The following is a 72,089-nucleotide window of genomic DNA, read 5'->3' on the forward strand; positions in this document are numbered from 1 at the left end:
GTAAGGGAAAGAGATGATAGATCTTGACAAACTTGTAGATGCTAGCAAAAATTTAAACAAGAATTTGTGAGTGATGTATTAATGTAACACTGCCAGAGTACTAGCTTCAAAAATTAACAACTGTTGATGCTTTTGTGACTAGTCAAAAGAGCAAGTGTCATGATTTCTGCTATGTTTGACATTTTCTATAGTTCCTACTCAATTTTAATCTCTCTGTAATACTCAATACTCAGCTTTCTACAAGAAAGACAGAATAAGTAAGATTCCCACAAATGGGATAATACATTTGAAGACAGCTGACCTAAGAAAAGAGATAGCAGAGAGGAAAATTTCTTGACATTTTTATGAACTCATCATTTTTGCCATTTAATATATAAAAAGAAAAACCTATTTCCACTGATTGATTACTTTAATGAATAAATGTACTCAATGATTTGCTGGTTTGAGTGGATTAAATTTCCCTTGCTGGCAGGAACTGGCCTTAAATGAAAGTGTTTGGAGGGTTTATTCATTTTTCCCACGCCAAAAAAAAAAGATAGAAAATCAGTCTGAATTTCAAACCACTTCGATCTCTGTATATATTTTATAAACTATTGTCTGGACCTCTATGAGCTCCTGTGAAGTAAAACCCAATTACAGTCCCTCAGATTGTGGCCTCAAATAATTCTAAACCAGATTTTTCACAATGTCACTAATGTGTTGAACAGCACCCAGCAGCTTACAATCATAACCTTCTTCTTTTGCATTATACTTCCTTACTGTAATCAATTCAAATACTCATCATCACATAAGCCTCACTCCTCACCTCTACAAAATGCTTTCCAAAACACAGCAGCAAATAAATAGTTGATAAAAAATAGGCTGCATTGCTGGATATGGTTTTGACAAGTTTTGTATGGATACAAGAAGCAAGACTGAAGATCACTGCAGGGAGCAACAGGGAAAATGAGAAAAGGAGAGTTCATTACAAAATCCTAAATTAATTTTAAAAACCCCCAACATAACAAAAACAAACAAAAAACACCTAGGAAAAGGAGGAACTGTGTGATTTTACAGAGGTGCTGGAGGACAGGATAATCTTCTATTTGCATCCCAGTTTTCTTCTGGTAGGTGCATTACCAAACTCAGGGGTTATGGTAAAACATAACCTAAAGTTCTTAAACTCGTAAGCTTTGTATGTAATTCTTCTTGCAGTCCTGGGTCAAGCATCATGTGACATCTCCATACTAATATAGATTTTCCTTTGGGTGATATATGTGCTAATGTCAAACAAACACACTTGCCAGAAGCTAAATGTAAATTTCTTCTCACAGTCAGCCTCCCATAGATAGAGTTTGTGTTGGCCTGGGTCTATAACATTTATTCCAAACATATTTTATATTTAAGAAAGTTTCTTTAATGGGAAAAAAATGCATTTAAAAAGTTATACAATGTAATGCTTTAATTACATTTTTATATTTTGAATATGTTTGCTTACTTTGTATATTTGTGTCTCCAGCAATTCAAAGTTGAAAAAGACTGAGGAAAGAGAAGCAAAGAACAAATGAAGGAACATAACATTTATTTTCACTAGCAGCTCTGACTTCAGGGAGCTTTGCAGCATATAAACCTTGTGATTGTATGCATATAAGTGAGAACTCAAACTATGGTGAGTCATTTGCTCCTTGTTTTCATTTGTCTGGTTGTGTCCTGATGTTTGCTCCTGTTGTCTTCATGCAACTTGTCTCAAACCACATTAGCAGGAGGAAGGGTTTGTAAGCTTTCCTCTGAGGCTGGCTGCCGCTCAGCAAAGGACCCTCTTGGTGTCCATGTCTGTATAAATAATAAAAAAAAAAAAACCTGCCTATTCACTGTGTCAAGTCTGTATTACTTTTTTCTCATTTTTCTGTTCTGCAACATTTCCTAGTCTTATTGAAGTGGTTCCTCATTGACTCAAAAAGATCAAAAGAAAAATGTGCTTGTGTGTAGTATTTGATCATTTCTGTCCTGTTAGAGAAAATGTAGATACTCTAGGAAGTGTCAGATGGTTAGAATAGCAACAACTGAAGCCTGATTCCTCTTTTTTTGTTACTGACTTAACTACCATATTTTCTATATGCTACAGGATGCAATACTGAAGGCCATAAAGGCTTTTCACCTGGGAGAGAGGCATAAAGGCAGAGTCAGAATCCTCTCACAACAATTCATAAACACGATGCATCCGATACACAGTGATATGGGCAATGGAGAGCCAGCTGGGTTGCTATTTCATGAGATGTGCCTCCAAAACAAGGGGTTTCTCTGAACAACTTTGCATCTGATTGCAACTCAACACTGAGGAAACTTTTTGGTTGGTGACCACTCATGGCATTCCTATGAATATCACCAATGGAAAAAAAAAAACTACTGGAAAGACTATTTTTAAAATGTGGTTTACTCTTAGAGCCCTGTGAGACTTACCTATGACATTAGCATAATCTGATAGTGATGTGACATCTCCTTTCAAATCCATCCTTTCCTCAAGGACACGAGGAGAGGTGAAAGCTGACAACATTTCTGTCACACTGACAGAGCTGTGGGTCAAGTGAGCACCACACCAGTTTACATGAGGGCTGAATTTGACCTTGTGTGACGACAGCTCCCAAGTGATCCTACAGCAAGCGCTGATGTATTCAAGGCTGTACACGCTGGCATCACAGCGAGATCTCCACTTTAAGGGCAATGTTGAGGGCATCTTTCATCCTGGGGCAAACACAGAGCATTGGAAAGATGTTCTGCTACAAAAATTTTGCGACAAGCTGCCATCATCTCCTGCAGGGCAAATACAGGAGTCTACTGTTGAAGACAAGCCATCAGAGCCTGCCTCAGGTGCTGACAGCGCTTCTTTAACACATCCACTTCTCTAATACAAGCCTTATTCTCAACAACAGCTGCTACTGATCGAGCTGTTACTGATCAGGCATCTTCTCCTTGTCGGCTAAAAGGCAAAAGCAAATCTGTCGGAAACAACATGGCCTAGCATCTTCAGGGCAGAGGGCTAGATCAGCTTCTAGTCTGCTGACTGCATACTCATATCCAGTACAGTGAGCCAAATGTGCTTCTGCACAGGCCTGGGGAGGACCAATTGATCTTTGGGAGGCAGGAGAGAAGGCTGTGCGATGAATGGGCAAGGCTGGCTCCCAGCCACCTGACCCGCCTGCCATCTAGTGTATGTTCAGGACATATTTCCAGCTCAGCACAGCGCCAGCTGGAGAACAAAGAACAGAGTTAGCAACGTGGCACGTTGCTGAGAGTGTATGCTGAAACAGTTTAGCCTTTTCAACCCAGGACTCTGTATTACATAAATAGGGCATATCCCCCAAAACCAGCTCGCCAGCAGTGATTCAGTTACAACAATCACATTTGTTCTCAGAAATCCAGCAGACAAACCCCAGCATGCACTGAGCTGTAAAAGAAGCAGCGGATTACATTTTCAACCACATGTGCCACGTTCACACGTGATAAACTAGGTGTAGTGTCCTAGGTATACCACTTCTAAAAGCAGTTATCTGCTTCATCTATTTAGCTGTCTTTCAGGAACAGAACTGCTTGTGCCAGATATGCACAACCACTGAACAAACCAGTGGTCCTGTGCCGCACCGAACCCCAGTGTTCAGACTAGTATATCAGATATCAGTTTCTTCCCTTCTGTGCCAAACAATCAGCCCTTTTCCATAATTCTCCACTTCCATACACCCATCAATTTTGTTTTTCTTTAATGACATCTTCTAATTTGGAAGGCGAGTGAGTAATAAAGGGTAGTAAATTTGACATAAGAAATGAGGATGGAACTGGGAGTAGAATACGTCTCTACAGATCTCTCAGTAAATTTTCCATGTAGGTCCATATTTTCTTGTCTCAGGGAAATCAAATTTGTCACAATCAGTGCCTAAGAGTTGAATCTTATTATGGAACAATAAAGTTACCTGGGCTTTCTGACAAAAAAACACTTCAAAGGAACAACGAGACATTTTTATAGACACTTATAAATATGGATACATACACACTCTTTGTTGATTTGTCTCCAAATCCATGGAAAACAGTCAAAATTATTGTGAAATTATCAAACCCAAACTCACACCCATGTTCAACAGTTGTTTAATCTCAAAGCCAAGTCATTATGCTTTTGAGATCCAAACGCAGACATGCCTGCAACAAAGTTCAGGGAATTCTGAGCTAAGAACAAGCAAGTCAGCTCTGGGAACACATTAAAAACAGGCACGGGAGTGCAGAGCTAAGTGCTTCCTACCTGAGCTAATTAGCTTTTATGCAGCAGTGCAGTAACGCAGCTATCCTGCCTGTGGATCTGGCACTGCCTTGCAACCAAGATGATGACCTTAATGTCATGTGCTGTAATGTCTGGGTAGTGCCATGACTTGCAGTCATCTTCCCTGGAACAGAAGACAAAAAGAATTAAGTCAATTTTGTAATGCTCAGTGATGAATCCTGTTGTCGCTCCAACTTCCATGAATATAAACATATGCCTATTTTGCTAAATTAAGACATACATGTGCATGAGATCTGTCTTCTCAGGAGAATGACAAGTCTCCTTTTTGGTGTTGCACTATCACAGCAGCAATACCACTGCAACTTTCCCTTCCCTGTTTTCTTCAATATGCACTTAGGCTAAAATCAGCTGCTGGGACAGTAACATCTCTGAGACGTTGCCTGAAAAAAGGCTCCTAACTAGAAATCCTTTTGTTGGTGTAACCTGGTGGAAATGAGACAAAAAAAGATAAAATTATCATGCCTCTTAGGTTTAAAATAATGCTTTTGAGTTTTTTCTACCTGACACATACAAGAATGGCTAAATTTTAACAGGGAGCTGGGGCCCGTGTTTCTGCCATACAGCATGAGGTTGAGCAGAAGAAAAGGGAAGATGAAGAGGAGGAAAGATGGCTGTTACAAGACTAATTCTTTTTGTGTGTTCGATTTTCCAGGAGAACTTGAGAAAAAAAAGCCAATTTCATCTTTGATTCATCCAGCCACTGCAGGAACTAGGAGCAAGTCTGGATCTTTTAGTTTAACTGCACATGTTCCCCTCATTTCAACGAGTGGAATAACAGCAGCAAGGGCTCAGCCTCTTTTTTTTTGCTCCTGAGCTAAAGGAATAGCTCCGCTCACACAGACTGTAGATCAGGCAGCATAAAGGATATCAGTCACAAATATTTAGCCAGTTTATTACATGCATTTGAAAATAAATTGTCAAACTGAAGCAATGAAACCTTGCTGCAGCACTCTGCTATTAAATCTTTGCTTGGGGAATTTTTATGAGATTTGGACTAGGAAGGCCCTACTGGTCCTATTAGTGGGAAATAATGTGGTTTAATGATATTTTTATTTCTACAACTGTGTAAAAGTGTCCATCAGGCAAATCCGCCTTCTCCACTTCCCCAGGGATACCTGTGAATAAACAAGTGTTAAAGCTAGTGTGGTGCATCATGCAAAGCAGGGACACAAAATGCAGAAAGTGAAGAGAGACCTCTTTGCTTCTGGTTTGGGGCAAGGGGAGGAGGGTGTGCAAGACGGGGTCTCCATGTGTCGGGGCTGTGAGCTGGTACACGCAGCTGTAACCTGGACCTCCCTGTGGAAGGGTGCTGCAGGGGTACAGCCTCTGCTGCAGGATTTAAGAAGGTGGAAGGAAAACTGGATTCAAATTGTCACTGCAGTGCGTCCAAGACACAGGGCAGAAAACATTCTGCATTTGTATAAAATATAGATTTGTATGTAAATATTGAACAATAACTTCTCTAGTAATGAACAAGAAATAAATTGCTTATTTGATGTATGATAAAACCATTATTTTGCACAGATGAGGCAGATGACACTTGATTTATATTGTCTTGCAAAAGCTTCAGACAATTAAGGGGAAACTGTTCTGAGACTTATTACATTGACAAAATCCTGGTACAGCTAACAGCAATATGATTCACACAAGGATCATCTGGCATGTAAACCTCGTTTTAACAGATACCAATGTGACATACATAAAGCTGTCAGGCTTTCTCTGAAGGACAGTAATCCACTTCATGTTTCAAGTGCCAAATTAATTATATTTGACATTTAATTTATAACCTAAGGTATTTTAGATTTGGAACTTGACTATGATAACAGCAGATTAGAGCAGCGCTCCGTTTGACAGAATCGATTTTTCAAGTTATTTTCCTTGTGTGCGAGAGTCTTGATTCAGATTTTTGTGTATCGAGCTTGCGTACAGGACGCCGATACCTCTAAGCCAAGTAGGCTTCGTTCGCCTCCTCCCCCAGCCATTCCTTGGTGAATTATTTTGCACTTTGAAGCAAGTTCCTTCTGCAGTCTTAATCACAAAGCTCCACCTAATGGGAAGAGGGGAGAACTGTGCACAGGAGAAGAAAGGGAGAGATACACTGCTAAACACTGTTATCAAGGGAAAAGTGCTCCACAGCTGTAAGCAGTTAATCTCCTCCACCTAATTTATTAAGTCTCCCCTTCCAAGGACTTTAAAACTGACTGAAATTGTAACCTTTTTATTGTAACTGATAGCTATATCAATCCATTGATACTAATATTTCATGCTGGTAAGTCTCACCTTCTAGATTCCAAAGCACTTAAAAATTATAAATTTATAAAATAAGCTGTAAATGTAGGTATAAATTTACTGATGGATGTTTCGTTATTGAGAGTGAAATCTTTCAATAGTGAAACAATCAACTAGCTTTTTTAAAAATTAGCAAAACATTTCTATCAGTTTGCCCACTGAAAATGGAGGCTTTCTGTACAATCTTAGATCATTTATTAATATCACATTGGAACACTAGCATTTCAAAATTTTGCCACAGGAAAGGGACTGAGAATTAAAAAAACTTTGCAAAAAGCAACGTCATTTTCAAGGCAGAGCAATTTAACTTGTTTAAATGAAGTGCTTTGCAGATGTTAATATAAAAGATTGGACAAATTCCTGCAAAAGCTTAAAAATCTACTCATGATTTCAGAATTGCTCCCCACTCAGAGGAAGGCCCTGTGGCCACTTTCAGACTTTTTCCTGCAACAGAAGGTACAAATCTAAATGTCACCTTATATCAAGAGAAAGCATTTAATTGAAGAACCAGGACATTCGTCAGGATCATCTTATTTAAGATGACTAACGCAGTGATAGCCCCGAGTCTGTATTTTGAAATTGTCAGTAGTAGGACAAGACTAGCTCACTGTTTTTAGTGAAATTATGCTAGTTTGGTATCTAAGAGTCTTCTATCAAGAATTGCACTTTGATAATTCTGCACAAATAGGCCTGCCCATCTAGAATTGTTATAATTTCTAACATTTATGATCAGATGTAGAGGTATGACATCTGCAGCAGAGTACAATTAGACGATTAAATCACGTCTTTAACAAATCCAAAACACACTAATGTGCACTTAAAGCAGGCTCTTTCGTGGCCAGCTCTGATTTTGTGGTTTTTATCTCTTAACTTCAGTACTATTGTTAGCGGTCGCAATCGCGAATAGAACTTATCTACACACAGCAGATAAGCAGGCACTTCTTTATTCCAGCGCTGGGGAACACGGGGGATAACTCCGCCAAAGACGTGTTAGTCGACAGATACAAAACACCACGTATTTATACACTTTTTCAGCAGAGTCATGGTTACATAGTCATGGTTACATAGTCATGGTTACATAGTCATTTTAACTCAAGATCCATAATCAGTACCCATTGTTTTGATTCAGAGTCCATAACGATTCCTATAGTGATTAAGGCATACACCATACTAGTTAATAATGATTCCTATAGTGATTAAAGCAAACACCATACTAGTTATCTGTTCCTAAGGGCCTCAACATACCTTATATTGTCACAGCTGCTATAACTCCATTTTAAATCAAAGTCTTTTTTTTTTTTTTTTTTTTTTTTTTTAACTAAAATCGAAATAATATTCTAGGATCCAAACTGTTTTATTAAGGTAACTGCAACACTATCATTAAGTATGGTTCATTAATGTGCTTTTCTTAACCCTACTTCTATCCCTCCTCTTCCTTTGGTGCCCTGATATAATGGCTTGGTTCTGCGCGACCTTCCTTCCTTCATTTCACAAAATCTCTCGTAATGTAGCTCTCTGAAAACTTCAGCCACCCAGCTGAATTTGGCGGCGCTTGGACGACGAGTTCAACATGTGCAGGGCAGAGGAAGGCAGGACTGGTAAACAGGGGGATAAGCTGGGTAACCTCGTCAGCGCTGGTTCCCGAGAAACCTGCGCGAAGGGGGAGCCGCGCCCGCCCAGCTGACCTGGCGGGACCCCCCGATGCACCCCAATAACGGCGACGTCCGTCCGTCCGTCCGTCCCTCCCACACCGCGGGCTGCGGCCTCGAACCCGCGTCCCCACCTCCCACCGCCCTCAGGGCTCGCCCCGCCCACCGGCGGAGGCCACGCCGAATGGGGGCGTGGCTCAGCGCCCTCCCGCTTAGCTCCCGGCGCGCACATGCGCAAGCTACCGGGGAAGGAAGGCGCTCCCGCCGCTGCGCATGCGCGTTTGGAAAACCGCAGCGCTGCTCTCCCCCCCCCTCCGGGTCTCAACGCCAAGCGTGACTGTGCGCATGCGTGGGGCGCATCGACCGTCTGATTGGCTGGCCGGCCCCTTTAGGCCAATAGCGGCGGCGGTTCCTCAGGCGGCGTCCTCCAATGGGGTGGGCGGTTGTTGGTGTCTTTCCTTTCCCAGGTGGTCCGCCGCCGAAGATGGCGGCTGCGGCACGGCTGGGGCCGGGCGCGGAGGAGTTAGCTTCGCTGGAGAAGTGGCTGGGCCTGCCGAAAGGGAACAAGTACGGCGTCCAGGGGGAGCGGAAGGTGAAGGGAGCGAGGAGGCGTCGGGGGCGGGCGGGAGGGCGCGCGCTCCCCCCCCCTCCCCCCCCACCGCACCTTCCAGCGGGGGTTTCGCCTCCTCTCCCACAGCCCCTTCCTCCCCCACCCGCTTTAAGTTGCAGCTCTACGGCTTCGCCGCCTGCTCGCAGGTTCCGGAAGCCTCTTCCCTCTCTGCCTGTGGAATGGGTTATCGTGCCTCGTTAGAGGGATGTCGGCTTAAAGTGGATTTGTTCTTGCGGCTTTCTCCTCCCTGCGTTTTCCTCGTGCCAGGGCACTTATATCTGTGCTGGTGTGGCGAAATTACGTGAAAAAGATACGTTGTTAACGTCAGAAATGCATCTATAGTGAAGAACTAGCCGGTCTAAAATATTTCCCTCTTTAAAGTAAAAATCTTGACGTTTTGAAGAGTGTATGGGAACATTAAGTTCCGTGGTTTAAGAGGCAGCTGAAGCATGAAAAATTTAATGTGGGGCAGAGGGTGTCACAGATGTGTGAGGGCCTTTACATGATTCTCTCAGAGAAGGGCAACAGGGGAAAGAAGCTGTGCAGTTGCCTTATGTTTTTATATGTTGCTTTTTTTAACTTGACTTTATTTGCTGTTTATGGTTTGAGTAATGAATGTAGGCATTCTTTGGTTGCAAAAGCTTCCTTCGTTATTTAACATCCCAAATGGCATTTTAATGCTATTCCTGTAAAGCATAGGCCTGAAAAATGAAATAACTAAATCTATCCATAGTTTTTCTGACTGCACATTCAGTGGAAAAACTGAATTGTAGTCAAGGACTCTTGATGGGTCTGTAAGATGAATCTTGTGCTTTCAATTTGCATCTTATATTAATTAAATTTGAACGTTGACAGGTTACTCTATGTGGTCAGACGCTTTTTAAACCCTTCAAAGTATTGCATTTTAATCAGTTTATCTTCTATCATTTGATGGCATAAATGATTGGATGGGCTTTAGTCTGTTGCAGTGAGTTTCAATTTATTCAATTAATTTCTGACTTCTAGCAGTTCAGTTTCTTTTCCCACAGTTGAACTCATGGTAATGCTGCTAACAAAGACATAGTTAAAACTAGGGGTATGTTGTCACCCCCAATACCAGTGAACTGCTAACTTCTCTCAGAGTATTTGGCAATGGAACAGTAAGTATGAATAAGCATTTCAGTAAATCTAGCTACTGCAGTCTGCGCAGAGAGAAAATCGATGCTGCTGACTTTACAATATTAAGTCAGAGTCCTGAATTTGAAAATGAGTTCAAAGTTAGTTGATAAGATTTCTGCCAGTGTTAGAACGAGTAGTACAATTTATTGCTAATATTGGCAGAATTTGATTAATTGGATCTAAAAGTGTCTTGGTTTGTCCTCGTACAGGTGTTAAATACACTTCTCTGTAAAAGCTGAAAATAAACCACTCCAGAGTAAAAAGAGAACATACACAGATTTTTTGATGTTACTATCTTTAGTATGAACACTTCTAAATTCTGATAAATTGCTTTAAAGATCTTCTTGAGGAGCTATAAAAAACCCAGGAGCTATTCTTATAGAGACTACTTTTTGAATGAGTTGTTTGGTATTACACTTTTGTTTCCTTTTCTAGGTTCCTGTTCTTCAAACAAACAATGGTCCTGGTCTGACAGGGTTAATGACCATAGCAGCCCACCTAGTTAAACAGGCTAACAAAGACCAACTGCTTGGAAGTACTGCAGAAGAGAAAGCTGTTGTTCAGCAGTGGTTGGAGTATAGAGTGACTCAAGTAGACAGACGCTCTAGTAAAGAAGATACTAGAATAATTCTGAAGGTAAGGAGTACTTAGTTACCTTGCCGCTGAATTTTGGACTGACTTGACCTTGAAGAAGATTGCAGTGCTAATGTGTGTATGAACAACCAATTAGTAAAACAGAAAAAATACCGAGGACTTGTCAGTATCTTTAGGTACTGGGTTGTTCTGCTTGTTGCTTTTCACTTTTATTGACAAAAATATCCAAACAACCTGAAACAGGAAGGAAAACGGCTTAAACTGTGAAATATATGAAGCAGAGCTCTTAAACTGTTTTATGGCTGTAATGCTGTAAACAACGTGGAGTATTCCAGATAGTTTAGAGATTGTTCAGTTGCCTAGTCTCTTATTAGTCATGTAAGATGCCAGTTTCTTACTATCTTCATAAAACCTCAGTTATAAACAAGTTCTTGTATTTCAAGATAACACTGCTCTGATTGTTTTAAGAGCTATTCTTATTGATTTGGTAATTATGGAATACAGGTCATGCTTGGTGTGGTATTAGTCTGGTAAATCCTTCTAGTATCAATACCAGAATTGTGTGTGAAAAGTAAAATCATAAAGGAACCTCTGCAAAACTGCCCTTCATGTCAAGCTACTTTGTATGGAGACTTTGGTCTACTGTATTCAACTTTTTTCTTGTAGTCTGGAGCTTACTTCTTAAACAGGTGGAAGCAGAAAAGAATCTCAAGGGTCACCCCGTTATTTGAGCAGCCAGATGGCAGGGAGTAGACAGCTAAACTTTTATTTTCCTTCTTACTCCTTGTGACTGGTAATTAGTATTTGTGCAGTCCTGTGGGAACAGAGCTTGAAGAGAGAATTTGCTTTACACTGTGAAGTGCTAAGGGCTCTGTTTACTAAGTGTATGAAAGGGCACTGAAATTCAATCAATTTTTAAAGTGTTTGGGTTTTTTCTAATTTGAAGTGTCTTTTAGATGGAAAGTACATAATGCTCAGTGCTACTAGTGAGTGGGTTTAGAAATAGTTTTGTGAGCTGCAAGGTATTAGGAAGGTTGAGGCTAGCAGAGTCTTAACGCTTCTGACTTCATGTGACGAGCGTCAGGCAAGTAGAACTATTGCAGAAACCAGAGAAACTGAAGCAGTGCTCAAGAGTCAACACATTGTGTTACTTAAAATCAAGGAGAATCTTGCATCTCAAAATGGTGCAAAGCAAAACCTTGTTAGTAGCCTGTTGTCCTTTTCAAACTGACAGCCTCCTTGATCTTTGAGGACTTGGAATATCATGCCTGCTTTACAAGGATCAACTTGGTGAAAGCCCTAAAGAGTCATTTCTCTCACATCCCAGATAACCTGAATTATCTCAATGTGTTTATGGAATATCTTCCATTGATAAAGCATGAGTTTGTTTACACTGCTTCTCTTGTTGTAACATCTCTGGTCTTACTTCCTACATGCAAATGCTATCAAAACCTTTACGGTCATGGTTATTCTACAGATGCCGCAAGAAAACTGTCTACCCTTTGGGATTTTCAGACCTTGACTGAAGGAGGCATTGACTAATCAGGATTTAGCTTTAGGTTTAGATGTACTTTGAACAGGTGCTATGATTAGGTGCCCCTCAGAGGGCCCTCTTGTCTAATTAATGTTTTTACATAATATTTGTCAAAGTATTTGGTTTTTTAATATCAGTTTTTTTTCAAGCAAACTTATGATGCCTTTTGTTATTTCCCCAACTGTGAGAAGACCGCATGAAAATAAATAACTTTTATTTACCTTTCTTGCCCTTCTATCATATAAAAAACAAAAGTGAGCTTTCTGGCTTGTTATAATAAAATACATCCGCTCTGGATGACTTAAGCAATTATACCTGTTTTGTCAGCACACACATGTGGGTATTTGCAGAACTGCATTTGAGTATTAAAGCCAGATGCAGAGATATGATGGTTCCATGCTGAAGCTGGTATCTGTTTCCAGTTTGAGTCTTAGCAACATTGACAGTGTAGAAAAGACAATATACTGAAATACAAGTGTGTAGATAAATTGTTTCCAAACAAAGCAAAATTTCCTTACTGAGAAACAGTGTTACTTGAGGGAGGATCTCTGGCTTTAAGTATATTCTAATAGATATTACTGCTTTAAAATTTTCCCATGGATTTTTTTTCTTAGCGGATGTTGAATAGCCAGAATTTATTTTGACATAGGGCTGCTGTGGAATTGTTCCAGCACTAATAATTTAATAGTATAGCAATTAAGATTTTTTTTTTTTTTTAATTTGTTCTCTTATCACCATGATTAATCAGAAAGAGGCAGTCTACCATTAAAGTATACTATGCCAAAAGGGAGTACGGGTGAAAAAAAGAAAAACTAAAATAGGGAAGCAAGTCTGAGGTAGTTTTACAACGTGCCTGGAATACACAATGGCAGTCTTGGGACAGTTGCAGCCTAGAGCCACAATTTATAATAAGCTGTGCCAAAAACAGTTCAGTCACTTCTGCTATAAACTTTAGGCTGCCTCTGTTTAACCCTTAACTGAAGTGATGTGGTTCTGAAAAATGACAGTAAATAACTGGTTTAATGTTTGTTGAACAGAAAGGGTGTTCTGTTGGCCTTAGGAAAATTGTTCTTACTGATGTGTTGACTGAAGCTGTTACATGGCATGAAAACAATCATGAAATAGTCAGACCATCTTAACCAGGTTTTTTATATTCATTCAGAGCAAATGCCATACTGTTCAGAACTGGCCAATGAAAGTGCTCTTGGAGTTTTGTCTAACTTTGTCCAGTACAGGAGTTGAAACTGAAATAAATGGCAGCAATACCTCTGGACTGTTCTTCAGTAGATATGCAGGAATGATAACTGTCAATAGCAGTGACAGCATAATATTAAATGCATTCTGTAACTTCCTTTTCCATGGGATGAGAGAGTATTTCCTTTGCTGCTCTGATATTTGGTTAGTGGTAAATGAAGCTGCATAGGGAAAAAAAAAATCTGAAAATGACTGAGTAGTTGTACTTGATAACTAGTAGTTTTTCTGTCCTTCTGGGAAGGAGTTACAACCCTTTGTGAACCACTTGTGCCATCAAATGTCTACTTGGATGTTAATTCCATTCAGGAGATCTGAATGTCTCTGCTTTGCCAATTTTAGATATTCAAAACTTGAGGGTTCTTTCTGCTGCACCCCCCACATCTTCAGAGGCATATTCTAAATAACTGGGAGCTTGTACTTCAATTCACAGAAAAGCTTCCACAGAAATGCAGGAATCTCTATATAATCTCTGAAGTGTAATTAGAACCAGGAACTTTTGTGTACTACTTTGTGTCTCAAAAAATGTTCCATGATTTCAACTAGTTTTGTCCTATTTCCCCTACTATCTGACTGTAAACATGAAATCTAATTAGAAGTCTGAATAAGAGAGCTTCAATTCTTACTTAATATGCTTGTTTGAAAAATTACTCTTTCTACAAATAAATAAGCAGGTTGATCCACGCTCTGTTCATGCTGTTAATCCACAGTTCTTGTGCACTGTTCTTTGACAGACTTCTAAATGGGATGCCTATCCACTTAAGCAAGCTTGTCCAGCAAGCATTTTTTTAAACTTTAACTTTGTGTTCACTTCTTTCCCTTTTCTGTTAGCATCAGGATATTTTTGTGTGCTTACAGGTGTAAAAGATTGAATTTTGATTATTTGGGCAATACTTGATGATTATTTTTCTCCTGTCTTTCTCAGGAAACTCAGTATGTTGAATATAATATTCTTCCAGACCAGGTTTAGCTCAGAGTTTGCCAGTTAGGCAAGAAAGTCTTGCATTAGAATTAAAAATATGGCTGTGCCCCAGCAGTGCAGTTTTGCTTATGGCTGCAGAATCCTTTTCTTGGGCTCTGCATTGTCAGAGGCTTTCCTGAGGCATTTGAGAGTACTCAGCTCTTTGTCTTTGCATAGTGTGATATAAAGATATTTAGGACATAAATGACCTCGAGAACATTGCTGACTGAAAGGATGTGCTTCTGTGTGTAAGGGAGGTACGTACAGCAGCAGTGTGGTGTTGTGAACAAAATATCCAAGACAAAATCAGAGTATGATTAGATCTATTGTAAGCTATTTGAGTTATAAGAAGCATCTATTACTTACCTGAGCCGCTGTCTCAACTTGCGGTGACTGGAAGGGATTCAGTCACTTTAATGGATGAATTGGATTACAAACAATTAGGTTGCATACTTAAAAGATAGTAAGCAACACCGTGGGGTAGCCAGAAGTGTGCTATGGATGGGATGTGTTGAGCTGTCACTCTAGATATGAGCTGTAAATTGGATTTTTTTTCCATAGAACAAGCAAATGGAAATCCATCGGTTAGGCTATAAATAATGCAACAACTCTTCTTTCCATTGCTTTTCCCCCCTCATACCCAAAAATGGAATTTGAATTCCTGCAGTTGTTCAGGGAGTATTAGTGCATCAGACTGAAGATATGCCTTAAATATCTGTCTGAAACTTGAGAGGGGGTTTCCTGAGGGATTGCAACAATAAGTTCATGTAGTTACAAGCAACTTCCAAGACTATTTCAGTCATTTAATACTGGGATTATATATATGTAATCAATTTAAGTAGTGACATTCAGTATGTGAAAGACAATGATACAAATGACAGCTAACAGACCTGAGTTTTCTGGTTGTAATAGAAATTCAGTTTTGTATTCATGTTTTCATTAATCTCTCCAGGACAGGAACACTATTTCAGTTTAATAGCATGGTCACTTAAGAAAGCTTGACTTTCAGGAATTTTAACACAGTTGGCTGTTAGCCAATAATATAATCATCTACGGGAAGCATAACGCAGGAGGCAAGATTAACTAAATATGCTTAGTGCACATGAAAAAAAAAATGTGCTGTGGTGTTTCTGAATTAGCTTGATTTACAGAATGAAATTGGAATTTCTGTCTGTTTTATGGGAGGAAAGTACATGTTCAGAAACAGAATTGTAAACTAATGCTAATTTATCCAAGACTAAACCGTTTTTGTCAAATTCCATTTACTCTGTTAACTGACTTGATAAAATTTGATGAACCAGAATAAATAATGATTCTCCCTGTAATAGCCTACCTTGCCTTAAAAGTTTGAGGATTTATTCCTTGATTAATATTTTGTGTATACATGTGCAGTATAGTCAAAGAACAATTTTATTCTTTATATGATATTAACCTATCCTGAACAACTGGGCAAATGATCTTTCTGCATAGAAACTAGCCTGTCTCTTGACGATGTATAAAAACTAAGAATTAGCATGCTGTAACTTCATTCATACGGAAGTTCAGAATTTTGAGCAGGTGACTGTGTTCACTGTAGCTGCAGAAATAATGAGCTTTTTACTTTACTGATTCCATAGCCTAGGCAAAGAAGAAAGGGGGCGGGCATATAATTTCAGTGGTGTTACTTTTCCTTATAATGCATGTTGAATTTCTGGTTGATCCAAATTAAAAATGCTGGTCAGAGAATTGGTGTCAGAATAGATGAGTTTCTGATTTTTTTTTTTTTTTTTTGGTAAGCAAATCTCTGGATATTTTTTCTTCCTGCAAGCTTTTTCTTCTTAACATTGCATTTGCCTTTGTGTTGTGTGTATGAAATTCTGCAGTACTGTAGTTACATGTTTAAAATAATTTGAGAGCTAGCTAACATGAACAAACCAGTAAACCAGTCTAAAGAAAAGAAGCTACATAGCCAGGGGCAGATGACCTTACAGAATTTTAACTATGCAGGGGTCAGTATTTTTCCCTGATTTGTTCTAATAAAAGAAATCAAAGCAGACATGAGGATGTTTAAATATTACAGAAGTACAGGAGTCCTGTCATGAAGAGGTTATCAAAGAAATATTAAGGTGGCATAATGGACTCAAACTTGTCAAATTAAAATGCAGGGTTAGATGTCTTAAAGCATCAGTGTTTGTTCTGTGTTTTGGTTTTTTTTATGTATGCACTGTAGGATATCTCTGTATCAGTAAAATTAGAAAACCAAAAAACTGCAATATGTTTAAGGCTAAATGTAATTTTTAAATTGTTCGCTAATTATTAACCCCCTTCTCCTTGCCCTAGACTTTTTTAAAGTAAAAGTTTGTCTTAAAATGAAACATACTGTAATTGAGACTGAAAAATTATTTCAGGGATGTTTTGAAAAATGTTAGTTATGTTTAAGCTCCTTACCTCTGTTTCTGGGGCGGGGGGTAGAGAGGTGTGACTTCAGGAGATCTCTGAAGGAATGCATTTACTACAAGTCTCTTCAACCAGCAGAGGAATACTAACAGGGAGAGTTTCTAAATCTAAGTAAAAGCTGGGAGACTGTTTTCCTACATTTCTGAAAAGAATATTATGAAAGTAAAGATTGCTTATATTGGGATCAGGGTTAAAGTAGATAATTTTGTTTGCTGATACACTTATTTCTTGAGAGAGAAGTAAGGGGCAGAAGGGTGTATAAATTGGATGAGAAGTAGGTTAAATATGGAGAAAAGGAAGGCCAGGTTGGATGGGGCTGAGCAACCTGGTCTACTGGAAGGTGTCCCTGCCCTTGGCAGGGGGGTGGAACTAGATGCACTTTAAGGTCCCTTCTAACCCAAACTGTTCTGTGATATGCCAGGTGAATCACAGGTAGAGCTGATGTGGGATGCCTGTGTTCTCAGAAGTGAGACACCTGAACAATGAGTCCGTCAGCCTCCTGCTTCCTGGCAGAGGAAGCTTACAAAAAGCCATGAAAAAAGGTCTTTCAGTAATACAGATTTGAAATATTTATTCACTGAACCTAAATGAGAGCCTTCTACTATCCACCCTGATAGTGTCTGATATGTAATTGTTGAGAGAGGTATGATCTTAAAATGCTGAAGCAGTGCTCTCTTCATATGGACTTAGATAGCAACTGAATTGACAGCATCAGTTATTAAGAATTGCTAGCAGTGATTTCATCATTAATAAAAGCAGGTGCCAAATGAAACCAGCTGATGGGCATCAGATTTCTGGCACTGAGCTTGAAACATGTTATTTGTGTCCCCCACCTCACCATCCATTTGTGTTTCCCTGGTTCTTACACAATGGCTGTTCCAGGACCTTGCTGGCCAGCTGCGTTGAGTGAGTCCTGGAGGGCAGGAGAAGCTGCTGCTGGAAGAGCAATACGCTCTCCTTTGATCATAGGACTGCATTTTGTACTTATCAAGTGTTAAATGTAGAGCAATGGTGCTTCTGAGTCATGTACTAAGAAATATGCAACTCTTAGATTTTTTTTTTTTTTTGACTTCCAGTAATTTGAAGCCAAGAAGACAGATTTGAAAGTATTTCTGCAGAGTCAGCTTAATATGTAAAATAAACCATGCTTGTATTTACAAAAATTTGAGTGGATATAAGTGGAGGAATTACAAAATATTATGTGCCAGCAGCAAGCTGGATAGCACTTTGAGACCAACGTTTAAATTTTACTGAATTCTCACTGGCAAAGAATGATGGTATTTTAGTTTATTATCTTGACACTTTTTAGAATTTTTTTATTCTTTTAATGTTTTTCTCCTTTGAGTTGGGATAAACTAAAGCTGGCGTTAATTTCATATTCATGGTCTTCAGAGGAAGTTTTCTATTATTTCTAATAATTGCTGTAATACTTTGTCTTAAAGTCAGTACTACAGCAGTGTAATAATTACTTTTTCCTTTTTAGGATCTTAACATACACCTGGAAGATAAAGTCTATCTTGCAGGAAACGTTTTTACCTTAGCAGACATTTTGATGTACTATGGATTGCATCGTGTCATGGTAAGTGTTACCCGTATTATCTTTATACATACACCTATCGTAATTGTTGTTTATTTGAAGGGCAGTTTATTGTTGTAGAAGTTGACCTACTGAATATATCAGTGAAAATTACACAACAAAAATGGAGAGATTTCTTGTAAGAACTTGAAGTAAATGTTTTCAAGTTGTTCATTTTTTTTACTTTTTTAATATTCAGATATGGATCAGTCAAAAGAAGTATATTATCTGTAGAGTCCAGAATGCTTTAGTTTCTTCTTTGTAATGTGACAAGGGCAATACCTATCCCTGTGTTTCTAGGTATGAGGACCTATCTGGTCAAGGCTGAAACATGACTGCTTACAGAGCTACATGGGGAAATAGATAAATGAAACTGAAAGGATGTGACAGAACTGAAAGTACTAACCTTGTTAGTGTTGGAGAGATGCTGCTGGTACTATGAAAGATGCACATAAATTAAGTTCCTGAATGATGAATGCATATAAAAGCGTGAGCCGTAACAAAATGTCATTTGTGCTTCAAGACCTAGTGATAAGACTTGATAACATACAGAATGTGAAAATAACATGGGAAGCTGGTGCTTAGGAAGAAAAAGTTTATACTGAGTGGATATGTTGTTGAGATTCTTTGTGGCTAGCTCAGGGTTTGCTGTGAAGTGCTTACAAATCATTGCACCTCAGTTCTGAACCCCAAGTGGTAATTTAAAGATGAGGCAGTAGAAGTTACTTGTGTTTTGGTGGCTGGAATGTGACTGTAAATGAGCCATTCTTCTGTGGAGTGGGTACTACTAAACAAACCAAAGAACTTGTGTGTAAAGGTCTGCTAAATTTTTCGGAGAAGATGAAATCAATTAGTTTGACGTTAAAAAATTGAGGGAGAAGGGATAGTCAGAAAAAGGTGTCTATGACAAAGGCACCTATGTCTGAGAACTAGTGAATTCAGTCAGCTGGGTGAATGGTTACTTCTACAGTTAAAAGCAGGGCTCTCATAAAAGACTGCAAGAATGCTGCCCTTCAGAAGGGAGGCAGAGGTGGGACAGGGGAGAGATCAAGTAATGAAATACTACCAAAAATGAGAAAGAACTTAAGTATATGTATTTTGACTGTCCAGGAGTAAAAGTTCAAATGAGGGAGTGTCAAGCAGAGGAGAGGGAAGGAAAGCTTCATTTCATAAGGTTTTTGAAAACATGTTGGAGTAAGTCACTTAAAATTGATTTTGTTAAATCATATTTGCTTTGTAAAATACCAGTAGTAGGATAGATACATTGACTGGAGTGTCAGCGGATTGCCTTTCACATATGATATGTAAACTTAGAAAAAAACATAGAAGTACTTTCTAAAAATATGACTGTATATGCTGTAAGAGTACAACTTCAAGTGAGGCTTTTTTAAAAAAAACTTAGGCAGGGGAAAATCAAGCGTATTTTAAATTTAGAGTTTGCTCTAGAGTAGACTACCTAATCAAGAAGAAAAGATACAAGTTATTGCTTTGGGAAATAGAACAGATGGTAAAAACAAATGACTTGGTGCTCCTGGGTGCCTGCAACCATCCAGACACTACTTGGGACAAGTTTATAGTACAGCATCTGTTTCTGAAATGTTTGATTTCATGGAAGATAATTTTCTGAATCGAGAGGGTATAAAGGGCAAATAATAGGGTGGCTATCCTAAATAAAGAGGAAAATCTAGAGGCTACTGACTAGGAATTACATGTATTTTGAAGGTTTCAAAATCGATTAGTATTAGTACTTAACTGTAGAGGTAAGATCTTGAACTGTATAATCCTGTGATTGATTTTTATTTTTATTTTTCCTGTAACAAGAAGAGAGTGTGTTCAGAGCAGCTTCTCTGCCCTGAGCTTTAAGGGAGGGATGGGACACAGGAAAAAATGTTGTATCTCTTAATGTGATGTGGTCCAGGGAAGCAGTTTGTCGTATCCACCACTGTTTCAGAAGTCTCGTGCAAAACATCAATCAATGTTTCCTGTAATCCTTCAAGAGAGGAGCTAGAAATAGGAGGCACAGGGGGGTGGAGGGGGGAGAGCCACAGTTCTTTCTGTCCATCAAGCTGTCCAGAAAATTAATCTGAAAACGTTACTGATAAGTAACTTTAGGATTAATATCTCTGCTCTTGATAGACTAACTACTGCATGCTAGCACAGACATTAGTAACAGAATGGTGTAAATTTCATTAGTGACATACTGTGATTGTCCTGAATGAGCCAAGTGCTATTAAAACTTTAAAAGCCTTCTGATGCACATTTCATTGTAAAATTTAAGACCACCCAATCCTATTGCTCTCTTCTTTACATGTGGTTTCATCTTCCTTTCTTTGTGTTTCTGAATCTAGATCATACAGCTTCATGTTCCTCCCTTCCTCCCCTCTTCATTTTGTCCTTCCTGTTATCTGTAAGGAGGGTCTGGAGCCTTATTCTTCACTGTCCGTGCTTGTCCATTTGAACTTATTACTCAGTTTGTCTGCTGAACAGCCGCAACTCTTAATGTTGCAGTTGCGTGCCTGCCTGTCGTCTTCTCTCTTCCAGTTATCTTAATAAGCACAATAGTACTATGTGTACTATTTTTTAAAAAAAAATCCCCATATTGCAGGAAAGTAGTGAATATTTTAATGACTGAGAGTCAGATTTACAGGTAATGTATCAGGCTTCTTGCAGACTGAGTCTTTTTTGAGTCTATTAATCAGAAATACACATCTGTAATAATAAGGCAGGAACTGAATTGTATACGTTGTTGTTGTGCATCTTAATATAGGTTACAAGCACCCACACAGTGTAATGCTTGATACCAATGGTCTAAATGAGCTTTTCCAATCAATGTGATTTACGTTGTCATATGTAATTCCACATCTCCATGTATCTAATAAATAGTGTTGTATTTAGACACTTTGATTACTTCAATACATATGCTGATAAATATGAACAATGAAGTTGTACAAGGTCAAAGCAAAAAATTTAAGAGAAAACATGAATTTGGAAGCATTGCTTGAGGATAGCTCAGGCAATCAGTAAGCATGAAATTCCCCGTACGGTAATGAACTTGTTTTCATATAATTTTTTAAAATTTAAAGTAAGTTTCCCCTGTGTTGTTTTTCTTAAGTATTTTCAAGCAGCACAAGTCCAGTGCTGTTTAAGAGAAATAATCAATATGAAGATTGATCTGGTTTTATACTTCAAAAATTTTGTCAGAACCAAAGTAGTAGTCTCAAATCTATATGTCTGACTTGAAAATTTCTTTAATAAAACCTAGAAAACAGCCTATGGGTGAAATTTATATCTGCAAATGGAAGAACCTCAATCAAAATTTCTGCATTAAATCAAGTACAAAACAAAGTTGATCTCCTCAGGTCAGAACTACTAATACTGAACTGTAATGAGACTGCAATAGTAGCTTATTTTCCAGTTAATATTTTTTCATAATGAACACTTTCCTATAATAAACAGATTGCCATGAATTTTTGTTAATATGTACTGATATGCTACTTAGTACTGGGTTAACAGGCTTTCCTTCTAAAGAATGATGCTAGAAATGGTACTTAAACTGAATTACAAAAACTGGTTTTATTTTAAAGAAAAGACTTAATTTGAAGCATGTTCCTTTAACAGCAGATAATTAGTCAAAACTATATGAAAGTACATGTATTTCATTAAATACACCAACTGTTTTTGTTTTTTTCTTTCCCTCATATCTAAAGGCTAAATTTTAAAAATGAGGTAGTATCTCACCCTTTTCATGAGGGTGAAGAACTTCAGATGTAGACAGGTATTTTTAGACTTCCCATGCACATGCAGGGTGTGGGAATAGGAATTTATGCCTGTATCCCCAGTGCTACTGAAAGCAAATATAATTAAAGCTTGTGTATTTATAGCCCATCTAGAAAGTCTTCTAGTTGCACTGTATGATGACCACTTTGGTTACCCTTTGTGAGCTTTGTGATGGAGGAATAAGACCTCTTTTTTTCCATGACACAAAAAAAAAAAAAGCCTGTCAAATTGAGTGTCTGCTTCTTTGCTATTAAAATAATTGCTTTAATAGCAAATAATTATTTTAACAGCAGAACAGCAGCCTTTCTTAACTTGGGGGAATTATCTAATTTAATGAGAAAGAACAGAAAATACCCATCTAACAAAATGTTGTAAAAAATGCCGTGGAAGTGATCTCTAAACAATTAACCTAAGAGTTATGTTCCGAGTAAAAAGTAGAGCATGCCACAAAGTGCTTTTTAATACATTTCACTGATAGAGTACATTATGTAAATAAGTAAAAATATCTTGCTTGTTGTGCCTAGAGTACAAAAAGGGGTTTTGTTATGAGAGTAGCTGTCTGTTTTGCCCTTCAGATGTTTTTTCACTGCACTAACAGAATGGAGGGGGACTAGTTTTCCAGAGTTTGTTTTTTGGCTTATATCAGAGAAATGTGAAGATTGAGAATTACCAATATAAAATTATGGGGAGAAGACACTGTGTCTGCTCCAAAATCTGAAGTTTAGTTCAGTATTTTTATAACCAAGTACTTACCTTTTCCAAAGTCTTTAATGGGTATTGTAATTGTAACTTTAACTGTATAACACTCATGGAACTTAGTGACAGTATTTTTAGTATCTGCATAAACATAAATACTTTTTTTCACTTCCAGTAGTTTTAGATGGCCTTGGAGTACACGTTGATATTTCTGTGCTCTGTGTTGCTTTGTAAATGGTTCTACACCTTCATACCAAACACCAGCTTCCAATGCCCATTAATTAAAATGCAGATGAGAAAAAGCATCTTCCTCTAAATGGTACTGCATGGGTTTTTTTGTCCTGAATGTACTGTACTTGCAGAAGCTCAGGTAATTTGTGAAGCACTACTTAGTGTTACATTTTCTTAGCTTCCACTTTTAATGCTTGTAAAAGTTCTGGAGTTTTTACTCTTAACAGTGTTATTGTCTTCCTCTTGGCTAATGCTGATGAGCTCTTATGTTTCTAGCTCAGCAAAAGTAATATGTGGCTGTGTTTGAATTGATTTGCCTATGCACTTCTATCAGACTATACAGCTGTAGGAATAGTGTTTCCATTTTCATGCTGACAGCAAGAACAACAGATCTTTCTCATCCTGCCTGAGCTGGGGTTCATAACAGTTCAAAACTGCAGAAGTTGTGGAAATACATGTGTGGTGTTATGCTTGTATTCTGGCAGGTGAGTCCTGTGGGAAGAAGAGCTACTTGGATTTAGGAGCAGCTGGAAGATCCTTGCTTTTTGGTTGTTGCCACAGTTCTTTTTAATGTCCTGTTAATAGAATTTTAATTCTGTGTGGCATTGGTTTAGAATTTCATCCTGCAACTCCTTGAAATTCTTCCTCTATTTTTCCAGTGGCTCATCTTGTAGTATATTTCCTTATTTTCTCTTTACCTGTTTAAAGCTTTACGATTCGAAGCCAAGTGCTGGGCTGTATGAGAGAACAGTAAGGAGAAGCAGCAAATGTAGGCAACTCTTGAACTCAGAAGGGCTGGTGTGTCATGAGGTGCCATTTAACATGAGGCTGTTTTGAACACCAGCTTTTGACTCGTACAGCTGTGTAAATGAGTATGTATAGCTCTTCCTGTGACTTAGTTTGGAACATATTTGTTTCCAGCTGTCCTGTGCTCAAAGTGAAATTTGCAATGAACCTGCATTACCGATGAAATCTGGTGTTTGTAGAACAAGGCATAAGGAATATGCCATCTGTTTAGCTTTTGAGGAGGGGATTAACCTTGATTAGCTTTTAAAAGTCGAAGTGTTAAAAATATTAGGCATGTCTAGCTGTTTGATTTGTCTGTTAAAACTATCCTCTGCAGGTGTGCTCTTTTTCATTGACTGCAGGTGTTGTCAGGATGACTAAGTTAAGCTTGATGGTTAACTTAGCTTACTGAAAATGAAGTGAGGTGAATCCTGAACTGATTGGTTTAAGTATTAGTGAGATAAGATAGGTTGATGTGAAGATCACATTTTATTCCTGATGCAGTTTTTGTAGTTGTTTTGAGGACTAACCCATTTGTAATTCAGTTGTAGTAGGTTAATGTGAAGAAACAGGTTATTGTCTAAAGTGATAAGCTAACTTCATTACAGAGGAGTGAGACCTAAAATTAATGAACAAGGAACAGTAATACAGGTGATACAGAATGGGAATAGTTCTACAGCTGGGTAGAAAGACTCTGAAGTAATAAAAGACTTTAGTGAAGCGTTGAGGATGTTGCTGACTTGAATTTAGAAGACTTTGAAAGGTACAGTTAAGATCTATAATTGTAGATGACTTTATCTGGGTCAGTCCTCTGATAAAAGTAAAGGTAGGCTTGAAGCTCTTCGTTAATCTTAGCCACAGTTCCTGTGGCAGGGAGCTGTTGATAGCTGTATGAGAGTTGGAGGCTTCTTCCTGACTGATCTTGCAGCTGTTTAGATCTGGGTTAAACTAAGCCAGTGACTGTGCTGTTGACTTGAGAGCTCTGGTGACCAACAGGACCTCAAACTGTAGGAGTAAGTGATAGTACTTGAAATGTCTTGATGAAGTATGGACAGGTTTGCAGTTTGCTTTACTGTAGTAATTTGAATCATGCCATTGCTATTTTAATGTGAGCTAGCACTGTGTTAAGCTATGCTGTTTCTTAGTAACTACTGTATGACTGTTCCTCAAAATAGGAAACACCTTTCAATCTTTCCATCCAGTCTGAGATTTCCTGGAAAAAAACTTACTCCTGTACTTGTAATACACCTTGAAATACAAAGTAGTTGATTTGCCTGTGAGACAGGACTGCCTGCTAGATGGTGCATGTTGTGCAGCTCTTCCCTGCATCCCCCAATACTGTGTGCTAACCCCTTGAATTGATAGATGCATTAGATTCAAGCAAGGTAAGGCCCTTTTTACCTTCTCTATCGTTCAAATGTACGTTCCACCATCCAGGTCTGTTCATTTGGGTAAATGAAAAGTAAATACATATTTTGGGCTGCATGTTCTAATATGTGAAATTAAGATAGAATACTGCTGGGCTGTAGCAACCTTTTTGGAGTTGAAGTCAGCTGTAGAACTATGCACTTCTATCTTACCACATGTTATGACACTAATGACGCAGTGCCTTGTATTATTAGTGCCTTTTATTTCTTCCCCATGCAGGTGGACCTCACAGTGCAAGAAAAGGAGGAGTACCTTAATGTGTCTCGTTGGTTCAACCACATTCAGCATTATCCAGGTGTCCGACAACATCTGTCTAATGTAATCTTTATCAAGAACAGATTATACACTAATGCTCATTAAGGAGAATCTTAATGTCATATTGGAAGGGTGTTTGGGAGTTTAGAAGTTACACTGTCCAAAACTACTAACTTGCAAATACTGGTTTGTAACCTTCTGTATGTGAACCAAAACTGTTGATGCCTCAATAATACAATTGCATTGAATTGCTATTGTTTGTTCAAGAATTTGAACTCGTTAAAGAATTGTATCATGTATCTGATTAAATGCAACGATGGTAGAAAGGTGGAAATTGAGTTTTAATTCACTATTTTTTGAAAATGAAAAGTTCTTTCAATTAAACATTCAAGTGTAATTACATGGTCTTTGTAGGAAAGAGTTACTTATTTTCCTTCAATTATTCACTCCTTTTGCTATTTATTGAATTTTTACCTATGTCCCACTTTCTTTTAATTTTATTTTCCATGGATGTTTACACTAGTTTTGTAAAAGAGCTATATTGTGTGCCAAGGATGTGAAAAAGGGAACATGCAAATGTTACAAAGTATTTATGTGACTGAATAAATTATTTTAAAACTGTAGTCTTAATTTGGCTGTGAAACTTTTTAGTTCTTAGTAAAGTAAATGGAAGACTTTTAAAAGGTTATTTCACTTGTTACTTCATTTTGTGGTATATGGACTTTTGAGTCTAGAAGCATTTTCTTTCAAACTTGGTAACAAAGTTATTGTCTCCCACTATTTCGCATGTGTCTAGCTTCATATGGTATTTCCATGCAAACACAAGATATTTAAAAGGAAAAAAAAAAGCAATAACACAAAAAGACAGACAAAAAAACCCTTTAGCTTAAGGTAATTATGAGCTACTTTGTCAAATTCACTCTCAGTGTTTTAAAGTTTTTGTTTAAAACCAAAGACACTGTTGTTGAATCAGGTATTTGGACAGGTCATTTCACAGTAGAGTGTGGTCCGTCCACTTTTATTTTTAACAAATTTACAAGTGCTGACATAATGCCCTAAGGATACATCTGAATTAGGTAATTTTCTGCACAATTCAGTTAACATTTATTTTAAAACACTGAAAGAAATACAAACGTATTTTGGTATTTTAATTGATTAAAGTTCTATGTTTCTACAATAGTGTTCAGGAAACAATTATAGTAGTCCATTCTTTTGTCTTGTCTTGGGTGCTACTGTAGGAGCTTTCTCCCTAGTAAAATAGATATGATACCCTGGCTACTTCTTTGAGCATTTTGAATGTTACAAGGCCTTAAAAACAGCAAGGAGATGAAGTAATTAAAATATATCCTAGCACATAAAAGGTCAGAAGAAAATTGCATTGGTAAGCTTAGCTTGGACAATTCCAGGCTCTCTAATAGGTGTTTTCAGTATATGCGTAACTTCTTTAGAGGGCTTACAGGACCATAGTGTTACTTTTAGGAATGTCTTGTATTGTTAAAAATGAAGATATTCTTGTTTAGTTTGAAAAAGTTCTCATCGTTTCCCTGGAGTTTTAATTCTCAATTTCTGCCATTTCTCCTGTTAGTTACTCTTGTTCCTTGCTATTTAGGTGCAGGCCCTGTGTACTTAATTATGAAGATCTCGCTGAAATACTGGGAACTGTTCAAGAATTGGGGAGTGGGTGTCAGTGTAAATGTACATTAGAAAGTTAATACTCCAAACTTTTAATATTTGACTACCTCAGGGCTTCAGGTTTTTACTGTCAGTAACTGCACTCTTAATTCCCAATTTATTCAAACATCTGTTACCTAGTAGTATGTACAGAAGTGAGTTTGCTTTTCTCCCCCACTTATGGCTGGGAGCAAGTGATGATAAGACTTAGAAAAATACCTACACTTAAACTAAATTCTACTCTAATGAACCATTTTTTGCTTCTGAAGGGAAACATAAGTGGAAATCATCAGTGCAATTGGTCAGGGTTTAGGAGAGTTTCACCTTCACCTTACAGATTATTTGTTTTTATATATATACTGTTGCACATGAGAATGACTTAAGTTTTGTAAAGTGTACGTGCAGGCCTTCATCCATGGACCTAGCAGCTTATGTTACTGCTAAGAATACTGAAATAGCACCAGAGCTAAAACTATTGCTGAAAACAATACTATTATCTTTTCAGACAAGTTTTGTAGGGATGATACTGTAAAGAGTCCCCTTTTTTTTTTTTTTTCAGTCCCAAACAGCCACTGTTTCCAAGTGTTGGGATTTTTCAAGGTGGCTACATGCTACTGCTGCAGTATCCCCTAGCCTCTTGTGCCAGTTTTATTTTCTCTGGTGTAGAACGGAACTGTTACTTGCTGCTGAAATGTTTTAAAAAAAAAGTTCAGCTAATAGAACGATGAAATGTTTAGAAGTGGATTAGCAAAACTTAACTCTATACTATCTAAAATGCATTTGGGCGTTCTCATATGCTAACTTGCATGTTTCAGTTTGCTCTCCCCTGCACAGAGAAGCTTAAGGGGGTAGAGGGTTAAAAGCAAAGAAGGACGAACGGCGACTTTGCCTTTAGAGAGATTACTGGGAAAACCAGATGGTATTGATTTCTTCCTCTCTCCCCCTTTCTGTCTAATGCCTTTTGATCATCAAGGACAACTGCATCTGTAAAAAAAAAATTCTGAAAAATCATAAAAATGTAGCTTGGTCTACCTGAGATTGTTTGAGGCACCACTTTTTATGATGGTGCTTCATATTATTTACAGATGAGGTATAGTGTACGTGAGCTCTCAAGTTAACATTGATGATCTGTATAAAGAGTGTGCATGGGTAAATGTTCTGCTGTTTTTAAAGCTACTACTGCTTGTCTTTCTGTTTCTGTAATATTCTATTATACTTTCACTGAACATTAGTAAAAGTGACTTTCCTCCCTTGCAACCCCCTTCTCCTTTCTTAAAATTTCAGTTGCTGAAGGGCACAAGTAAATACTGTGATGTTGCTTTACTTTTGTTGGTTCGCAGTTTGGTGATGATGATGACCACAGTGATCTGTAAAATTTATTTTCACAGCATTTCATGAACAGTGACACTCTCATTTGTTAACGTATCTCATCATTGCAGTATTATTATTTTGCATAATTGTTCGATCTAATTTATTCAAGGGGCCTGACATGTTATGGTCTTTTAAGTATGTGCCTCTAGGACTTGAGGTTGTTGCCATATGGTGAGATAGTGCTGCGTGACAACCTTTCAGCAACTGAAGAATTCTACAGTGAAATAAATACGATAATTGTAAGTGTTCAGTGAAATCTTACCACTTCGAGGTTTTTTTTTCTCCCCTTAATGCCGAGATGACCACTGCTTGCAGACAAGCCAGGTTGAAGCAGGTGTTCAAATATTGCATCGGATATGTTAGAAATGCACTGATGATTTTTAGTCATCTTTGTACATGTAACTTAATTTTCAAGTGAGAGTTCAGTTTGGCTTCAGAAGACTCTAGGGGCAGTTCTTGCACTGAGACTTACAACTGGGCAACAGTGATTTCTATAAAAATCAAGGTTTAATATGGGATTAGAGAAGAGTGAGTAGGAATAAGAAATCTGAGATGATGTGTTACACTGAACGAAGAAAAAAACTAGGTCTAGTTTAGACCTGGGTACTAAGAAAACCTGACCATTCAGCTGGAACCAAGGTACAGGCTTTTCAGCAGCAAACATGTAAATAATTTTTCTGTGATAGCTTAAAGGTATAACACGCTTTTTGTCAAGTTCCTTTTGTGTCATCAGTGATTTACTTAACAGGTTGGCATCCCACTTTTCCACACAGAAACCAAGTTAGGAGATACCACTTCTGGTTAGCAACTGAAACGGTCTGATCAAACAAGTTTTGTTACCTTTCTTCACTGCCCGCCCACAGTAAGTACTTGCTTTCAAAGAGGTTTCACCTATTGAATTGCCACAGTTTCTTTGGGTAGAATGTGTAACATTTGCACAGTGAAGTCTCTTAGCTAGCGTCTTAGCTGTTTGCCTGTAAGAAATGGTATTTTCACATCCTTTTAATCTTTTTTTTTTATGCTGTAATCCCTCTCTGTAGCCTACCCCACCCTCTTCAAAATATTTTTAAGCTGTAGTAGCCCTTCTCCCAGGAATTTCTTAATATTATCTGAATCTTTGGAAGAACAGAGGCCTAGAAATGGTGAATTATGTAAGGTACATCTTAAACTTCCCAATAGGTGTTATAGCTCATTGGAGTATCTTGATAACATAATTCTGCCAATTTCTCTTTCTCTCACACACACACACATTTATTTCAATGATAATTCTAGTTGATGGAAGAGTAATCTAGAATCTTCAGTGTGGGTGTGGATCCTGGGTTATTAGCGGGGAGCTGAGACTCTAAGGTTTACGATGGACATGAGTACTTTGCAGTTCAAATAAGACACTCATTTATATTAACTATTTTACATGAAAATGTGACTTAGAAGTGTTAACATGGTTTTGTCCATGAAATAAAATACACCCAAATAACATTAGAGATGAAGAGAGCTGTAAAACTTTGTCATCTTTATTCTTTTGGTTAAAAAGCAATAGATGATAAAAACTCCACTCCTCAGTGCTGTGGGTTTGGAAGATATGAGGACAAAGTACTTAAAAAGACATTATCTGAGAGAGATGAAAATAAAGAAATAGGTACAACTATAAAATCATTATCAAGAAATCCAGTAAGCTCTTCTAGTCAGAGGTCTGGTTCATACTCTTTCTGATCTGCTAGCATCTTCTGTTTGCATCTCTGCAAGTGATGAAGGGTTTGTTTGTTACATGAACGCTGAAGTTGGGAATAGACACTATCGTGATTTTTCTCCAAGTAAATTTGCCTTGGTATGGCCATAAATTGATTTTATAACTGTATGTGTATACAGAACCTAGTATGTTATTTTTTTATACCTCTTTTTTAATTTTTTTGCTAGGAAGGGGGATCTGTAGGCCTATTTGATTTTTTTTTTTCCTTTCGGTTTTCAATCTTATCACTTCTTCTAATCTTTGGTGTGTTTCACGGTCTTTAACTTCAAAGTGTAATTGCAATGATGCAGCTGCTTAATGGATTAATACATTTAATATTTTTCCCCTAAGAGCGGTGTTTCTTCTTTGCATCTATAATTGGATCGTGCTGCTGCTGTCTCTAGTGGAAACGCCAGGTTTCATGTTCACCATACACCTGAGCACATGCTTAACTCACTTGGTGATCTTAATTTTTTTTTTCTGGATTTATCAAAATGTAATTGTATTCTGCACACTTTTTGTGCTTGAATTTTATTGCAAAAGACGTGCGAGGGGAGATGCCATCGTGCACCTCTGCCGCGCCGTGCTTTCAGGTTCAGGATGGTCTTTGTATCCCACGGCCGCACGTCTCGAACATGAGATTTACGGTACTTCAGAGCCCAGCTCCAGAGCGATACATAAAGATATCACAGGTTGGGGGGGTGGGAATTGATTTTGTGGCAAGGGTTACTTGTTGCTGCTCTGTGCACGTTCCTGCAGGCGTGGCCTTTATTTTCCGTGCTGGTCGTGACTGCAGCCGCTGCGGCTGCCGCAGAACGCCGCGCACCCCAGCCCTCGCTCTGCGGGCAGGCGGGAGGTGAGTAATTTTTCATTCTTGCTGCATCTGAAGGATTCCCCTTTCCCCTCCCATGCTACCTTGGCCCCTTTAGGAAGATTTTCATCTATTAAACTTTCCCTTCTCTGTTGGAAGAACTAAATCTCTTTCAGCATTTCCAGGCTGGTGATCTAATTTGACAGCTCATCGGTGATGTCTATTCCACTTCAAAGAGGCAGGTAGCCCCGGGCTAGCCAGCTGCATTGTGGATTCTGTAGCTTTGGCTTGCCGTTCCTGCTGGGTGTCATCTGTCTTCTTAGTCTCGCGGTGGATAATTTTTGTCCTCCCTAGCATCATCTGCCTGAGCAGTTTCTGCCTGGCAGGCCTGTCCATCCAGGTTGAGCATCAAACACAGCAGCCGGGCAGCTAATCTGACAAGGCACCGCTCCAAACAGCGCAGCCCCGGGCCTGCCGCGGCCAGCGTCGGCATCGCCGCCCGCAAACTTCCAGCCATCACGGGTGCAGCCCATGGACTCGTTCTGCTGGCGTGAAGCACATCGTGTGTGTGTGTGTGTGTCCCTCCTCAGCCTCGCCTGCTCAAGGGCCGTCGCTCCGATTCCCCCCCATCCTGGCAGACATCTGCCTCAACAGGTTCGGGCTTCCCCGCCTGTTGCCGGCGTTTGGCTCGGGCCCCGCCACTTGGACAAAACGATCCTTTAGTGGGTTCTCATCGCCAGACAGCCTGTGGGGGAAATGACAGGACTCGGCACGCTCATCTGATGATTTTGCAATTTGGAGCGCTGCTAACCCTAATGGGAAGTGGCAGGGTGATCCCTAAAAGAGAAAGTGGGTTCCGTTGCACGGCAAAAGTGACTGAAGTTGTTTAGCCTCTCTTCCGAAAAAATACATGATGACTACATATGTTGATTTTTATGCTCCAGGCCATGGCTATTTCCGTATTTTTGTGACTTGATGCCTACTTCCTACAAACTGACAGGTTAGGGGCTCCACAAGTATTGCCTTTTTATATCAGTCACCTCTTTAAGCCCCCCCCTTTAATTTTTTAAAATATGTTTTGAGAATAATCTTGATGGGGCAGCGAGAGTAAGCAGGGGAGAAGAAAAGAAAACAGGCATAAATGCAGCAAATAAAGCATATTCTTTACAAAAAGAGTTCAGACAAAGAGGCAAAATGGTTTCAGGACAGTAGTCCTGGAAACCGATGCACTTACCTATCACAGGATTCCCCCTTGTTGCGGTCCCGTAATTCTGAACCTGACATTCCTCATGATGTAAAAACTCTTTCATCGTAGTTATTAACCACCTTAACTACAGAATCTCCTCCTTAGCAAATAAAAAGATAGCTGGAGCATAGGGGTTTGATTGGGAAATAACTTATCTGAGAGAGAGACTACGAAAGGATGGCAGCTAGACTGGAAAGGGATAAAATTAACATTCGAACAAATCTACCCCTAATTATTAGTGATCATCAAGCCAGCTGGAATATTCTACAGATATTATTAATATATGAACACTAGTGTGATTTACTGGTGATTGTCAACTGCTTACGTGCTTTGGATCCAAGTGGAAAAATAAAAATACCAATCTATAGGTTGCAAGAGGTGGTCACTTTTTGGGGAAAAAAAGTTACATGAAAAGGAACAGTATTTTTCAATAACAATTCTTATCTCAGCTAATTGCCTATTTAATGTAATATACACAGACCATGAAATAGTGAAGGAATGAAAAACTTTTAGATTATATATTTATGCGGAATTTAATAATGATGTTAGTTGACATATTGAACACTTTCCAATGTAAGATTCATTTTTTCATTTAAACAGATTCTAACCATATTTTGACTGATTTGGGGGGAAATTGTTTCAACAAAACCAATTCACTTATTTTTAAGTCTGAATTTAGAAGATTGTATATATTGTCAAAAAAAATATAGTTGTTTCCGTGAGCAATTTCGGATCTTTGATGATTGGACACAGAATTTAATAATAGGATCATTTTTTGTATCTGTTGTAATAGCTTCACACAACAACAAAAATGTTGTGGGGTTTTGGGTTTTGGTTTTTTTTTTTTTTTTTTTTCTTCTCAGCCAGGCAATTGTTCCAACTTATAAAAGCTATTTGGAGTAAAACATGGGCAGAACTGATTTCTAACAGATAAACATACAATACTCCTATGGAATTGTTTCAGGTAAACTGGCTGCTTTCTGGTATGTCAGGTCAAGACACTGAAGGTTGCAGCAGGTAGCAGAATTTGAGGTCCAGTTCTGCTTTTATTGACTGTAGAAAGACACTGAGCAGTGTGGTTTGTATTGCAAATAAGATATATGTTTAAAAAACAAAACAAAACAAGGCAAGACAAAACAAACCAACCAAACAGAAAAACCAATCACCCCAAACTGTGGATGCAACGACCTGAATAAGATCAAACTGTTCTAAAAGTTATTGAATCTATATAGGTAGCATGAAAAAAGTGCTGGAAGAAAGTTAATATACTGTAATTTATAAGGGGGGGGGGGGGGGGGAGGGGTTAGGTATATTGAAAATATCCTAAGACTCTCAAATGGCTGTTAAACAAATGTACAGGGATTTTACATCATTTTGGGGTTTTGAACAGTTGTAAAACAGGCTGCTGCTCTTTCTGTAGCCCGCACGTCCCAACAGTTGTTACTCGCTTTCGCTACACCCAGAGGCAAACCGGTTTATGTGAATGCGTGTCTCTTCTCCTAAAACAGAAACCGCCGAACAAACAAGCACCGGGTTGGGGTGTTTTGGGTGGTTTGGTGTTTTTTTTTTTTTGTGTGTGCTTGTGTTTTGGTTGTTGGGTTGGTTTGTTCTCAGAAACGCGAGGCGCCGAGCCCAGAGCGGGTTCTGCGGGAGACCTCCCTCACGCACAGGCCGGGCAGGGCCCCCCGAGGCGGCAGCACTTTCCTCCCCTGAAAAAAAACCTGTCTTTCCCCTCAAAAATCCCCCCCTTCCCCGCAAAAACCCTCCCTTCCCCTCAGCGCAGCCGCGGCGCTGAGGCGGAAGTTGGTCGGGCGGGAGGGGAAGGGCCGGGCTGCCCCGCGGGCCGGAGCCGGGCGCCATGAGCGGGGCGGCCGCGCTGCCCAGCGACAGGAGGCGGGAAGCGTTGGCCGCCGGGTCCCCGATTCAGCCCATCATCAAGGGTGAGGAGCGGGAGCAGGGACCCAGCCGGCGCCGGGTCCCGGCGGTGGCCGAGCCCGCTGCTGGGCGGGGGGCGGCGGGCGGTGGCGGTGCCCCGTCCCCTCAGCGCTGCCCGCCCCGCCGCCGCTTCCCGAGGGAGGGGTTGGGAGGAGGACGGCCGGGGGGCTTCCCCCCGCACGGAGAGCTGTGTGGCAGCACCTCGGGGAGCCGGGGCCGTCACCGAGGCCTCGCCACTGGCGGGCGGTTTTCCTGCGGGAAGCTCTGTCGTCTTTCCCGAAGCACCCGCGTTTTGTCCGGGTGGGTTTGTACACGGGAGCGTTCGAGCGTGGAAGTGGTGCGGCCGGCGCTTTACTTAACGGCAGCCGTGTCATTCCCCAAATGTCAAGTAATCGTTCTGCGCTTTTTTTTTTTTTTTATTTTTTTTTATTTTTATTTTTTTTTTTATTTTAAGGGGGTGGGATTCGGGGGTGTGGAACAAACACACGCGGAGAGAGGGAGCGCCGCAAAGGCAGCTCAGAGAGCTGGGGCCGGGGGAAAAGTAGGATCCTGCCTTTAGATGGCAGTGCCGGTGCTTGCTGGAACTACACTGTGTATTTCTTGAAATAGTCTTTATTTGCTATGCTATCATAGTGCTTTAAAATTTAACGGGCTTTTTTTTTTTTTTTTTCTGTATGACAGCTAAGTCTGTTTTCATACATATTTATGTTGTAATTACGCTTTCTTAAAGACGAAGTTTTAAGTCTTTGACGTGGAATACAAGAAAATGCTGACGGTTTTCCCTTGTAATGAGCTTTCCCTTTGTCTCTTGCTGCAGAAAACTCCCACATCGTAAACTGTGAATCTCTGCCGACCTGCAGCGTTTAATTCTCCTCTTTTACCACCATTAACAGTCTGATATGGAAGCTATACTGGGGAGGAGGGCGATTGAAACAGAGGGTGCTGGGAGGCAAAGGCCCTTCAGAGAAAGGTGTCTGTGGCACCTGGAACACTGAGTCACTGCATTTTATCTAAGTTGGTGGTTTGCTGAATAGATAGGACAGCCAACAAATATTCTGGTGCTCTGTTGATTTTGTACGTGTGTGGTGAGCAGTACTCTTTCTTGCATTGAAGTATGGTGTGCTACTTTCTGTAGCCTAGTATGGAGTGTGAGAGCCAAACTAAAAATCTGACTTTTGTTAACCTTCTAGATGTTGGGGAAATCTATTCAAGACTACTGGATCACCGACCAGTAATTCAGGGAGAAATACGTTACTTTATAAAAGAATTTGAAGTAAGTATTTGTTATCTTACTGGGTGCTGTAATCTTCAGAGTCTGAGACTTTAGACAGTTTTAGCATCTTTTTAGAGGTTATAATATGTATGTAATTTTCTTCAGAAATACTTGACATACTTGTAGTATATACATACCTATAGCCTGTATCTTCAGTAAACAAGGCAGTAATTTAGGTCTTTTTATTTAAATAGTTTTCATCAGGGCATAAATATTTTTCCTGCAAAAGACTGCCAGGAATATTGATGGATAACATCTTAGAGAAGTCTGGTTGGTTCAAGGAAAATATTGTTGGCTGGTATAGGTTTACATCTGATTAAGAAACTGCTTTGTGCCTCAGGTGGATTCAGGTGGCACAGTTGTGATTTAATTTTGCTTTAATTTTTGTTCCATGAAATAAAGTAATATTACTGGAAGAGCAACACTTAATGCAAAGTAAGAAAATCATTAAAAATTTAATGCATGTTATCTGATTTGGTGCAAATAAGGCTAAAGTACTGAAGGTGTATTAGTGTTTATATACAACTTTGCTTGGGAAGTGTAATATGGTTTCCACAAGATGGCAGCAAAAGTTTAATAAGTAGAATTGTGTGTCAACAAAAAGCTATTTCCAAGTAGATTTTCATTCTTACAGAACATGGAGATTTACATCTTAAAATTAGTCCTGAAAATACAGTTATACCTCAGACTTTCAGTATGCAGAGCTGATTTGTTAAAAAATGACATTAAAATGTCTTCCCCCACCCCAATTGTAGCTAATATTTCAAGCAGATGTAATTTGTCTCTATACCGGTTTAGCGAAATGCGTACATGAACTAAACTCTTACTAGATCTGTAGCATACAGGTTTGAGAGTCGTAAGGAATTATTTATCTTCTTTGCCACCCCAAATAAGTTATAGGATACAGTAAATAGTTTTACTTGGCTTTTCATAGGAAGGAAAATTTTAAACTCAGTTACAAAATTAGAACTCATATCTTTATCATTATAATTCATATATTTCTCTCATTGTATCCGAAGTATTATTCTATTTCATAGACAAATTTCATACATCCTTAGATCTTTTCTTGAAACTTAATTTCTGGTTTATACTTTTAAGGAGAAAATAGCAAAGCAGAGGATTACTTACATTTTTGCAGCTTAAAATTTCTTCCCAAAATTACACTTGTTACTAACTTTGAGATATCAGATAATTTTTGGTTGTAGTAGGGCATATGGAAGCTGTTTTCCTACATTTTTGAAAAGAATGTTATAAGACTAAAGCTTGCTTATGCTGGGATCAGGGTTAAAGTCAATATTTTTGTTTGCTGATACGTTTATTTCTTTAGAGGGAAGTAGGGGACAAAGGTGCATAAATTGGATGATAAGTAGGTAAGATGTGGAGGAAAGGAAGGTCAGGTTGGATGGGGCTGAGCAACCTGGTCTAGTAGAAGGTGTCCCTGCCCATGGTAGGGGGTTTGGAACTAGATGATCTTTAAGGTCTCTTCCAGCCCAAATCAGTCAATGATTATATTTTTTTTTGTTTCAATGTTTAGCATCTGGGGTGTAAAGAATGTAGATTTACATTCAGGAAGTCTGGAGCCTGTTTAATTAAATGGCTTTACTTGTCTGTGACTGTTTCTGAAGTTTTAAAACACGAATGGTGATCCAATTGCCCACATCATGGGGTGCAACATTTCTTGATTATTTAGAATTGCTTTATGAGTCACAACTTTCAGTACAGGAATGCTTGTGTGCAACTCTACTCGTAACTCTGAAGAGGGACAAAAGTAGGAAGGAGGCAGGAAGCAGTCTGGAGCAGATTTCAGAACCCGGAATCCTTTCCCTAGTCTGAAGGAAAGTACAGGTGAAATTCAGAGTGGAAGTCAGAAAAACTTATATGTATTTTTTTAATATAAACAATAAAGTAAGAACTTATTCTTGTAATTAATTGTGATCAGCAGTGAGCCAGAAGAAGGGCTGCTTCTTTAGTCAGCTGTGTTATGTTATTTTTTAGTCTTGACTTCATTGCTTTACTTCACTAAACAATCTTGCTTGCATTGTTTTAATCTTGTACCATGCTAAATCTGGAAGGTCAGACATCAAGCAAGCAGGGTCACTGCTATGTTATTTCTCTAACAATTGAGTTATAAAAAAGCAGTGCTTTCAAGCTCTGTTTCTCTCTGTTGTTTTTGATATGCTGTAAATAATCTAACAAAACAACACATTTTTCCCCACAGTGTTTTAATTAGCAATACTGACTTTTTTCACAAGGGCCAGGAATGTCATTCAAAGTATTCCCGTACTGTAACGTGAAGAATGGAGCATTACTCTTTTGTTTTGTTCTGTTTTTCCACGAAACTAATTTTATCAATTGTGCTAAATAAGTAGAATAACTCTTTAATAAATAAAGTCTTTGAGATAAAGCTATTAGTTTATCAACTGGGAAACCATCTTATTTTGGAAAGCGGAATTGCTTGTAAGCCACTCATTTTCTTTCAATTCTCCTGACAGGAAAAACGTGGCCTCCGAGAACTACGAGTACTTGAAAACCTAAAGAACACAATCTTTGAAACGAATGAACATGTTCTTCCTAAGTGTGAGCAGGCAATGCACAGCAATTTGAATGAAGCAGTCAAGAGATGTAAGCATGTTACTTCTTATTTCCCTTGTTGCATCATTTTGAGGAATAATTTAAATAGTTTGGATTCAAAATGTGATTTGTAGAAAAATTACCATCCTTGGATAAATTTTCTACCATTTATGTGCTTCATTGTAATTTCTGTGAAATTTTAAAAGGGAAGCAACAGGGACATTTTTAAATATTTATTGGTCCAGCCAACACAGTTCTTGTTAAGGTTACGTTAAAGCTTTTTGCTGATTTAAGGAGAAGCTATTTCAGATCAATCTTTTGCCACGCACTTAGAAACAGAATAGTGTTCCATGTTGGCTAAAGCCATGGACAAAATTTCAGTTTTCTGGTTTGTTGCAAGCACACTGTGGTGTGGCCTTCAAGTTTCTTAATTTTCCCACAGGAGAGTGTAATACTGCTTCCCATGATTTAAAACAAAACTTGCTGCTGTATAGCTATGAAATGTTCTATTATTATTATCTTTAGTCACAAATAGGGTAGTAGCAATAATTGTTGTATGGTAATCCTAGTTTCATTGTTAAAACCATCTAATACTTCTTTATTGCTCGGATTTTAAAAGAAAGTTTAAAATTTGTTGTTTGAATTTTTCAGTGTCCTCTTTTTTCTTACTCATTCAACAGGATAGCTTCTCAAAAAGATATTTCAAGGGAGTGTGGCTACATAGCTTTAGCTGCTGGATTTATGCAGTTGAAACATGCCAGTGTGGGTTTTGTTATATTTTATGTGTAGTATGTTATATAAGCATTTCATTTCATATAACTTCTATGACATCTGACATATGCGGAGTAACAAATGATAGATGATGCTATACACACAAAACGATTGCAGGAGAATAGTTGAAACTTAAAATTTAGTCATGCAAATAAGGCACGTGTTCTAACACTTTCTAAATGGAGTGGACCTTTGATATTGCTCCCTGACTAATACTCAGCTGTGCAATACATCATTAGTAGTAAAATCACAGAATGGTCAAGATGGGAAGAGACCTCTCGAGGTCATTTTGTCCAACCATGCTGCTCAAGCAGGGGCAGCTAGAGCCTGTTTGCCAGGGCTGTGTCCAGTTGGGTTTCCTCTACAGGTGGAGACTCCACAACCTTTCTAGGCAATCTGTGCCAGTGTTTGACCACCCTCAGAGGTAAAAGGTGTTTTCTCATATTCAGACGGAACCTCATGTTTCAGTTTGTGCTCACTGCCTCTTGTCCTGGCAGTGAGCGCTACAGAGAATAGTCTGGCTCCCTCATCATCATCCCCTTCAATCAGGTATTTATTCACTTTGAGATCCTCTCTGGGCCTTCTTTTCTCCAGGCTGAGCAGTCCCAGCGCTCTCAGCCTCTTCTCATATGAAAGATGCTCCAATTCCTTAATGGTCTTTGTGGCCACGTCCTGGACTTCCTCCAGTAAGTCCATCTCTTTCGTTTACTGGGGAGCCTAGAAGTGGACAAACTACCACAGGTGCATGGTTGATCCCCAGTGCGTATTGCTGCCTGGGATTATTCCTCCCCAGATGCAGGACCTGCCATTTCCCTGTGTTGAACTTCATAAGATTCCTCTCAACCCAGTTCTCCAGTTGCTCAAGGTCCCTCTGAAAAGCAGCACAACCATATATTCTTTCAGCCACTCTTCCTGGTTTTGTATCTTCTGCAAACTTGCTGAGGGTGCACTGTGGTCCTGCATCTGGGTCACTGATGAAGATGTTAAACAGTAATGGGTGTAGTGCTGACCCCTGGGGTAAACCACTAGTGACTTGCCTCCAACTTGACTTTGTGCTGCTAATCACACACTCTAGGCTTGGCTGGTCAGCCAGTTTTCAGTCTACCTCACTGTCCACTTATCTAACCTGTACTTTGTTAGCTTCTCTCTGAAAATGTTATGGGAGACAGTGTCAAAAGCCTTCCTGAAGCTGAGGTGAACATCACCTGCTTTCCCCCCATCCACCAAACTAGTTGCTGCATTATAGAAGGCTGTCAGATCAGTTAAGGATTATTTTCTGTTCCTAAATCCATGCTGACTGTGCCCAATCACCTTCTTGTTTTTCATGTGTTTGGAAATGCTTCCAGGAGGAAATTTTTTTCCATCATCTTTCCTGAGGTTGAGGTGGGGCTCCCTGGTCAGTAGTTCTCCAGATCTTCCTTCTTGCCCTTGAAGATAGGAGTCCACTCTTGAGGAACCTCTCCCAGTCACAGTGACCTTTCAAAGAGAGAGGGTGGTCTTGCAGTGACATCAGCCAGCTCCCACAGCTCCTGTGGACACAACCTGGAAGGCCCTGTGGACTCTGTATTTCCAGTTTAAGTGCTCCCTAACCTGGTCCTCTTCCACAGAGGGTAAGTCGTCTTTGCTCCAGACTTTCCCTCTGGTCTCAAGGGCCTGGGATTCCTGAAGGCTGGTCTTTATAGTAAAGACTAAGGCAAAGACAGCTTTGAGTACCTTGGCCTTTTTCATGTTCATGGTCACCAGCTCCACTGCCCCATTCAGCAGGGGGCCTGCATTTTCCCTTTTGGTGTTTATGTACTTGCAGAATCCTTTCTTGTTGCCCTTTTTACCCCTCATCAGATTCAACTCTGGATCAACTTTGACTTTCCTAATCCTGTCTGTGCACCATCAGACAGCAACTCTGTACTCTTCCTGGGTTACCTGCCCCTGCTTCTACCTCCTATACCCTTCTTTTTTAAATCTGAATTCAGTTAGGAGCTCCTTGCTCATCCATGCAGGCCTCCTGCCGCCTTTGCTTGATTTCCTGCTTGCTGAGGTGGACCTTTCTGGAACTTGGAGGAGATGATCCTGGAAAAGGGTGCTATGTCCTCTCTGTCACCATCATCCCAGACCCTTGGTTTCCCTACCCTATCCCCAACTTCTTTATATATATATTTTTGGGGGGTTTTTTTTGTTTGGTTTTTTTTTTGTTTTTTTTTTTTGAGGGGACACTCCCTCACCTGTCATTCTAGTTTGAGGCTGTCCCTACAGGTTGGCCAGCCTTTTGGAAGAGGTACTTTTGGCCCTGTTTCGTCATGTGGATCCCATCTCTTCCAAGCAGCTGTTGATGCTCAGAATGGGTCTCACAGATGTAAAAACCAAAACCCTGCTGCCAACACCAACTGTGCAACCATCTGTTAACCCCAAAAATCCATCGAATCCCCGTCACCTTGAGAAGCACATTCCCCAGACCCCCATGGCTTCAATCTCTGTCCCCAGATCCCTGTAGTCATTCCTGATACTTCTCAGGTCCCCCCTGCCAGTACCTCTGGTGTCTGCATGGAAGAGAAGCAGGAGTAATAGTCGGAGCCTCAGTAGCTGCTCTGCAGCATCCCGGGTGCGAGCTCCTGGCAAGCGGCAAACCTCCCTGTGTGACACAACACATCAGCAGGTTGGGACACCTCCATCCCCTGCCGTGGGGGGTCTGCTACAAGGGTCGCTTGCCACTGTCTTCTAATGGTCCTGAGTGGCTCAGGCTCAGCCACCAGATGCTCCAGTTCACGGTGGTCCCAGCTCCTCATCGGCTATGGGGGCAGTGAAGCTGCTCTGTCGCTGGAAGTCCTCAGCAGGACAGGAGCCCTCCTCCTGGTGTGAGAAGTCACTAGCTTTAAGGTGATGATAAATAAGGTATTTCTCAATACTAGGATGTGTTAGTGGGAGGAATGACTGCTTTGGGGAAATTAGTTTATTTAATTCTGCATTAATTAAGTGTTAAATAAGTTAGGAAAAAAAAACTGTAGGAATACAGTTTCTGTTTCCATTGAGAAGTTTTCCTAGGCTTAGTCTCACGAGAGAAGAGGCTGGCTCCAGCATAAAGATGTTCTCAATGTAGATTGTTTATACTAAATCACTTTTTACATTTGATGGGGAAAAACTAAGGGGAAAAAAAAAAGCTAACTAAAACATAGAGCTTGGTCACCTGTTTCTACTTACTGATTTGAGAGGTTTTTTGATTTCTGTGGTGTTGAGTAGTGCACTCTAGCTCATCAGCAGCACTAAGGAGTATGGGCTGAAGAGGACCTAGCTGCCTGCTCTTCTCAGCTTCTAGAGCACACGGGTTGGAGTCAGTGATCTCTCTACATACAGTTACCATTGTAAAGCATTTTCTGCAAGTACTGACAAATCTGTTTCATGCAAAGTGACACAATGGAATATAATCTTTGACTTGCAACAGTCTCTTGTCTTTTAAATCCCTTTCAGGCGAGTTTCTTTGATTTAGAACAGCAGATTGATCCACTGCAATTTGTTATTTCAGTGCAAGCTGCCAACAGTATGATCCATAGACTCCAAGAGAGGGAGCATGAAGAGAGAAAGGTAAAGGATGGATAGATTTTTTTATAATGTGATCTGAGTAAGAGTCTTGTGCTTCAACAGTAAGTTTATCTGCCTTCAGTATAGCAAAACTTAAAAGCATATTTTTTCTATACTTTATAGACTTGTAGTAAAACTTCTTTTGGGGTGATTTCTGCACTTACAAAACACATATTGCAGCGGCATATATGTTCTCAACTGCAAAGTTAATGGATCACTAGCTCTTCCTACAATCTCCTGATGTATGGAAACAATTTTTTTTTTATTTCCTTTGCTTTCTTTTCCCTCCTAGCTCAGACTATAATATTTGTCACATACAGGGAAAGCTTAAATATAAAAAAAAATTATTTTCTGTGGAACAAATACACCTACTAACCTACCAGAATGGAAATGTAAATCTTTCCTAGTTAGCTGAGAACATTGCCCATATTATATATATTTCTTGTTGAAAGGAAGTGTGTTTTTCACTTGTGGATGGGTTATTTAATGAAGGGCTATATTATAGGAACATGCGAATCATTGGAATCTTTTCAGTTGGCTACACTTCGCTCATTTGAAATACATGTGTTCTGAATCTAAAATTTGGAAAATTATACAAGAAATTAGTTTCATGTTTTCCCGTTACTCCTTCATGATTGTGTTCCTGTGTTATCTTTTTACTTGCAAAATGTTATTTATAATCATTTAGTTCAGAAAAACTGAAGACCTTTCTGTGACCATCATGCAAAACAGGTTGTACGTTGATTTATGTAAGCTGATAGTCATGTTTTTCTTTCCTTTGTGTAATCGATGAAGATGGGCAGTCCAGTTACAGTTGAATACTGGTACTGTGTGAACAGCACACTGCTGAACCCTGACAGGGTTTGCTTGTGTCTTAACACTAGTGTAGATATTGGGAGAGAGGTTAAGTAGGAAATTCTTACAGTTCTGCTACTGTTTGTTTGAAGTAAAACTTTAATAAAAACATTTATAACTTATAAAATCAATGCTCAGTAGGAATGGTAACTATTCTTTTTAAGAATATTAGCTGTATGTTTCCACTCTCATGTACAGTGGAGGAATACTAATAGCTGTTCAGGATTTGCAACATTTCTTTTAAGCTTGTATAGTAAGACTTTTGGGTTTTAAACTTTCTAAACGTGAATAGCAACAGGTAGGTAACTTTTTTAAAATTATAGGTAAAACTTGTTATTGTAGTGCAGCCACTTGAGGAGAAATACTTTTCTTTCTGAAGTCATGTGGAAAGATAATGGGGTAGGTTCTAATGTCAGGTGATCAGTGTTAGCAGCGCGTGGTGGAATTAATTCATTTTCTGCTGAATAGGATGAACTTTTAAGATTATTTGCTTTACTAATTATCTTTTTTCTCAGTTCCTTTTAGCTACTGGTATCAGCCAGTTAACAAAAGGAAAATGCTGTTGTCCCTATCCCATTCTCACTTGGGGTGTAAAGTAATTTGTGATCACAGTAGTGTCACAGCAAGAAGCATTCATGGAATCGCCCGTCTTGTTGGGTAGTCTCCCCATCCAGATCAGTAATGTTTAGTGAGTTGTTCAAGCTGTGGATTACTTTAAGCTTGTGGGAGAAACTAGAGGAGAATTCAAGAAATTTTGTAAACCTGTTTTTGTGTACTGTATTCTTATTTGTTTCTTTTTATTTTAAATATTTTTATGTAGAAGGGTACAGGCTTATACTGGAAGCTAGCTAACACTTTCTGCTATGGTCTTGCCTCTTGACTGCTTGTAGCATGAAGTAGTATGGCAACATTTGTCAAAAACTGTGTCTCTCTCAAATGGTGGGGTTTTTGTTTTGTTTTGTTTTGGGGTTTTTTTGATGTGGTTTTGGTTTTGATTAGTGTTTTTTAATTTCAGCAAAAATAACACAAGGAAAAATGTGATGTTTTTACAAATGTTAATTTTTTGTATAGCAAATGACAGTAAAACAAGGATAGAAGTAAATACAGCCAACTCATGTGAGTCAGTACAGTATATAAGAAGGTTTCTTTCAAGTTCAAGCAGTATGCACTATTGAGTGAAAAAATGGTTTCATAATCAGATTAGATTTTTTCCAAATAACTAATGTCTGAACTTAGGTGTTGATATAAAAGGAATATGAAAGATGTCACTGCCAAAATATGTAAATTTACTGACATACCAAAAAGAATTCCCAGAACAAGAATTAATAAGGCAGCAACTATGTTTGTAATTTAGACAAGCTTTGGTTTATATCTAAACCAAATTATGAAACTTTAGCTCAAAATTATTTTCAACTTTTTATATGAACATGAAAGCTGAAAATCTTCCAAATTTAGTGGTCTAAATATCTTACAAAAAAAAAGTACTCATAAAACTAGTAGGCATTGTTATAGAGAACAGATTCTGAGCTTAGTTTGAGTTTCCCAAATCCTTGAATTTATGAAGTTATATTGAAAGACAGAAGTTGAGGCCAAGTGTTCAGGTTACATGTGAAAAGTGAAGTTTAACAGCTTGCTGTGGCTTACGTTCTGTTGGGTGACAGAAGGAACTTCTAGCAGAACAGCTGACATACTGTTTGGAGAGGAGGCATTGCTGAAAGAATGGATAACCAGCAAAGGTGGAAAAAAGCAGTATCAGTGTGGGCTGGAGCTGGAAACTTTATAGGATAGAGCTGGAGTTCTAAGAGTGTTTGGGGATGAGGAGATGATTCTCTGATTAAACAAACAAAAAAATATATCCAGATTTTGCCAAATTAATATCAATGGAGAAATAAATACTACTTGTACTACCTTGTAGATCTTTACAAGTTTTTTGGTTTTGGTTTTTTTTTCTGTGCAGTAGATGATTGTAAGTGCAGATAGCAACACAGATAGTAAAAGCCTAAAGCATAATGTACTGTTGCTGACAGTTAAACAATCCTTCTATGAAAGTATACTGGTTTTCATGTTTGTATGGGCTGTTCTTTGTGATTTTTTTGTTAGTTTACATGTTACAGTTTCTCCAGTTGGCAGTTCTGGAAACAAAAGAATGAAACCTAAAAAGCAACCTTATCTGTTTCTGTTTTTTTTTTCAATCATTACCAGCAAGCTCAAATTTGTAATTAGAAGTTTTCAGTGATTTGGGAGTTCTGTAAATCTTTATTTCATTTTAAGTGTTGTAGGCCAGAATTTATTTCAATTTAGCTTTTACATAGTTGGGTTGGTCTTCCAAAGTTACAAGTTTAAACTTGTGAAAATAACACAATGAATTACTATTCATCCATATCTGGGTTATTTTTTTTTTTTTTAAATGAGAAAAAGAGACTACTTTCTCATGCAGCTGTACCTGCATTTTCAAAGATGCAGACATTATTTCCTTCTTTATGACAGTGAAAAAACATTAATTTTAACAGATCAGAAGTTATTTATTACTACTGAAAGTGCTTTCTGGACTTCAGAAAAAAAATAATTCTACCTTCCTGAAATATGAATATGTATTTATTCAGAATGCACATTATATTTTTGTGATAAGACCAAAGTGCCTTCTAACTGGCCATCAATATGCAAAGGCAATTTCAAGTTCTTAGTCTCTTAATATGTTACATGTCACCTATGGGGGCCCAGCTACTGAAGGTCTTTGCATTATTGTTTGACTTGGAAGTTAAGGTATTTGGCATGAGTCACTGACTTGATGAATTTCGGGTTTATAAATATACATTCGTATATACAGAAATGACAGTGTTACTCTCTTCAGACTACACAATTACCAAGCAGATAAAGGGTGTTTATCAGTTCTACATTCCTTTGAAACAACTGACTAAAAAAGCATGTAAGAATAATAAACTGTTTTAATATTCAAGATGGTTACTGGCATTCGTTATCTCCAACTTAATTATTCAATATATAAGAAACTGGAAATAGGTCTCCACCATTGAGGTAAGTGCCATAATTTGGAAGTTTTCAGTTCTCTCTTTTTCACTTGCCCAGGGAATATGTCAGGTTAGGGAAACTGTAGAGATGGATCCCAGAATATTCTGTAGCTCTGTAGTACCAACACTGTCTTGTGAGTTGGGATATGTGATTTAGTAGTTTTTAAGTAAAAAAGTATTTTATCATAAATCTCTATCAAAACATGGACTACTTTGCATCTGGCCAACTTTTTTACCTTGTATGTACAGATTACAATTTTGGGGGACCGATAATTCATGAGAATAAATGTATTCTGTTAGGAGTGAATTTGGGGTGTTTTTTAAACCTAAACCACTGACACATGATAACATGTTTGAGGTTGCTCAGAATGCTGTTAAACATTTCCTGGATACAGAATTCATGAGAACATGCAAAAACTGGAGTGTGAATTACTAACAGTTATTGTAGTCACGATACCTTATTTTTAACCTATAAAAGAATTATTGGAGTTTTGTGTGTATCAGCATCACTGAGGTGATACTGATCATTCTTATGTTGTCATACATGTGTCAGCAAGCTGTAGGAGTTACCTAGAGCTGTAACGTTTCAATGCTCAGTTCATACTTCGCAAGAGAAGGTGTGTATTTCAAAGATTGCTCCTCTCAAATGGTGATCACATGCTCATTTCTACTCGGCATGAGTTTAAATGTGCAATGAATTAATGCTTCGAAACCAGGGATCCTGACGCTCAAGGTAACAGCACCAATTTGTATTAATATTTAGATTGAGGTTATTTCTTTGGCTTTAAGTAGTCAGACTTTGAGGAGTAAGAAATGTAATACAACATTGGAAAGCTTTCTAAATAACAAATTGGTAGAAAGTAACCTGAAGTTCTGTTATCTGAAAACGAGGATGTTCTTTTCTTCACCTCTATAAAATCACCCTGGAAATTAATTTGCCAGGCACACTATCAAATTCTATGTGCATTGTTTTCTGGAAAACAAAATTTTTGCAAATTATAAATTCAGAAATTATTAATTGATAGCATAAAATTCACTCAGTATTATCTCTACAGATCAGTAATATACGTAATTATGCTGACTTTTGGAAACTGTTTGCTTTTTGAGAGTGACTTTTGACATAGATATCTTGGTTATACACGTTGAAAAACTGTATTTTAAAGATTTTTTTCATGACTGCTTAAGGGCATATTTAAAAAGAAAGACTATTCATCTACCTATATGGACCTCTATGCTTTCTAGCTGTGCTACAGCTACAACTACGGTTCAAGCACAATATTTTTTGCATAGTGTCTTGGTTTCATTAGTTTCTCCTCCTGTGTGTTCTGGTCAGTTGGATAAAGCAGTGAAGTTAATAGCACTGGGTATGAAGAGGATGTGGTAGGAGTGGAGAGCAGCCTGGTAAGAAAGCACAATGCAGGGCGAACCTGAAGGATACTTGCAGAGCTGCAGTGTGAACATCCTCTTTCTGTGCTGAGAAACTGAATCTTTTTGTGGCCGGAGCACTCGGTGTCGATGTCCTGCGTGGGAGCCTGGGTCCTCAAGGGACTGTTAGTGATGTTCTGCTAAGCGAAAGGCTGTACCATGTAGCAGCTGTTAGGGGACAGCAGAGAGGGCTTGGGTGAGGGATGGAAGCCTTTTATACCCAAGGACCCAGGGATATGGTGTCTGTTGCAGCCTGGGTCTTGCAGTTGGACGTGGAGCAAGTTTACAGTGCAACATATGCTTTGGTTGAAAGATCTGTATCTTGAGGCACGCATCCATTAAGAATCACACTTTGTTATCTTTGCTGCTCATGCAGCTGTTCGTCTGGTAGGAATAGGAATATTGATTTCAAGATTATGACTCTCGCACACACGAACATGTCTGCTCAGCAGCTGTAAGTGCTAATGATCTGGAGGTGCTGCTGAGAACAGTTGGGTTTCAGTTCGTTTTCTGCGAAGGAGAGCTGCAGTGCCCAAGGGGTGCACTGAACTGCTACAGTGGGGTCTTCCAAGTCCTTACCAGGGTGGGAGAGTGAAAACAGTACCCAAGTCCTTGGTGTCTTTCACTTCGTATTTCTTGTCATTCTTACTTGCTTGCTCTAGCATGTCTTAATTGTATTTTTTCTGTTTTCTAAAGTGTTTATTCATATCTGCAACTTTTTACTTTGTTAAAGCTGTAAATTGCAATTATATGAAGTTACTTTATTTCCAGCATAAATCTTGCTCTAAAAATGAGTTAATATTTCAGTAGAACGTTGCTTGCATTTATTTAATTAAAGAATAAATGCTTACAGCAATTACTTCTCAGTACTCCATTGTTTAAATTTTTATTTAGGCATAGATTAGGTAATGTACATAGCCCAGCTGCTAATACCCTTTTATTTCACAATGTCGCTTCTCTTGTGCCAGAGCAAGCTAAAGACTGTTTGAGCAGGGGAAGGCAAGAGGTTTTTTGGGGAGAAGAGTTAAATCACAGATTTTTAATAAGCTAAACTTCACTATCTTATGTTCTAGAAACGTCTTAGGTTATTTTACCAGGTAAATAATTTTATATCCTTGCATGGAAGTGGTATAGTGGAAAATGACAATAGAAAGCAGAGATGTGAGTTTCGTGTTCTTTACAAACTGTCCGTCTTGTGAGGAGCAGGGGTTGGTGTAGCTGAAGTGTGGTTTGGGTGGGTGCTGTATCATCCTCTCAAGTGTGTGACTCACCGAGGGTTTCAAAACCTGTTGAATATGAAGCAGAGTACTAGTCAAACTACTAGTATACACTGGTGTATTTTGTTAGTAGCTGATATTGCATCTGTTGCAGACAAAATGGATCTTGGCATAATGTTGTTACAATGTATATAAAATGCTTCATGGCAAAAATGGTGTATTTAACCCACTTGATCTTGAAGAACAACACAGACAGTGTTGAAGAATACACAAATGGGTTCCCATTGCCTTTAGTTGACAAAAATGCCAGATTTCTTTTAAAGCTGTATGATAGTATTTATTCTTACAGAGAAGTACTGTACATAGAAAGTAGTCATTCCTAATAAATTGAAAAGGAAAAAAGAAAAGGACGAATCCTCTCTTTTGCTGGAAGATGGAGCAAATGTAAGAACAACTGCTTAGATTTATTGTGACTTCAGCATCTATAATATAAGGAGACGGGACTGTTACACTTCTGTGGATTGCTTGCATACGGTATTGTCTCATTTAGACATGCGTGTTGGATGTGTGTATGATCTCTCTTTCTAGATAGCTAGATATCTTTTTTTTTTTTATTTGGGTTTTGTTAGGTGTTTTTTTTTTTTTTATTCAAGATAAGAGTGTGAGAGGAATCGGACTTACCAGAAGCCAAGCATTATGAAAGTATGAGGGGGAAAATAACTTGTTTATAAAGGAAGACATTAATCACAGTGAGAGCTAGCTGGCTAAAGCAGAAACTCTAACTGCCAGTTTGAAAACATTGAGTATCTATGTTGTTATATTATATTTCACTCTTTCCTTTTTGTAATAAAGGCTTTTCATCAAGACTAGTATCTGATGACTATCCTGAACCTAAGCATTGTGGTTAAACAGGAACGTGGTTTGTTTCTAGTTTTAAAAATGTATTCAAGAATGTGGAGAATACTTTTGTTTCAACATAAGAGATGTTCAAGGGGAAAATAGCAAATGTACAAAAAAGAGGATCAATATCTTACAGGATTTGCCCACAGGTAATTTATAGAAGTTTTATTAACCATCGTAGTTTGTTGTGAAACATACAAACATTCTGTATGTATATTTGACATAAAATCTCAAACGTTATCTTGAGTGTTGAAGTAGATCCTTTAATCTCTGATAATGCATATGTACCTAAATAATAGACATACATAACTCTTGAAAATTTTGTCTAGCACTCGCAAGGATGAAATATAGTGGGCCTAGTGTTTTCCTCAAAACTCAGACGTGGTAATGCTTCCAGTGCATTTTTAGTCTGTATCATAAACAGCATGGGCCTGTCTGTACTTGCTATACTAAGTGCAGATTGTCAGTTCTTTAAGACCACTTAAGCAAAAATTGGCTGCATTTTATTTAAATAATTTCTCTTTTGGTTACTTACAGAACAGTGGACTCCCCAAGTCTGCTTGTGTCAATAGGCAGCTTCTTTCTGTGTCAACACAAGAAAAGAAGGGGGGGAGGAGAGGGGTGAGAGAGCAGGAAAAAAAAACAAAAAAGGGAGTGGAAAAAAGCAGTGTCCATTTGCTGACTGAGGTGGGTTCTTTTCCCATAACTATAAGGGGCTAAAACCACTTAATACTGTATGTTCCCAAAATCAGAATTTCATAAAGGAAAATCTTTGTGAGATAATACAGATGTATATCAGCTGCTTCCTACGGTACTTTGAATGTCAGTAATCAGAGGAGCAAATAATGCAACAATCTTTGAAACTAACAGAACAAAATTAGGTGAGCTAGTAACTTTTAAGTGTCTTTCCATTTATTTTTTTAATGATTTTTTTACCAGACTGTAGCATAGAAAAGCTATTGATGCTAATGCTATCATGTTAATAGTGTTATAGACATTTTACCATTTGTTTTGGATTGACTGTGCTTTCTAAAAGTCAGTGTGTTTTACTATAATTTATAAAAATAAATGTTTTCTTTCTAGTTTTACCTTTTCATATATTTTCTTGCTAGCTTCACTTTCCTCCACTGAAGTAAAAGTCCAGTTTCTCTGATAATCTAATATTACGTAGCTGTCATTAAACCCTGTGTTTTAATATGGAAACGATTGTTAAAACTTCACCTTTTCCTCCTCTCAGCTTCAGGCAGACAAGCTGATGGCTCGTGAAGAGAAGCACATAGCCCACTGGGAGGAATTTATGAAAGAACAACAAAATCAACGAGCGGAGGTGGACGAAGAGCACAGAAAAGCTATGGAGCGCCTGAAAGAGCAGTATTCTGAGATGGAGAAGGAACTGGCCAAATATGTTGCTTTTTAAGACCTTTCTTTTTTAATAACACTGGGTTTGTGCCAATACTCAGTTGCTTCTGACTTAAAGTTAGATTCTTTTGGAAAGCTGAAAAACGTAAGAAAAAAGGAGAATTTCCTCTGCAGGTTTGGTATGGGAAGAAGAGGGCTGCATACTTTCGACTTAAGTGCCTAGCTGTGCTTGTTTTGTTCGGGACAGGTGGAATGCCAGTATTTCTTTCTTTATTGGAAGGTGGAACTGGAAATTACGTCGTGTGACTATATCAGCTCAGGGAGTTGCAAACTGGAACTCTCTCCCATCTGCAGACAGTATTGTATCATGTGGGAAAACGGAGACTAATGTAACATTAACTGTCCCAGTGTGCAGCCACAGCCCTTTCCCAAAAAGTAGGTGTAATAGGTTCCAGCCATAGTTAGCTGAGAATTCACTGGGAAAACCATAAATCCCGATCATAGATTTCAGGAAAACCAGCTTATTTTATGAAATATTTCACTTTGAAGCTTTAGCAATGAAAGATCTCAACAGTTTCAAATCCAACTGTAATTGCAGCTTTTGGGTTGTATGTTCAGTATTATGAGGTAGAGTTGAGATTTAAATGTTTTTTGCTGACATAAAAATGGCTAAGCGAGCTTGGACAACATTTTCTTTTTTCTTCCTCTAAATGTCTCAGGCCTCTATTTTTAAGCTTTACTGTTCTAAGCAAAGCCAAAACAAGCTCAAAAGTAATCATGAGAAGCATATCGGTCTTCATGTTAGCCTTGTAGCTAGTACAGTATTTACCTTAAATATTTGACATGCTCTTGGTTTACTTAGGATAAGCTTGTCAGAACTTTATAAAGCAATTGAGGAAAGATTTTTGTTTCTTTATCAGCATAACAAATGAGCAGATTAGTGGTAAAATGCCTGTAGTACTGATCTGCTTTCTTACTAACTGTTCCTCTTACGGGGTATGTGAAACTCCTGTATTGCTTTCTTTCATTTAAAACTTGCAGTTAACAGCGGTATAACTGAAGAAGTTAACTTAATCAGTTCATTAACCAAGCAAAAAGAGACATATAGTACCTTAATGAAATTTGCTGCAAGCTAACCATTAATACAGGAAATATGTTTCCATAATTTAGCTGGTGTCCAATATAGAATGGAAACCGGTAAAAATAAACAGAATTTACCCTTTACCTGTATTGCAACAGTAATATGCCAACAATGGTTGCTTGTGTAAGTTTATGGCTTGGTGTCAAGGCTCCGTTCCTGGCAGCAATGTTGATAGTGTGATTAAAGTTAGTAGAGGAGATGGAATAAGTATTTTGAGATTTCTTTCAATAACACTGAATTCCTGCCAAGCTGCTCTGCCTGCTACTGTAGCCCCAACAGCTTCATCAATCATCATGGTGTATCTGGACTGAAAAGAGGACTTCCCGACGCTGGGGCACACTGGAATGTTGTTAATTCTCTGTTGTGGATGGAAAAAACGTAGATGTCTCGGAAGTAAGTATCCCACACATGAAAAATAGGAAAGCCTCTTTTAGAACAACCCCTATTTTAATAGAAGGTGATCTCTGTAATATTTTTCAGCTTATGTACCCTTGATGACTGTTGTAACTAAGCGCAGACTTTCATTTGAAAAAAAAAAAAAGTTAGTTCTTGCCTGTCTTTGGAATTGGGTGTGGAACAGTTGTGATTGTTTTGAGCACAGACTGAAAATGGCTTCTCTTAACAGGTTATTTGATGTATATGTGTTCAAAGCCCAAATATCTTTATAACAAAATGCATTTAACTGCATATTGGATTAATTTTTGTATTTGCACTCATAATTTTTATTAAGATTTAGATATCTAATAAATAAACTGTGCACTGGAGCTGTAGATTTTAATATTTTGTCAATTTGAGGGCTCTTAAGCAATGATACAAGTGTTGCAAGTTGGATATTCAGTGGAAAATAAAGTGGTATTTCTAAAATCTTCTAGGATGTATGCTCCTGATTCTTTGAAAAGCTTCTGAATGCTAACACTGAAAATTTGTTCTTTTAGAGTGGTACAGGTGTAGATCTGAAGATCATTTGTAAACACTTTTTTTCTTCATAGGCTGTATCTTCCTGTTAGCCCACTCTTATTCATTGTGGGGGACTACCTGTAAGCTATTTGTTGCTAAATTATTTTATTCAGTAACTTTCACTTTTTTTTATATGATATGCTGTAGGTTTTGAGTTACTTGGAAAAGCTTATTTGTCTTCAAAGCAACTTGCCAACATTTACAGGAAAACCTATTTTTTCTGTCCAGATGCTTAAAAAAAATCAAAAACCAAACCTGCTGTGTTCTAATACTATCTCAAAACAGAACACATCTGTCAGATAAAAAAGATTCCTGACTTCTGCAGGTTTTTTGCAAGGTGGGACTATGGTCTGTCTGGACACAGTAGTTCTCCTCAGTGGGACTTTCTTTGTAAGGTTCAAATTCTTGTTATCCAATAGTCTCTACCGTTTGGGAGAAACAGAAAAATTAATAGTTTAAAAGTTGGTTTTCTGTCATTGGTGCACAAAGGAAGTGTTTTACTTTATACTTGCAATATTTACATGACTGAATTTCATAGTTTTAAAAAGCTCGAGAATCCATTTAATCACTGTTAAACTCAGTAGAAGTTTGCATTGGATTCCAGTAGGAGCTGGGAAGGATCCTCAATGCTTAAGTGAACTTCTGGTGAGTTTTGCAACCTGTCTTTGTACCAGACTATGCATATAACTTTTTTCTTCGCTATTGGCACTGTTTATTATACTGAACTGTTGGTTTAACTGTTACTCTTTGTAACTGGAAGTAGACTTGGATGTCATGTAATCACTGGAATATTTTCTTAGTCTTTCTATTCTAATGAATACATAGCAGGAAACTGGTATCTTGCTTGGAACTGCTATATGAAATCTACTGCTGTATTTAGGAGTAATAACAAAATGAGGAGCTGAAGAAATAATTAAGGGTTTGGATTGTTTTTAACTGCCTTGTTAATGAACCTATGTGCTGTTCTTGGAATGTTTCATATCTAAGGCCTATCACATTTTTTTAATCTTAGGAAGGAGGGAGAAGTCTTGATTTATTTGTTCGTACTCTGCTGCTTTCTATGCTAATGCTAGGTAAAAAATTTTATAGAAAAATTCCATAATGACTGCTGGAATTTGCATCTTCTCTGATATTTTAATTTATGGCTTGTTGAATCTTTCCTCAGAAACTATGGAGGTTTTTTTTCAGTAGTCAAATTGAACAGCAAGTACATGGCATAATGAGGCAATTAATTGAATCATATACAGTTCATTCCTGAGTTGAAAAGCTTCCTGTGTCTCTAAACTACAGATTTTGAGATTTACAAGTATTCCCCGGTAGGTGTCAGTGCAAGCCCGAGAAGGAAAGATTGAAAGACTGTTTTGCTATGAGGTATAGAATGTAAATGCTGGTGTTCAGTTGTAACACAGTTTTTTGTATAAACCATGTGCTTTTAAATAGAAAATGGCACTACTTAGCAGCAGCATTTTGCCATGTTAGTCTTCAAATAGCTTACAAAAGGTCACCCTTAAAATTATTTTTGTAATGTGTGCTGATCTGAACAATGTTGTCCACAGCACTTAGGCGTTCTAATTAAGCTTTGTTATAATCTGAAGTTAGACTCAACATCAGAGATTAAAACCTTCAAGAGCTGCATTCATACACTGCTGTTTTACTGGAGGTTTGAGACAAGAGTTTATGCTTATTGATAGAGACTGTGACATAAAGAAATGGGGACTTCTGTAAAAAAATTTGTGAACAAAATTACCACACCACACACTTCTAAAAATGCCAGTTGTTTTAATTGTTTAAAATTAAATGAACTTCTCAAAGTAGTAAAGATGCAGTACGCTCAGCGCTGTTGGTCTAGTTTATGGTCTGTGTGTCAGGATACAGCAGAATCTGCAGAAAGATGGGATTGCAGCAGCTGTAGTAGGATTTTAATGAAGAACAGAACTTTCATAAATAGTTTACTCACAAGATTATTCAGAAATTCCAAGTAACTCGGACACTTAAGAGAGAAGGGTGAAGTCAAAAATGCTTAAATCTGCTTTGGGGCAATTAACAAAGGGAGTGTTACAAGGGTTGAAAGAAATCTTTTAGAAATACGTTACTCCACATATATGTACCTACCAGTTCTTAAGAGTGTATAGTATTGCATGCAATACCTTTGCAGTTTTTTATGAGCAAAGCTAGGATCAAATTTGCTCAAGACAGTGGTGAGCATTAGAAAGAAGAAAGTCTTGCAGAAGTCCTGCTAGGGCTTAAAGCTGTAACTTTGGAAATCCGGGGATCTGATTTGGGCTTTCTAACTAGGAATCTAGTAGAGATACCCACCTAGGTTTCAGATTGCCTTCTTAAATGCTTTATATGGGCTAGACCAGAACCTGGGAGGTTCAGATTTTTATTTAACATCATTTTATAGATGTTGAAGAAGAAGCTGACCCTTTCAATATGAAATTTCAAGACAATTGCACTGAAGGATGGATAATACTTTATTTTAAAACTGTCATTTAAAATAAAACCTTACATTTCCTCAGTCTTCTCCACTAATGACTCACTGGGTGGATACAAGGAGACCTGCAACTGAGTATCATTGTTTTTTCAGCAGACATTGCATTTAACTTGATGTAATGGAGTTTATTGAGAACAAAAGCATTGTTTATGGGTTTTGCTTGTTACTCAGTACTAACATTTTCAGATGGACATAATCTATAAATTTATCCAGCGTTTTGTGACGTATGGTCTGTATATTCTTTTTTGTTAAATAACCTTTGTTTTTGCCTCAGTAAACACTGCAAGACCTAGATAAGCATTTTTAGTTGTCTTTGAGTTAATTGTAAATTAAATGTGCAAGCTTGCCTTGTGGAGCTTGTGGGTGGTACCTAGCCAGTGCTCTCCCAATCTTGGATATGCAAAAATACCTCTTGCTGTAATGTGTTCTAGAATATGCACAGCACTTTTCAGTAGCTTTAGCTCTGGGAAATTTAGTTCCGGATTGCTTGAGGTCATAGGAAGCTCTTTATGAGTGGACCTGAGTTTGTCCTTTCCAGATGTTTTTATCCCTCATTAAATAAATTCCGGTTCCTGAAAATCCTCTCTCCAGATGGCTCTATATCTGTTCCAATATTTACTATGTCACCTAGAAAGCTTCTAAGCTGAGTTACATAAATAAAAAATATTGTGCATCCCTCCAATGTACTGATTTGAAAGAAACTTGAGGATAATTTAGAAAATGTTTATTAAACAATGTTAAAAATTGTGAAGTACAATTACAGTAGTATACCTAGTTAGCAGTTTGGTTTCAAGCAACCCGCAATACATCACAACGGTGTAAGAGTTTTCTGGAATCAAGAAGCACTCAAAGGTAGTAGGACATTGATATTTGTGTCCTGAGCAAATGAGGCGTTTGTTGTATTAGGCAAATATGTTGAATTCATTGGCTGGGACACCTTGAGTGCAGAATACATGTGCTGCACAGATACCTAGTGTAGGACAGTACCTTTCTCTCATCTTGTGTAAGGCTTGTGTATCCATGTATCCAGGAGAAGTGGGCCTAAACACAGGCTGCCATTTCTCGTTGTAAAAAAATCCAAAATATATATATATTTAGAGAGAGAGAGAGAGAGAGAGAGCAAGGGAGAGATAAATATAAAAATGTGGGTTGACCAGAATATATGGTGTTTTGAAATTTTCTTGCAGCTGTGACTTGCAGGTGGTGCAGCAAATGCAATTTCCTTTAAAACATCCATGAACAGATAGGATTTTATGTAGTAAAGCTGTTGTATTATTGACTTTTTGTTTCTTAGCCAGATGTTGAAGTAGGGAGGAAATAGATGATGCAGCCCACTATATTGGGTTGCAGTACAGTGGTGCTTGGTATTTGTCACTAAGGTGGCAGTCACCATCACCACAGGATCACAACATGCAAAATCTTCTTCAGTTTATTTGTTTTTAGAGGATGCAAATCCTAGAGAAGTGGGAGGATGTCAAACTGGAGCATGAAAAGTCATAGCCAAGTTTCTGTGTGCTGCCCCTTTGTCCCTTGCAGCCTCTCCTGAAGAAGAAATTCTAGTTCCCTCTTTCCAGGCCCCATTTTACTTTTATCAAAAATTAAATTGGAATTCCAAAACTGAGTTGAATTTTTGCCATTGTCTTATAGTCAAAATAAAGCAAGAGGCTCAAACTGAGCCTCTGTTGTTAGGAGTTTCAGTGCTGATTATATTTTGCCTGTCGACATGGAACTGGACTAGGACCACATACCTCTGCAAGGAGGTTATCCAGCAGCTATTGTATTAGTGCTACTGTAGGTCATTGCCTCAGTATGCTCCCTTTGAAACGGCTGCCATAAAGAGAAACTTCAGCTGAAAACTATTTCCAAATAATTTTCACACGGTAAGAAATTATTCCTCATATATGATGCGATTTCCACGTGTACCTTCCCAGGGCTTTCAAGTTCCCAGGATAGTTTGTCCCACAGAATCCAATAAAAAAGTGTAATTTCTCCCTAGGGTCTTTTCTGGTCATGTTTGATATCACTTAACATAATGAGGTTTTTACTCCCACATCATAAAGGGGTTTGTTTGAGATTTTTTTTTTTTTTCCTTCAACAAAAAGTGTTGCTTACATCCCTTCTAAAGAATGCGCTTAGTTATGTGAAATGTGGACACGTTGTCTGGGCCAACCTCTTATCTGCACCAGATTCAAAAAGTCTGGTTCAGTACAGTGGCTTAGACTGCATGTTTTTGTTGTGTTTTGTTTCTTTTAGAAGTATGTATGTATGTGTCTTGTTAAAAAACATTGCTGCCCCCGTGTAGGAACAATGCAACACTCACATCATTTCCTGAAAGAATAGAGTTGGAAGGCAATTATCTACTCACCAAACAGGCTAAAACAACAGTTCCTGATATTCTTCTCAAATATTTCAACTTCCCAGGAATCCGGAAAAAATAATTCCATGAGACGGTGTTATGAATGAAGGTATGACATTTCAGTTTCCTTCACTTGGAATCAGACATCCAGAGGTAATAAATTACTGCGCACTTGGCACTGCTGGGAGTGGGGTCTGGCTGTGGCAAATTGTTTTTCTTCAGAGCAGGAACAATGAAGTGCTTTTATATCCTCCTTTGTCCGGTGACGGGCATGGCTTTTTTCTTACCGGGCTTTCAGCAGCAATTGCATGAATTACGCATAGAAGAAACAGGAACCTGACAGCAAAGTACCTTGAACCAAATTTAATTAGAGATAGGAAAGTATAATAAAGATTATTTTTTTCCATTTTTCCTCTGTGAAATAAAGCCAGTAATGGGGTCTGAGAACTGCACAGCAACAGGAAAATAAATGTGAAAAAAAAAAAAAAACGAGTAGTGAAAAAGCATCTTTACCTCTTTCTCTTGCATCTCAAGGAAAGCAATTTTTACCAGCCTTATCCTGGTGCCATTTCTGTCACTCTGAAATGACTAGCTACATCCACTGTCCATATGCATTGTATGCATTTCTCTTTATTTGGCTAGTGCAAAGGAAGGAAGAGTAAATATACTGAAGAGGATTCAGATACTGCTTTTGCAAGTACTCTGTCAGACGTAATTTTCAGCTTACTCATTAATTCATGTTTCAACAGTTCTCAGATGGGATTGTAAATTTGCATTGTATGATAGACATTATATAGGGATACAGAAAAGTGAAATGCTGCTCCTGTGAAGAGTTGATCTCTGAAGAGCTCACTATAGGTATTTAATAATCAAGCAGATGGAAAATACTTCTGAAGTGTGTGTTTGGATCCAAAGTGAAACATCTTAGCAAGGTAGCATGGGAACTTTGCACTATGAAATTTACAAAGTCACAGCAAGAAAACAGTAAATCAGTGCACATCGAAAGTGAATTAGTATTAAACCAGAAGCTCTTAATTGAACCTGCGCTCATTCTTGCTGCTGGGTGAAGTTTGAAGAAAATACTCATAAATGGGAAATACTTAAATTATATTTGATTGATTAAGAAAAGAGATAGTTCTGATTTACTGAGAAGATACGTGTAGCATATAGCTTTGCTAAGAAATGTTTTTCTTTTGTCACTTTGAGACAACTTGACCGAGCAGCCCGACCAGCTTCAGGGGCAAGCATGCAATCATTGCCGCATGCCAGCAGAGGTTGCAGGGTCTGGCTCTGTACGCAGCATCTGCAGGTGGATTCAGCATTCACAAGGGATCACTTGGCCAGAAAGACCTAGACCCAGCAGAGAGGTCTGCGTGTGTCAACAGCATCTTGTTTGTGCCAGGGAAAACGGAAGGACAAATCCTACTCCTGTTGAAATCTTTAGCGAAGTTCCCATTTTGGAATCAGGCATGACTTCAAGGACAAAAGCAAGTAGTCCCTTTTTTTAGTAATGACACTGACCTATGGTAAAGAAGCGTGATTAATGTAATCATTATTCTCATACCACTTAAGTTATGTGCTCGTACTGTTTAGGTCTTTTTTCAAGTTGAATCTGCTGTTGCAGGTTTATAATTTCATAGAATCACAGAACACCAGGTTGCAAGGGACCTCAGGGGTCAGCTGGTCCAAACTTTCTTGGCAAAAGCACGAATAGACAAGATGGCCCAGTACCCTGTCTCGCCAAATCTTAAAAATGTCCAGTGTTGGACCCTGGGGAGAATTTATCTACTTAGTTCTGTTTCATGAAATAATGTAACGCGTAATCCTGCTTCCTGTATCAGGCTTTAATTAGTTCATCACAACTCAATGCTAGCTTTTTCTGAGCATTTAAAATTACTAGGCATCTCATCAATAATGAGGTCAAACAGCTAGAGCATGTTTCGTGGCTCATGACAGGCTTTGTGGACAGCAAACTGGTACTACCTGTAAAGTGTAGATAGCAAGTCTACCAAAATATCACAGTGACTTTTATATGAACCAAAAAATAATGAAGTTTAATTTATCATTAAATAGATCTTCCTTTTCCTACCTGCCAGCCCTGGATGCATAAACAGGGATATATGAAGGTGAATTTCTTATTTTCATTTTGTATTCTGTACTCTTGCTCATGGTAAAGAGGTGATATGCTAATGGTTTCCATGGTTGTTTTGGTAGAGCCCGACAGGCTTCACCCTCCATCCTTTTCAAATGGCCTCACAGTTGTGAGTGCTGTTAGGATTCAGGCCTGCCGTAGGACTTAGTGTTCTGCTTTTCACCAGCACTGTCGCTTCAGCTTCGTTTCGGCTCACTGAGATGGCAATGTACACTTAAAGGAGTAAAAGGTAGTAAACTGTTTCTATTACTAGAATACCTTTAGTGGTCATTAAGGCAGTAACAGATGTTTAACTGAAAGGTCAGATCATTTACAATGTGGAACACTATTTCATTTGCCACCTTTCACAATTACAAGTATGTAGTTTACCTACATAATACTCTGAGTGTTTGTGGCCCCATGCAATTAAGTGTGCATGAAGGGTTATTAGCTACAACCTGGGCTGAGAATCAGACCTTCACTCTATTGTAGGATCATAAAGAAGAAAGATTAAAAAAACAGACCCATAGAGTTGAGTGTAGCAAACTAGGAGTCATTATTATGTCTTGGTATTCTGTAATAGCTATATTGATATTTTGCTAAGCCCTTTGATCAGAAGAAATTGAACTGAGTGGTAAACAGCTAAAGATTAGATTAGAAGACTCAAGTGTCAGCTTGCTTGAAAACAAAGTATATTGTAGGACATACGGTCCAGACACCTTAGGCAATCTATTAAAAAAAAAAAAAAAAACAAAAAAAACAAACCACATTAAATTTATTGGAGAAGAGTGGAATTTATTATCTGTAATTTTAATGTATGTATAAAACAGGCTTGTCACCTTTTCTTACAGTACAAATAATTGAGTCATGAAGGCTCAAAATTTATTTTCTGTAAAATTGAGAGAAAGAAAAGGTCTTAAATCATGCTTCTTTTCAACAGGTGATTGTACTGTGCATCCAATGGTAGTAGGGTTTTGCGCGGGGCGGGGGGGGTTTTGCTTTTTTCCTGAATATCTTACTGGAGTAGCGTTGTTTTGTGGTAAGTATAATATCTTGATCCTGGGATCTGTATAACTTCTGTGTAAGTAAGGAAAAGGAAAAACCAAAGCTGTAGCGATAGTGGTACTACATAGATGGAGAAGGCATTTGCAGTTAAATTATCTTCCTATACTCTGCTATTAAATGCTATAAACAGGTGATAAAAGCTAATACATAGGGGAAAAAAAATTCTTTTGCCTACTAAATGTATATTCATTTAATTTTTAGACCAGTGGTTGAGCCAGTATTTAAAACAATCATTTAAAAAATCAAAATAAAAATTGACTTTGTTGGGGCTGTCGGGTTGTCAACCGGTGGCCGGACGCTAGGGCAGACTTTCCCCAATTAGCAGGTTGCGTGCCCCATCTGGTTGGCCAACTTCACTGTTTATGCGTCCTACGCATTACCGCAGTCGAGACTCAAAACAGTAAACGCCTCAAAACACCAAAAGTGCCAGAAGCCACCTTATTTTTGTTGTTATTTTCTGTAATTATACCTGGGAGGAATGGAGAGTTCTAGCACGTTTTTTTTTTCCTTCGCTTTTTTTTTTTTTTTTTTTTTTTTCCTTTTTTATGACTTGGTTTTTGCGCTTCATAAACCCTTGGCAATGGGCAGGAGACGAGATCCTCTCGGACACGTATACTTCCAGCAGTGGTCAGTCTCCTCTTTCACCAAACCACGTGTCAGTGCTACGACCCACAAACCGGGCATCACATGTACGGCCTCCTTGCGTGATGTGGGTCTTGACCCCAAGAGTTGTTTCCCAAGGGGTGCGTTCACTTCTGTGATTTCCCTCCTCTCATTTCTGTTCTGGGCTTGGCTTCTTAGTGAACAATGATGCCCTCTGAGCTCTAACATTCCTCTTTTACACACCTTGTCCCTGACCGTGCTTTTCCTCAACAAGCCTAAATCAGGGGTTGCACAGTTCTGATTATTTTTTTTTCCTTCTTTTTTTCTTTCTTTAACATGAAAAGGTCAGTTTGGTTTACTTTATGGTAGAAGGTCTAAGACTTTATAATGGAAAAGGTGGATGCAAGTTGTTTTCATAGAGTTTAAGTAAAGTTAAGCAGAGTTCCCCCAAGGTTTGTACTGGTGCTGGCACTGTCTAATGTTTGATTTGGAGGAAGGCATAAGGAGTGGGGTGGTAAAATCAACACATAACCCAAAAAAATTACTTGGTCACATTTAGAAAGGAAGAGAAGGAAATGTAGAAGGACCTAACAAAGAGAGGCAACCTGACATAATGATGGAGCTGCGATTGCAGTGTAATGTGATTTAGAGAACAATGTTGCCTATTTATGTATACTAAATTTTAAATTTACTGAAACCAGCTGGGAACACACGTTGCTGTGAAGAACTGAGTGAAAACATCTCTGCATCATGCAGTGTTGCCTGAAAAGCAAATAGATATATAGGAAACAAGGTAGTACTAAGAGAAAAGAACAATACTAAAAATAAAAGAATGTAATACCATGGCATAAAGTATGTACCCACATAGACTACTAACTACAGTCTGCTTCATCTCAGAAGAGATATGACTGAGATGGGAAGAGAAAAGGACAGTGAAAATGAACTTTGAAGAACTGTCCATGTAGGGAGAAACTTTCTGGAGTCTGACTGAGTAAACTCTTTAATACAGTAAACAGCGCAGAGAAAGGAAATCATGTGTTTATTCATATTTCTTTATTCAAGAGTAGAGAGAAAAATGGATTAAATCTATTTGACTTCTACAACTGATTAAAGAATTGGTTTTTACATAAGATGCAATTGGTTTTTACATAACACACAACTGATCTGTAGGCCACACTACATGTTGCCATTGACCAACTGTTTTGCAGGTGAAGTTTCTGGGGAAATTGCCCACACTTCATTGAAGGACTCCACGTAGGAAACTTTCCATTGGCTTTTTTAGGCAAATTTAATCGTGACCTTTCTTAACCCTTGAGTACTATCCTTTGCACAGCACTTTCTAATACAGATGAGGGCAACTCATCAGACGCTTTGCTTTAGGTATGTGTTTTCCACAGACTTTACTTTTTCAAATGATGTATTTCACAGATACAGATTCATGCGTATTTCACAAATGTTTAATGAGGAGAATGCATATGGCTGGTCATCTTTGATTTATTTCCATAGTTAAACTTGGCAGTGAATATTGGGCAGGAAGAACTACTAAAGTTTGTTGGAAATACCTTGTGGGAGGTGGGACGGCTTTGGATCCTACATGGCTGTGAAGGGTGGTGCAGGGGCTAACAACAACATGTTGTGGTGACTTGGGGGAGAGAGAGAGAGCAAACATGCTTCTGTTAGGAAAATACAAAGAATCCCATTTTTTTCCTGTAAAGAAAATACATCCATGCCATTAGACAGATTTTCTGGGGCTTTGAAATAAATTTACCTTGCAAAGGTACTGAAAGACAAGTCTGTGCCAAACTTGTAATTCTTCGTTGCCCTTGCTTAATAAGAGTTCACTGTAAATAAGCTTTCTAGCTAGCTAGCTTTGCTTTATGTGGAACTTAATAGTCCAACAGCACATGTTTGCTTCTAGCTTTTCTTCCAAAGTGTAATGTATCTATCTTGCTTTATTTTAACACCACTGGAATAGTTGTGCACTTGTGTGGGGACTGGCTGTTGAAGTGTCTCTTGGAGAGCAAGATTGGCTTCTGATCATGAGGGAAGGGAATAAGGCTGTAGACATCTCGCAGATGAGGAAATTGTGAGGCTTTCCCAATGCTGCTGCAAGGAAAGTGGTGGTACTGTCCTTAGGGGTGGTATAAGGAGCAGCATCAAGCAACCTGGTGCCCGGCTTTCTTCTTACCACTCTAATGATAATGCTGGCCAAACACTAAGGCCCAGTCCAAATGAAATCTGCCCTGGCCAACAGTGAGCTATGGATAGGGCTGCTGTTGCAAGGAGAAAACACAAAAACCCTTTTTGTTTTGTTTTTTTTTTTTTTTTTTGTTTGTTTGTTTGTTTTTTAAAAAAAAAAAAAAGAACAAAGTAAACCCCACCAACCTCCCCACTAAAAAGCTGCAAACTGTGTCCCCCTGCCAAATCCTGTGTTCCTGAATCTAATCACATACTTCTGCTTCAACACAGAAGAAGATTTCATGAGAATTTAGTACTTCAGTCTTGAGCCTCCAACAGAGCAGCTGGTTTGGGCTTCTTTGCTGAGACAGGGTAAGCAGTAGGTGATGGAAGGTTTTCCAGTTAGCACTGGCATACTCCACAAAGCTGAGAAGTTATAGAAATGGAGAAACAGATATAAATTAATAATTAAAGATAACCCACCTTCACCAGTAACAGCACAGAAAATACTTTCCATGCTATGTAAGTAATACATCAACATTTAAGCTGATTAAAATTTGACAAACTACTAACTTCCCCGATCTCTGATAGGAAAGCTGGGGCCCGAGATAAAGCAGTGTCATGCTGGGGAGGACAAACACCCTAGCATCCAATAAACTTTTTATGCATTTATTTTGTTAAGACTGATTCCCATTTCCTTTGTAACTCTTTGTTTATTAATGAGTTGACTCATCCAGAGTCCAGCAGCTTGTTTCCACACCAGAGAGATGGATTTGCACCCCCGCCAAGTGGAGTCAGAGGCAGAGATAACAGCCAGCAACAACAATAGTCTTCCCCGGTCCGTTTGCCAAGAACAATTGGCAGAAAGGACTCGGGGAGTAACTTATCACTGGCGTGGGGAGAGGCTGAAGCTCTGGAAGCACAGGGGTTGCTGCTTGCCTGCCGCAGATAAACAGCAGGATGCGACCACGAGCCAAGCTCACTCTGCAGGCTTCACCTGGAGGAGGAGGAGGCAGGCACCCATCAGTTAACACAACACTCTGTGATAACCAGCCACTTATTTTTAGTAGCCTATGACACAGTAGACTAATGCAGCAGCCTTTTTTCAAGCGCCAAATCCACACTGACAAAACCCTGAAGATAGTTGGGGTGTGATGGAAGTATTGCTCATGAATGCATGCGCGTCCTTGAGTTGATTAAGCTCTTCTCAGATGAAGAGCTGTAATTTTAAATGTGAGCGAGTTGTAAGATCCTGCATTACGGGTGATGTGAAATGTGCTCACGACAGTTCGTATTTGGTATTTCAGTTTGCTTCTCTCAAGTCTTATTCTGCAAAATGGTGAGCACCTGTTCATATTAACTCAGCTGCGTTTAATCCTGATGGCTCTCTTGCTTCAGAGTAAAAAATCGGAACACCTGAGGCAAATTCTCTTGCAAAAATTATATCAAAGTTTGACCTTGTGATTGCATCATGGTTCTCTCTCAGAGAAGGTCCCCCTTCTAGCTAGTCAAATAAATTCAGGCTTCACAAACGGGACAACTTTCAGACAGGTACAGCTGTTATTCTCATGGCTTTTTGGACAATGCCGACATTAAATAGCATTTTGAATTTAATTGAAACGCCCACGAAGATAAAATTCTGTGTAACACAAAACTCATCGTGATCAATGAAATATGACTCAATATGTTTAACAAAATAATATGTCAAGTTTTGGGGTTCAGAGTGGGAAGCAGCATGAAATGGTATGTTGTGGATTGTCTGCTACAGCTGGCCTTCATACTGCTAAACCCCCTTCAGATCAATGAGAAACTGGAGCATGGTAGTTTGTTCTGCATTTCTTTATATAATTTACCCACGTTTTCTTCTTGATCTGACTCAATGTCATATCTTTCCAGTCTGGCTTGGTAGAGATCATTTTTTGTTATTCTTTCCCCCATCTATACAGCTAGACAATATTGAGATCCTTCCACTTCTCTTTCTGCGGACCTGTCTTTTCCATAACTTCAGCCAAATCGGTTATTTGAGCTTTTATTGTGCCATGTGTTGCTCTTAAGCTCCTGCAACATGCTCTTTGCAAGTGTCACAGGGACACATGCTTTCCCCCAAAAAACAGGTGTTAAATTCAAACACTGCTTTTATTTGTTTGATCATGCTACTTCTCACTTCAGATCGCAGAGCTGGCTTCCATGCAGCACTATATCCCATTTAGGACTCTAATTCTTTCAATTCAAGGACACAAAATTACTGTTCCTTTTTAAACTTTAAATTTCCTGGTATTTTGAATTCTAAAGTTAGGCTTTACTGAACCATTAACATTATTTTTGTTTCACAACAGAAAGGAGATGAGTAAAAAACAACATGAAGATGGCTTGCAATAAAATTTTTCAGAACCACTAGACCAAGAGATGAGAAAGCTACTGATTCCTGAGGTATATCTGAGTTCAGGGTGGCAAAGTAATGATTTCCTGTGAATCATCAATATTATTATAAAATTTGAGCATCCTAAATGTACTTACGCTGTAATCTTTGTCCATGAGCCCATCTCAACCTCCTGTCTTCTCACTCCCACTTTATCCCATCACATCTAAAGTTAGACTGTTAGCACTAGAGGAAAAGACCACACCTTTCCCATATCTTCTTTTTTTTTTTTTTTTTTTAAGAGCTTAGCCCATTTTTGCTTGCTCTATAAATAAATAATAGCCAGTGTGGTGCCAGGGAAGGAAAGGGAAAAGCTACATTAGATCACAAGGCAAAATAAGAAATTGACAAACTTAGAAATAAATATTTTCCTTACAAAAGGCAATCACTTTTGGGAAGAATCAACGCATTCGGTGTTCTGTGAATGAAATTCATCTCTCTCTCTGCTCTAGCACCCCTGTTCCTGACTGAAGCGACTGCCGCGATGTGCAAGGAGCAGCTTCAAGGCCAAGGCTGGAGATGCTCCGTGGGCTGTCAAAGCTCCATGTGGGGACCAGCAGTGCCCCCCACCTTCAGCTGCTCGGTGCTTCGGTGCCCTTCCTTTGTGCTGGGTGCTTGCCTGCAGGATCGGTGCCCCGCCGGGCTCTGCCAGGAGAGGGTCTGCGCCACCGTCGGCTCGGGATGAGAGGAGAGGGAGGAGCAGAGGAGAGAAGGAGCGGTGGGGCCGGGAGCTGCTCCCATCAGCGCTGACCTTCTGCTTGCACCAGTGTGGTAAGTGGTGTGGTTGAGTGTCCATTTGTCCCCAGTGTTAGCCCAAAGTCAACATGTCACCAGCATGGCTTTCAAAACACGCTGGTATTCATTTCCCTTAAGCTATTGGGGGTTGCAGCCCATAATCTTACCTCATGTGTTTCTAAGCATTCTGCCATCTAAGCTTCAACTTGTTTGGCATTTGATGTAAAGCAACTACTTTTATTTTAATGATGTGCTATCGAATTGATTTGCCTGTTGAGTTTTCCCTGTGCCTCTTTCCTTCCCATCTAATATCTTAAGCCTCCTTTTTGCAGCGTCATATTAACCTTGCCTAAGATTTAATTCTGCTTTTCATTTGGATTCTAGTTTTTTTACAAGGATTTGAGGAAACTGGAACACAGTTCTTCATCCTGAATGGATGTTATCTAATTCTTTAAAGTGGTGTAGATTTCTTGTCTTATCAGTAACAAAATATAGATAAGGAACATGAAGTACGCTGGATTCCCAAGAGAAATGTAAGGAGTGAGAAAGTTAAACACCTTCTTCTGAGATCAGAAGGAGCGTTGTCATAAATGTCTTTCTAAAAAGAGATTAAAATGTATGGTGACTTCAGGTACAGCAAGACTGTCTGTGTAGGAATGTGCTTGGAGCTCCAAAATACTTTTGCTAGCTTTCTGACCTGGAAAGGCCAAGAAATGCCAGTCAGTCCTGAGTAACAGTAGGAAGGAGCCCACAAGAGAAATTATGTTACAGGATGGAGGAGATTTGGAAGCACAGTGCCAAGACTGTCAGTTGTTTCCGCTGCAGTCATGATTACCAGACATACTGGACTGTAGTTTATCATTTCTCCATCTATACCCTCAGGATACATACAGCAGCTGATAGCACTTATTATCTTCTTGCAGATTACTGTGCTATATTCACACCAGAACTCTTCCAAAGAGCTCGAGGGACTCTTTCTGTCACTACTGGCATTGGCAGCATGCTGGTATTTCAGTTTTGGGTGGAAATCATCAGTGAATCTTCCCCTTGAATCTTCAGCTGCTGCTTTTAGAGTTGCTTCTTCATGTACAGCAGTAACATTGGCTCAAAGAGGACTGTAAGCAGTCAGCTCATCTTTCTCCAAGCGCTTTCTCACCACAAATTATTTAAGACCACACCCAAAGTGAGTATCTGGTAGCTATGCCAGGTAGCAGCTTTTCTTTTTCTACAGAGTAAAGGACTCTGGAATTTGTGTAACACTTTACAGCTGCCTTCTCACTTCCTTTCTACACAAGCAGATGCAGCTGTTTGTGGTTGTGCTCCCCTCCCCAGTGCATTAATCTGCTAACACTGGGCAAATGCACCTGAGGAGCAAACAACGCTGAACATGCATGCTGCGCTGGTTGAGAAGGAGCACCTGATGTTGCTTCAAAATAGCATTTGAAAGTGGCAAAGGCAAATAACCCTTCCTGCAACTACAAGTCAGGTTGAGGTCTCCTCTAATTTAAGGTCTCCCCTAAGGCAACCCAGCTCTGTAGGTTTTAGTGGAATCTGTCCTCTAACAGATCCAAACAGGTTGGAGACCTAGAGATCTACGAGATCTCTTAACTTTTCCACAAACACTGCTATCCTGAGTTGCCTGTGGACAATGCCTTCCTATTAATAATTAAATACACTCTTGAAAAAGCAATCTTCTTTCTTGGTGCGGGGGACACTGAAGGTTTCCCAGAGTTTCAGGCATGGTGCATACACAGCACCAGGAGAGCCCCCAGCAAAAGAAAGCCTTGTGTGAGATGGCAGCTTGTTCTGGAGGGACAGTTCAGAAGGTGGCAGCTGGAAGCTGCTGGAACATCACCTTGAATTTGGCTTCATCTCACAGAGTTTTGCCTTTAGCTCAGGGAGGACTCCTGTTCATACACTGTGAGTGGTTCAGCACTGGAAGGATACTGGTTTAGAGTGTTAAAATGTGTTTAGTTATTGCCATTGACTCTACAGGGCTCAGCACAAGAGTAACCTGTCGACATTAGTGTAATGTTCTGAGAAATGTGTAATCGAGTGCCCTGGTAATATGGTGGGGAGGCCGGTGTCAAGGTCGCATTCCCGATACTGGCCTTAAGCAGTTGCTGTGGTTCCCTAACACATGAGCATGTGAGGAGGAGAGATACAAACCCCAAATGTCTTCCTCACCTCTGAAGAGATGAGATCCCCAATATCAGGACTGAATTTATAGGGTACTGTGGAAAATGCCCGTTGTAGGTAGGCCAGGGCTGTCTGCCCCTCCCAGGCTGCCTCGTGGAGTGGAAGGGAATAAGGCTGTGAGGAGTGAGGAAGAAGATGCTACCTTGATTTTTCTGCAGGTGTTCTTCTGGGACAATGCTGCAGAGTTCAGCATCTGATAGAGCTTTTACTAGGTCAGCCTGGAACTCAACACACCAGCCTTATCCTTCGCCTTGCTTTCCCAGGGCATAAAGAGAGAATTATTTTTTCCAACTCTTGAAGCGGCCTTCATTAATTAATATTTGAAAATGTGTTAAAGATTAAAAATAATTGCAAGAAATATTTTTAGCTACTATTTAGTTTTACCCTTTATGGAAATAAACTTCTGTGGCCAGTGCTTTGCTCTCTTGAAAATTAACACAACTGCGGTATATCTCTATATAGTTATATATCTATAGATATATAAATATTGAGATATATGTAACAGTATACCTGAAGAAGTATTCTGCTGAAGTCAGTTAAATGAGATTTTCCAGGAGCCTGATAATTAAAAATATTCCATTAATTTAAATACATGCCCTCCTCTGAAAAATTTTAATTAACATATAACCAGCTGATTGAAGTTCCATGTGACCTTCTCTATTCTTCACCAGTTTAAGGACTTCCGTGTCATTTGCAAATTTTGCCACCTTAGAATTCTTTTTTCCAGGCCATTAATTTAAAAGGCCTGTCTGGAAACTTTGCAATCTTAACTCATTCCAGCTATCCATGTTTTACCAGTAGTTTGTACTGGTTTTTGCTTTATGCTACAGTATGTAACAGCGTGTAAGGCTCCGTCCGTGGAGCATGTCATGTCTGTGCCACGTGCTGAACGTACGCAGAAGCACCGGAGGACACCTCTGTCCATCAACAACTCCTCCCTGCAGATTGGTGTGGCTTTGAGGTTTTTTTCCATCACTTCGTTGGGTTTTGATTCAAGACAACAGTTTTCTTCTTTGTCTGTCAGTGGCTAGTGTCTTCCATAGTCTATTGAGAGCTCTTGCTGTCAAAGCCCTTTTCAAAATCCAAGTACATTTTATGAACTAATTCCTTTCTCCTTTTCCTCCTTGTTTCTCTGACAAAGTTAAAAAATTGTTCCTCCATCTGACTTTTCTACCTACTGTTTTAGTGATGGTCAGTGACTGGAAGAGCGATGTCTCAAGGTACCTGGTGTCTCAGAGAGGTGCCTTATAAGAATAGTTATAAACATGCACAGAATTACTGTGTAAAATTAATAGTTCACATCCCAAGGCCAGGTCCATTTGCTTCAGTGGGACTCTTGGCACATCAGTATGAGAAATGTGGTATGTAAATCCCCAGCTCCTTCGCAGTGTCTCACTTCAGACAACCGCTGAAGATGTACGCGGCCAGAGGCAGCGCAGTGCCTCTGAAGACGGGAGTGACACAAAGTCCTTTATTTCAGTGTGCCCTCCAACTCTGTAGAAGTTTGAATAAGCATCTTGATTTTATGACTGGGATTCCAATCAGTAGTAACTGTAGCAATTGTAGTCCAACAGTAGTAATTGCTACGTTAGAGTGACTCATTGTAATAAAGCCAATTACGTGTATTGACTTATGGAGCTGTATCAAGGAACTACACTTCCTTCTGGTATCTGAACTTTACCAGCAAACAGAGGTCCCAAGCCAGATGTCATTCTGACAACAGACGTTAACCATCATAACAGATATTACAAAGCTTATTTTTCAGCATGATTTCTCATCATTGTATTTTTTTTAAATCTATGTTTTGATCTTTCCCTGCACAGCAGGGATTATGTGACAGCTGTAACCTCACTGTACTTTGAGTGAATGTGTTACAAGGAACAGGAAACAACAAACTTAAAGGAAGAACAAAGCAAAAGTTAATCATATGCTAGGAGTTATTCCTATATTTGCTAGCTGGAGTGCTCAGTAGAACATATTTACTATTTATGATATCTTTTTTCCAAAGTAATTTGCAAGTATTCAAAAATTAGTCCTCCTATCACTCACGCAAATTGAGTATAAATTTCTTTTTTCAGGGGGAAACTGAGCCAGCAAAGCAAAAGTACAGACTTGTCACTGTACAGTGACTCATCAGAAAGGTTTTGTGTCACTCCAAACCTGATAGCACTAGAGGCTTCAGTTTGGGTGCTTTGGCTGATGACAAGTGAAGTAGCACTGAGAGATCTGGAGGAGCAAGTCAGCTGCCTGTCAGTCATATGCCAGCAATAAAAGATCCACCCGAAAAGCAGGATCTTCCATTAAAAAATAACTCCCAGTTCTAAACATCTCTATGTACACAGCCTTATCTAGAGAACCCTGTATTGCCTCCACTTCAAGATAACTGAGAAAGAAACCGTAGCCAGGATCACATCTTGTGGATGGAGCAAGCACCCTTGTCACGGGTGCTGCCCACTCGAGGGGGATCTGCCGTGCACCAGACAGGATCCAGAGCCTGTGAACACACAGGATGGATGGCTTGTGTGCTTCCTGAGGTGCAGGCAAAAT

General features: G+C 38.9%; 2 protein-coding genes across 2 annotated transcripts; both read left to right on the forward strand.

The window, feature by feature from the left end:
* Positions 1–8,703: 8,703 nt before the first annotated feature.
* EEF1E1 (eukaryotic translation elongation factor 1 epsilon 1) lies at positions 8,704–26,160 on the forward strand. Its single transcript, XM_032991937.2, has 4 exons — positions 8,704–8,836; positions 10,448–10,648; positions 18,272–18,367; positions 25,502–26,160. Exons 1-4 carry the CDS (start codon positions 8,729–8,731, stop codon positions 25,640–25,642), a joined length of 546 nt encoding a protein of 181 aa, XP_032847828.2. The 5' UTR covers positions 8,704–8,728; the 3' UTR covers positions 25,643–26,160.
* Positions 26,161–34,157: 7,997 nt separating this feature from the next.
* Positions 34,158–53,274, forward strand: BLOC1S5 (biogenesis of lysosomal organelles complex 1 subunit 5). The gene is made up of 5 exons (XM_042806877.1): positions 34,158–34,302; positions 35,488–35,570; positions 38,063–38,192; positions 42,427–42,485; positions 51,143–53,274. The coding sequence occupies exons 1-5, from the start codon at positions 34,221–34,223 to the stop codon at positions 51,320–51,322; spliced, it is 534 nt and encodes a 177-aa protein (XP_042662811.1). The 5' UTR covers positions 34,158–34,220; the 3' UTR covers positions 51,323–53,274.
* Positions 53,275–72,089: the final 18,815 nt, after the last annotated feature.

The sequence above is a fragment of the Tyto alba genome, unplaced genomic scaffold, assembly GCF_018691265.1.
Source record: "Tyto alba isolate M040663 unplaced genomic scaffold, T.alba_DEE_v4.0 Super-Scaffold_48, whole genome shotgun sequence".
Lineage (NCBI taxonomy): Eukaryota > Metazoa > Chordata > Aves > Strigiformes > Tytonidae > Tyto > Tyto alba.

What these genes read in the sequence shown, in the direction of transcription:
- EEF1E1 (XM_032991937.2), top strand. Translation starts at nt 8,729, where the DNA reads ATGGCGGCTGCGGCACGGCTGGGGCCGGGCGCGGAGGAGTTAGCTTCG. An exon ending in GCGTCCAGGGGGAGCGGAAG is followed by an intron (nt 8,837 to 10,447) that starts GTGAAGGGAGCG and finishes TTCCTTTTCTAG; the next exon opens with GTTCCTGTTCTTCAAACAAA. An exon ending in ATGGATTGCATCGTGTCATG is followed by an intron (nt 18,368 to 25,501) that starts GTAAGTGTTACC and finishes TTCCCCATGCAG; the next exon opens with GTGGACCTCACAGTGCAAGA.
- BLOC1S5 (XM_042806877.1), top strand. Translation starts at nt 34,221, where the DNA reads ATGAGCGGGGCGGCCGCGCTGCCCAGCGACAGGAGGCGGGAAGCGTTG. An exon ending in GATTCAGCCCATCATCAAGG is followed by an intron (nt 34,303 to 35,487) that starts GTGAGGAGCGGG and finishes TTAACCTTCTAG; the next exon opens with ATGTTGGGGAAATCTATTCA. An exon ending in GGGAGCATGAAGAGAGAAAG is followed by an intron (nt 42,486 to 51,142) that starts GTAAAGGATGGA and finishes TCCTCCTCTCAG; the next exon opens with CTTCAGGCAGACAAGCTGAT.